This window comes from Aquarana catesbeiana, linkage group LG10 (assembly GCF_042186555.1).
Source record: "Aquarana catesbeiana isolate 2022-GZ linkage group LG10, ASM4218655v1, whole genome shotgun sequence".
NCBI classification, from domain to species: domain Eukaryota; kingdom Metazoa; phylum Chordata; class Amphibia; order Anura; family Ranidae; genus Aquarana; species Aquarana catesbeiana.
This window is the reverse complement of record NC_133333.1, coordinates 202,678,079-202,750,167: the sequence shown is the minus strand read 5'-3', so window position 1 is coordinate 202,750,167 and position 72,089 is coordinate 202,678,079. Positions and strand designations below refer to the sequence as shown.

Below are 72,089 nucleotides of genomic sequence, written 5' to 3'. Positions count from 1 at the left end.
AGCTGAAATCCTCCATTCGGATCTCACAGAGAATGTTGCTGATCTTTTAAGGTTTTTTGACAAACTCATTTATATGTTTTCTCCCCAATTCCAGATCCTAAAAGTTTGAAAGGATCTAAAACTAAAGCCAGGTGACTTGTGGATTGTTAAGAGACATTTATATATAAGGAAATGTTTGGAGACTCAATACAGCATCTATTTCATGTACAGTTTTTGCAAAACTTGAAGGAAAAGTCACCTGGATCCACACCAGACACTGCAAAAATGACTAAATTAAAGAAATCTCTGTGTTTGATTTGTTTCCCTCTTGTGATCACAGTCTAGGGTACTTTTTGATTCAATTACTTTAATTGTAAGGGATATATATATTTGAAAAGTAGTTAGCCATGTTGAAGTCATATTTTGTCTTTTGTACGTTTTCCATTTTATGTAGAATTGTCTGTGTTTACATATGCTGATAAGTCAGCATGCCCACAGTTCAGCTAGAAGGCCATTCTGGCCACAGGAGTGTACAGCCAGTACTCTGTAAATATGTCTCATCAATCATTTGTTTTTCACAATGAAAAGTCATTTGGTAATGCAAAAGTTGCTCAGCTATTATTTTCTCCACAATGGAGTTTTTGGCCAGGACTACCTCCACCTAAGTGTGTGGAGGTTCCAGGTTAAAGGTGATAGCAGGTATGGTTAGTGATCAAAATGTTGATCAAAAGAGGGGAGACTGTAATGGAAATTTGTAAGTTCTGTATATAATTGTATTCTATTTTGTATGTATTGCACACTGCCCTCACTGTGCACACAGCACTAATAATGTTTTCAGTAAATGTTTACATTCTTTCGAGTCCTGATTAGAATAAGCCTGCCTATGTAACGCCCCTTGTTACATGAATGTACAATTGTAATATTAATGTGATACCTACGTAATCATGTGCATAAAAACCTTCAATTGCGTCATAATAAAGCAGAACAGTTATTTGGAAAGATGCTGAGCGTATCTTTTGTGTCTGTTCCCTACTGCAGTAGTTATTAATTTGGAACCACTAATCAATATGAGGATAGGAGTTGCCTATCATCAATTTAACCAAGACAGTGTCTAAGCCAAATTGCTTTATAAAAAGCTGATTTTACTTTAACTTAAAGGAATGTGTATAGTCCATTCAACAGAAAAGCTTCACAAGGTGTATTTTGTATTACACAGTCTAACTCCACAAAGTGACTAAGCCACGCTTACTAATCATGGGAAAATAAAAGTGTGCGTCCGATAATTGTACAAGGATAAAGCGCCTCTGTTACTCATAGGCACATGCCTACTGGTATATCTGGCCCTGGCTTTAGTAAATTATACAAACAAACTAAAGTTTGGAGCTTAATTGATGGAAGACATTGACTTCAGTCATCCGGCTTTTAATTTGAGGATAAATTGCACCACAGTACCTGCAGCGAGAGAAGTCACAGAGGGCTTGTTTAGAGATTAATTACTTGAATGACAATAACCTAGGCCACTGGTTCAGATTAACGTGAACTCCAGGAAGATTAAAAAACAAAACAAAAAAAAAAAAAACACACACATACACACCATGAATGCAGTTATGTATTTATTACAACAATCATGAAAATCCATCTGGATAAATGTACTTTACTGGTCGTTTGCAAGTTTTAAAAGCGTGGAAATAGTAATGGCTATCAGGATCAATCTGGTGTAGCTATATGGGTGTTGGCCCCAGTGCAGACAATGGGCTCTTTCCCACCCCCACCCCCCTTTACTGTGCCTAAACCCTCCAGCCCATGCTATACTACCACTACTATTATGCAGAAGAAAGAGTTCTGTCCTTTCATCTGGCTACAAGTTATAACACCCCTTTGGCTTGCATTTTCTTTTTTTTACAATTATTTTATTTATTCAAGGAACACAGTCGAACACAGACATCTGGGCAATTACAGTGTGTTATCTTACATCACATTGCATATACTGTATATTTTATACACCATAGCATTTTATTACCTGTTAAGGACAATATGACATTTTTTTTATCTGATACGTCTCTGTCATATTATGTGACAGTTGCTATAGGCGGCGTCTTTCCTCTGGGTGTACATTAGATAGCAATATTAATGGTGCAGATGTGTTACCCTTCGTCCAGTCTCCGACCGGTTCCAGTTCTTTCTAAAATTTTATATACTAGAAGAGTTTAGGTCCCAAAAATTCGGGACTACATAACCGGGAAAAAAATAAATAAATAAATAAAAATAATAGAGAGAAGTATAGTAAGCAAACATGTAGGAAAGAAAAAGAGGAAAGGCTTGCATTTTCTAAGTAGTAGTGAGTGTAAAACACTAGAGGCTGGGGAAAATTGTGAACAGAAAAGGTCCAGTATCAGCTGTGAATGCAGTTTCTATGCCACTGCATCTGTCCTTGAGTTATTAGTATCTAGAATGCCTTGCTATTCATAAATGTTTACTAATATTAATGGGGAAAAAAATCTCTTAATTTCAACTTGGCTTGGATTTAATTGATCTGTGCGGTTTCACTAGTTTTGTTAATTATAATAATAATTTGGAAAGCAACAGGAGAAATTACTGATTAGAGCCTGGGTAGAAAAAAATCATGTAATTTGCCCTATGAATGTGGTTTATGGGCATGGACAAAGTAATAGCTATCCTGATCAAAGATGTCCTTTCCTGGTTTTTCAGTAACTGCAATGACCTTTAGTTTCACTATTTCATATCCAGCCTTCCTAAATGTCATCTCCAGTTCTTCCTTATTAAGGGTCAGGCAGGAGAATATCTTTTGACCAACATAATAGTATGTACAATTAAGCACACTCTGAATTACTATGTGACCCCCTGGTTTAATGAGGCCCTTAAGATTCCTCAAAGTATCGTTGAAAGAGTCTACGTCTTTGCAAGGTGCTTCTAAACAGAGGCAACTAATCAGGCAATCAGCATGTGGCATCTCCACCGGGTCATATAGGTTCTTCTTCAGAGCAACACATTTCAGAACTTTTGTCACTGTTCCCCTCAGTTGTTCTTGTCAAGCATATAATGTACAGTCCATCAATTGTATCATCCAGCAGGATCAGCTGGCCAGTTACAATGGTGGGATGTTTGGTCCAAAAGCAGTTGACGCATTTTGAGGGTGTCCCCTCTTCTTCAGTAGCTCTTCAGTATTTTGACTCAATACTCGTTTGTGAGTATGAATTTTTATCCTTTCTACATTAAACGGTTGCAAAGGTAATGCATAAGGCTGGTGCGCCCTCTGTCTGTTTTTTTTTTTTTTGAGTTTCCTCTGGGTTTCTCCCGACCTGTTATGAGTGTCAACACAGCTGGCACGGTGGTTTGATTAGTGAAGACTGCTTTATACTATTGGACCGAGCAGGTAAGTATACATTGTGTATCATTTCAATTTAAACAAATCACTTTAACCCCTTTAACACTGGCCACTTTCACCTTAGGCCAATTTTCAGCTTTCAGCGCTGTCGCACTTTAAATGACAATTAGGCGGTTATGCAACTCTGTACCCATATGAAGTTTTTATCATTTTTTTTTTTTTAGACAGATAGAGCTTTGTTTTGGTGGTATTTATTCACCACTGGGTTTTTCTAAAGGCTGAAAATTTTGAAATTCTTTTCTTAGTTTCTATTTAAACATTTTGCGAAATAAGTAATTTTTCTTCTTTACTAATGTACGCTTATGAGGCTGCACTTATGGGCACTGATGAGGGGGCACTGATGGAAACTTATAAGCTGCACTAATGGGCATGGATAGGCGGCACTGATAACCTGCACTTATGGGGCGGCACTGATGATCAGTGTAAACGGTGTGCTGACAGGTTTGCCACTTATCGGCAATCCTTTCCTCACACAGACACAGCGTGTGAGGAAAAGCCTGCCAATAACCGGCAAGTCTGTGTAAATGTGATCAGCTGTGATTGGACATAGCTGATCACATAGTAAAGGGCCGCTGTGATTGGCCTTTTACCTTGATCTGTGATCAGCTGTGTCCAAAGGACATTGCAATCACAGAGTGAGCCCGATGCGCTCCCCAGGGGGCACTTGGGAGGTGTGCTCTAAGAAGACATCCTTGGACACCCTCCTAGGAGAGAGCAGCTATAGTCGAAAGAGGGCTACAGCGCAGTATTAAAGTAGTTAAGTTATGATTTAGAACCATAAGTAAGTTACAATTTACATTATTGAATTTACAAATTGTTTTCTATATTTAACTTGTGTGAAACATTTTGTAGATTTCACCTAGGTGCAAGACCCCCCCAAAAAATATTATTCAGGTCAGTTCCTTTTACAGCACTGTCCTTTAAGATGGTATGAGGCAGGATTTTTACCTGAAAAAATGGATTGGATACCTGGATCAACCATGTAAATACACTAATTTATAAATTCAATCATTGTATCAATCATTTTATCAATCATTCAGCTCTGGGAGCCCCCCCAGAGGTGCAGTCCTAGCGACCTAGCATATACCAAAAAAGAGAGAAGAAAGTTCTCCCAAGAGGGCCAATTAGGACACTAAGATTGATTTAATGATTTGGTAGAAAAAACACACAACAACAATTTACTGAGACAGAGGATACCTAAAGCGTACCTCACAGATATGTTTAAAAAAGACAACATTGTCGTAATAAAAATGGGGGACGCAGCTGCGCATGCACCATACACTCACAAACTCACACTCATACGCATAAAATGATCATCAAAAAATCTCCAATAATGAATTTGACAGGATTTTTACCTGGCCTTTAGCTGCCTCCTACTCCCTTGAAAGGAAATAATTAGGGATGGGCTGACTGTTTGAGTCGAACATGAGTTTGCCTCGAATATCGGCTGTTCAATCATTCACCGAAGATCGAACATTATGGGCCGTTCGCGCCAAATTCGAGCGGCGTGTCATGGCACATAATGCACAGCGTCATTGCAGTGGTTTGCTGGCTGATAAATGGCCAAGCATGCACTATGACCTGCATGCTTTGGCCAATCACAGTGCCGTAAGCAAACAGAGCCATAATTGGCCAAAGGCAGGGTGCCTTTGGCCAATTAGGGCTCAGGGGGTTAAGTACATGCCCCACACTATATAAGGCCACCTGCACGTCGGCCAGGTGTAGTGTGTTGCTGGCATTATAGATAGAGAGAGAGAGAGAGAGAGAGTGTGAGTGTGTCATTTCATTTACTTTAAGCAGGCAGTTTATTCAGTTAGCTAGATCTCACTGCAGACAATTCCTGCTGTACTATTTCTAATCTACTTCAGGCAGGCAGTTGATCCAGTTTAGCTAGATCTCACTGCAGACTGTTCCTGCTGTACTATTTCTAATCTACTTCAGGCAGGAAGTTGATCCAGTTTAGATAGATCTCACTGCAGACCGTTCCTGCTGTACTATTTCTAATCTACTTCAGGCAGGCAGTTGATTCAGTTTAGCTAGATCTCACTGCAGACCGTTCCTGCTGTACTATTTCTAATCTACTTCAGGCAGGCAGTCGATTCAGTTAGCTGCAGTGTATTTCATATATATATATATATATATATATATATATATATATATATATATATATATATATATATATATATATATATATATATACACATACACATATATATATATATATATATATATATATATATATATACACACACATATATACAGCCAGAATGCTATATATATAGATCTCACTGCAGACTGTTCCTGCTGTACTGTTTCTATTTCTAATATACTTCAGGCAGCCAGTTGATTCAGTTAGCTGCAGTGTATTTCATAATATTATATGTATATCTATATATAGATATATCTATATATAGATATATATATATATATATTAGTCTAGCCAAGCCTATACCCGACAGTAGGCCATTCCTGGAGTACGTGGTAAAAGACACTTTCAGGCAGGTGACTCAGTGATGTGCAGTTCATAAAATATATATCCACTGCATTGTAGTCCAGCCAAGCCTATACCTGACTGTAGGCCATTCCTGGAGTATGTATTCAAAGACACTTTCAGGCAGGTGACTCATTGAGCTGCAGTTCACTTAATATATATATATGTGTATATATATATATATATATATATATATATATATATTTATAGTCTAGCCAAGCCTATACCTTCTACCTCTCCCTTCTAGATTGTAAGCTCTAACGAGCAGGGCCCTCTGATCGATATTGTATTGTAATTGTACTGTCTTCCCCGGTGTTGTAAAGCGCTGCACAAACTGTTGGCTCTATATAAATCCTGTATAATAATACACCTGACTGTAGGCCATTCCTGGTGTACTGTTTTTCGTAAACTTCAGGCATTGTTTTGCTAATCTAATTGCACAGTATGTCTGGAAGGCCACCAAGGTGAGGCAGATGCTCACAGGCCTCTAAAAGGGGCAAGCAGGCTCTGTGTCTACAGCCAACAGTGCTGGTCATGGACACGGTGCATCCTCAGCACATGGCCATGGGGCACGCTTGTCCTTTTTTTCGGCAGCTGGTCGTGTTGAGCCACAACATGCAGAAGAGTTTGTAGAGTGGATGACCAAGCCATCCTCATCCTCTGTCACTCAGGCTCAGGGTACTTTGTCTGCCATTGCAGCTGCCAAAGCTGCCTCTTCCATCGGCTCAATGTCATCATTCACTCCTTCCCTAGCCCCACCATCATGCCCTGAGGAATCCCCTGAACTGTTTGACCACAGTGTAGGGTACATGCTGCTGGAGAATGCGCAGCGTTTTGAAGGCTCTAATGATGGTACCCAGGTTGAGGATGGAGGCAGTAACGTGAGCCCAGAGAGAGGGGGTGCCCAAGAAGGACAAGAAACTTGCAGTCATGTTCCCCCAGCTGCAGCATACTGCCAGGTTTGCTCCAGTGGCGAGAAGGGAGGGGACGATTAGGTCACTGACTCTACGTGGGTGCCAGATAGAAGGGAGGAGGAGGAGGAGGCACATCTTCAACGAGGCAGGATGCCCTCCAGGGGCCAGCTTAAGGGCAGGCAACTGACTGCATCACACCGCAGAGCTCCGCATGCGCAGGGTGCTGCTGACTCCACGCTTTTTCCAAAAGTTCTTTGGTGTGGGCCTTTTTTGAGACATGTGGAGCAGATCACACCATTGCGGTTTGCAACATTTGTCTGAAGCATATCAAGAGTGGCCAAAACAGTAACCGCTTGGGCACCACATGCTTGACCAGACATATGTCGAGCTCCCATGCAGTCCATTGGCAACAGTACTTAAAAGACCCACACCAAAGAAAAAGGCAGATCTCTCCTTGCTCCTCATCAGCTGGGATCTCCAACCCCACTCTAACTTCAGTCCTCTTAGAGACCTGCACTGAGAGGAATGAAGGTGTAGAATTAGGTGTTCCAAGCACTTGCGGGCAATCTGCTACCGGTACACCAACATCTGATTGTAGCAGGCAAATTTCCCTACCCCAGTTGCTAAACCGGCAAAAGAAATTCGGTCCCAGCCATCCACATGCTCAGCGGCTGAATGCTAGTTTGTCTAAATTGCTAGCACTCCAACTGCTGCCTTTTCAACTGGTAGACTCTGCCCCCTTTCGAGAACTTGTGGAATGTGCGGTACCTCAGTGGCAGATTCCCAAACGCCAATTTTTTTTCTCGGAAGGCCATTCCAGCTCTCTACCGACATGTGGAAGGCAATGTCTTGGCCTCGTTGGACAGGGAAAGCAGGTTCTGTATCTAGAGCCAACAGTGCTGGTCATGGAGACGGTGCATCCTCATCAGCACGTGTCCGTGGGACACGCTTGTCCTTTTTTTCGGCAGTTGGCCGTGTTGAGCCGCAACATGTGGAAGACTTGGTAGAGTGGATGACCAAGCCATCCTCATCCTCCTCATCCTCTCTCACCCAGGCTCAGGGTACTTTGTCTGGCAAAGCAGCTGCCAACGCGGCCTCTTCCCTCGGCTCAATGGCATCAGTCACTCCTTCCCTAGCCCCACCATATCCTCCTGAGGAGTCCCTCGAACTGTTTGACCACAGTGTTGGGTACATGCTCCAGGAGGATGCCCAGCATTTTGAAGGCTCCGACGATGGTACCCAGCTAGAGGAAGGCAGTAACGTGAGCCCAGAGAGAGGGGATGCCCAAGAAGGACAGCAATCTGTTCCCCCAGCAGCAGCATACTGCCAGTTTTGCTCCAGTGATGGAGGAGGGAGGGTATGAGGAGGTCACTGACTTCACGTGGGTGCCTGATAGGAGAGAGGAGGCACATCACCAACGAGGCAGTATGCCCTCCGGGGGCCAGCTTAAGGGCAGCACACCGACTGCATCACACCGCAGAGCTCCGTATGTGCAGGGCGCTGCTGTCTCTGCGCATTATTCCAAAAGTTCTTTGGTGTGGCCCGTTTTTGAGATGAGTGCATCAGATCCCACCGCTGCTATTTGCAACATATGTCTCAAGCGTATCTCTCGTGACCAAAACATCTCCACATCTCCCGCTTGGGCACCACATGCTTGACCAGACATATGTCGAGCTCCTATGCAGTCCGTTGGCAACAGTACTTAAAAGACCCACACCAAAGAACAAGGCAGATCTCTCCTTGCTCCTCATTAGCTGGGATCTCCAACCCCACTCTAACTTCAGTCCTCTTAGAGACCTGCACTGAGAGGAATGAAGGTGTAGAATTAGGTGTTCCAAGCACTTGCGGGCAATCTGCTACCGGTACACCAACATCTGATTGTAGCAGGCAAATTTCTCTACCCCAGTTGCTAAACCGGCAAAAGAAATTCGGTCCCAGCCATCCACATGTTCAGCGGCTGAATGCTAGTTTGTCTAAATTGCTAGCACTCCAACTGCTGCCTTTTCAGCTGGTAGACTATGCCCCCTTTCCAGAACTTGTGGAATGTGCGGTACCTCAGTGGCAGCTTCCCAAACACCAATTTTTTTTCTCGGAAGGCCATTCCAGCTCTCTGCCGACATGTGGAAGGCAATGTCTTGGCCTCGTTGGACAGGGCGGTCAGCGGTAAGGTGCATATTACCGCTGACTCATGGTCCAGCAGGTATGGACAGGGACATTACCTTTCTTTCACGGCACACTGGGTAACCCTGCTGGCAGCTGGGAAGGATGCAGGACAGGGTGCAGTATTGTTGCAGCTTGTTCCGCCACCACGCCTCCAAAATGCTGGTAGTGGTGATTCTGCCACACCTCTCTCCTCCACCCCCTCCTCTTCTTCTTCCTCTATGGCCTCTTCCTGTGCAGATTTCGAACCAGCGGTGCTCCGCGGGCATTCTAGGGGCTACGCAAGCACTCAGGCAAAAAGATGCCATGCGGTGCTTGAGTTGGTCTGCTTAGGGGACAGGAGCCACACTAGGGCAGAGATTCTGGCAGCTCTGCAGGGGCATGCTCAGAGGTGGTTGACGCCATGCCAGCTTCAGCCAGGAATGGTGGTTTGCGACAATGGCACCAACCTCCTCTCCGCCCTCCAACAGGGACACTTCACCCATGTTTGGCTCACAACCTTAATTTGGTGGTGCAGCGGTTCTTGTGCAGGTACAGGATCTCCTGAGGCAGGCCAGGAAAGTCTGTGGGCATTTCTGACGGTCATATAATGCCAGTGCTCGGCTGGCTGACCTCTAAAAGGAATGCAACCTGCCCAAGAACCATATCAGAAGAGAGGAGGACTTCTTTACCTCTCAAGGCGCCCTTTATCCAGACAGTATACCTGCAGGCCCGCCTATCACACAGGAAGAGGAGGAGGAGGATTGTGTCAGCATGGAGGTGGAGCCTGGCACTCAGCATCAGCAGCAGTCTTCAAGGGATCATTTTCAGGCCCCAGAAACCCATGGACTTGTACGTGGCTGGCAGGAGGTGGCTGCAGATCAGGTCGTCCTTAGTGACCCAGAGGACTCTGGACCGAATGCCTCAGCAAACCTATGCAGCATGGCCTCCCTAAACCTGCAAAGCCTGCGAAAGGACCCTCAGATTCGTGGTATTAAGGAGAGGGATCAGTACTGGCTGGCAACCATTCTTGATACACGTTCCAAGGGTAAGGTGGCAGAACTTATCCAGCCATCGCAGAGGGAGCAGAAGATGAAACATCTTCTGGAGGCCTGGCAGAACGATTTGTGCAATGCGTTTCCAGAGCCTGGGAGGTTACAATTTCCTGGTCCTCCTGGACAACATGTTGCTGAGGCTTCGGTCAGTCACAGAAGGAGCGGTGGAGAAGGTGGCCGTCTGACCAATGCGTTCAGACAATTTTTTAGTCTGCAGCCCCAAGGTTGATCGGTTCCAGCAACCATCGCCAGTGTCTGTTGTACATGGTGCAAGAATACCTAGAGGCAAGATCAGACTTGGAGATCTTTCCAGCTAAAAATCCACTGGGTTACTGGGTCTTGAGGATGGATCACTGGCCAGAGCTTGCACAGTATGCAATTGAGCTACTGGTCTGTCCTGCATCCAGCGTTCTTTTGGAACACACATTCAGTGCCTCTGGAGGCTTTGTAACCGATCACAGAGTGCGCCTGTCCACCGACACGATTGATCGGCTCGCCTTCATAAAAATGAATCAGTCTTGGATCTCCAGCTACCAAGCACCTGATCCTGTGGTAACCAACTCATTTTTTAATGAATGTGAGATCCCTTGAAGACTATGCTGATGCTGAGTGACTATCCTGTTATGCTGAGTGGCTATCCTATTCCTCCTCAATGTTCATGTTGATAGCTTCTGAGAACCTTTTTGGTTCTGGGCACCACCACCAGTGGCTAAGGCCCAATTTTGCTGCCCCTGTTTAACAGGGGCGTGTAACTACAATCATTGCTGTAATATTTTGCAGCAGGGCTCGTTCCTGTACTCAACAAGAGTATCTGTGAGGAGTTGCAGTGTTATGACACCACCACCACTGCCTAAGGCCCAATTTTTCTGCCCCTGTTTAACTGGGGCGTGTAATCACAATTTTTGATCAAATATTTAACAGCAGGGCTCGTTCCTGCGCTCAACAAGAGTATCTGTGAGGGGTTGCAGCGTTGTGGCACCACCACCACTGCCTAATAGGGATGAGCCGGACACCCCCCTGTTCGGTTCGCACCAGAACATGCGAACAGGCAAAAAATTAGTTCGAACACGCGAACACCGTTAAAGTCTATGGGACACGAACATGAATAATCAAAAGTGCTAATTTTAAAGGCTTATATGCAAGTTATTGTCATAAAAAGTGTTTGGGGACCTGGGTCCTGCCCCAGGGGACATGGATCAATGCAAAAAAAAGTTTTAAAAAACGTCCGTTTTTTCGGGAGCAGTGATTTTAATTAAGCTTAAAGTGAAACAATAAAAGTGTAATATCCCTTTAAGTTTCGTACCTGGGGGGTGTCTATAGTATGCCTGTAAAGGGGCGCATGTTTCCCGTGTTTAGAACAGTCTGACAGCAAAATGACATTTCAAAGGAAAAAAAGTCATTTAAAACTACTCACGGCTATTAATGCATTGCCGGTCCGACAATACACATAGAAGTTCATTAAGAAAAACGGCATGGGAATTCTCCACAGGGGAACCCCGAACCAAAGTTAAAAACAAAAATGACGTGGGGGGACCTGAAGGGCCTGGTATGGAATTTAGGGGGACCCCCTACGTAATTTTTTTAAAAATTTTGGCCGGGGTTCCCCTTAATATACATACCAGACCTGAAGGGCCTGGTATGGAATTTAGGGGGACCCCCCACGTCATTTTAAATTTTGGTTCGGGGTTCCCCTGTGGGGAATTCCCATGCCGTTTTTATCAATGAACTTCTATGTGTATTGTCGGACCGGCAATGCATTAATAGCCGCGAGTAGTTTTAAATGACTTTTTTTCCTTTGAAATGTCATTTTGCTGTCAGACTGTTCTAAACACGGGAAACATGCGCCCCTTTACAGGCATACTATAGACACCCCCAGGTAAGAAATTTAAAGGGATATTACACTTATATTGTTTCACTTTAAGCATTATTAAAATCACTGCTCCCGAAAAAACCTCAGTTTTTAAAACTTTTTTTTGCATTGATACATGTCCCCTGGGGCAGGACCCAGGTCCCTAACCACTTTTTATGACAGTACCATGCATATAAGCCTTTAAAATTAGCACTTTTGATTTCTCCCATAGACTTTTAAAGGATGTTCCGCTGCGTTCGAATTTGCAGCGAACACCCCAAATTGTTCGCTGTTTGGCGAACTTGCGAACAGCCCATGTTCGAGTCGAACATGAGTTCGACTCGAACTTGAAGCTCATCCCTACTGCCTAAGACCCAATTTTTCTGCCCCTGTTTAACAGGGGCGTGTAATTACAATTTTTGATCTACTGTTTCATAACAGGGCCCATTCCTGCTTCCACCAAGAGTAACTGTGAGGGCTTACAGTGTTGTGGCACCACCACCACACCACCACTAAAGGCCCAATTTTTCTGCCCCTGTTCAACAGGGGCATGTAATTACAATTCTTGATATAATATTTCACAGCAGGGCCCGTTCCAGCGCCCAGCAAGAGTAACTGTGAGGGCTAATAGTGTACTGGTACCACCAACACCTAAGGCCCAATTTTCCACAGAGTGTATAGGGCAGGCCGTATAGTATATACAGGCGGTCCCCTATTTTCAAAAATCCGACTTACAAACGACTCCTACTTACAAACAGAGGGAGACAACAGGAAGTGAGAGGAAATCTACCCCTAGGAAGGGAAATTGTCTCCTGTAAGAGTTAATATGGGAAAAAGGTGTCTCCTCCACTGATTTATCACCAATCCTTGTTTCCCTTAAAAACCCCAAATTTTCAAAATCCAATTGCCATTGGGACAGAAAGTGAGGTGAAATCTTCTGAACAGGGGGGCACAGACAGCAAAACAAATCTTATAGGGGTGATAACCCTTTTCTATGTTTTCCAAAAAGCTTTAAAATAGATTTTTTGGCTGGAGCTACACTAACAAAATGTACCTGTTCCAAATTACAAACAGATTCTACATAAGAACAAACCTACAGTCCCTGTCTTGTTTTCACTGTACTGCTGTTCAGAGTACAGTGAAGACGGAAGATATTCAGACCCCCTTAAATTTTTCACTCTTTGTTTTATTGCAGCCATTTGCTAAAATCATTTAAGTTCATTTTTTTTCCTCATTAATGTACACACAGCAACCCATATTGACAGAAAAACACAGAATTGTTGACATTTTTGCAGATTAAAAAAGAAAAACTGAAATATCACATGGTCCTAAGTATTCAGACCCTTTGCTCAGTATTTAGTAGAAGCACCCTTTTGATCTAATACAGCCATGAGTCTTTTTGGGAAAGATGCAACAAGTTTTTCACACCTGGATTTGGGGATCCTCTGCCATTCCTCCTTGCAGATCCTCTCCAGCTCTGTCAGGTTGGATGGTAAACGTTGGTGGACAGCCATTTTTAGGTCTCTCCAGAGATGCTCAATTGTGTTTAAGTCAGGGCTCTGGCTGGGCCATTCAAGAACAGTCACGGAGTTGTTGTGAAGCCACTCCGTTATTTTAGCTGTGTGCTTAGGGTCATTGTCTTGTTGGGAGGTAAACCTTCGGCCCAGTCTGAGGTCCTGAGCACTCTGGAGAAGGTTTTTGTCCAGGATATCCCTGTACTTGGCCGCATTCATCTTTCCCTCGATTGCATCCAGTTGTCCTGTCCCTGCAGCTGAAAAACACCACCACAGCATGATTCTGCCACTACCATGCTTCACTGTTGGGACTGTATTGGACAGGGGATGAGCAGTGCCTGGTTTTCTCCACACATACCGCTTAGAATTAAGGCCAAAAAGTTCTATCTTGGTCTCAGACCAGAGAATCTTATTTCTCACCATCTTGGAGTCCTTCGGGTGTTTTTTAGCAAACTCCATGCGGGCTTTCATGTGTCTTGCACTGAGGAGAGGCTTCCATCAGGCCACTCTGCCATAAAGCCCTGACTGGTGGAGGGCTGCAGTGATGGCTGACTTTCTACAACTTTCTCCCATCTCCGACTGCATCTCTGGAGCTCAGCCACAGTGATCTTTGGGTTCTTCTTTACCTCTCTCACCAAGGCTCTTCTCCCCCGATAGGTCAGTTTGGCCAGATGGCCAGCTCTAGGAAGGGTTCTGGTCGTCCCAAATGTCTACCATTTAAGGATTATGGAGGCCACTGTGCTCTTAGGAACCTTAAGCTCAGCCACAGTGATCTTTGGGTTCTCTTTACCTATCTCACCAAGGCTCTTCTCCCCCGATAGTTCAGTTTGGCTGGACGGCCAGCTCTAGGAAGGGTTCTAGTCATCCCAAATGTCTTCCATTTAAGGATTATGGAGGCCACTGTGCTCTTAGGAACCTTAAGTGCAGCAGAAATTTTTTTGTAAGCTTGGCCAGATCTGTGCCTTGCCACAATTCTGTCTCTGAGCTCTTCAGGCAGTTCCTTTGACCTCATGATTCTCATTTGCTCTGACATGCACTGTGAGCTGTAAGGTCTTATATAGACAGGTGTATGGTTTTCCTAATCAAGTCCAATCAGTATAATCAAACACAGCTAGACTCAAATGAAGGTGTAGAACCATCTCAATGATGATCAGAAGAAATGGACAGTACCTGAGTTAAATATATGAGTGTCACAGCAAAGGGTCTGAATACTTAGGACCATGTGATATTTCAGTTTTTCTTTTTTAATAAATCTGCAAAAAATTCTGTGTTTTTCTGTCAATATGGGGTGCTGTGTGTACATTAATGAGGAAAAACAATGAACTTAAATGATTTTAGCAAATGGCTGCAATATAACAAAGAGTGAAAAATGTAAGGGGGTCTGAATACTTTCTGTCCCCACTGTATATAGGGCCTGGGGGCCCAACGCCTTTTCTTTTTTTAATTTGGGTGCGGGGTTCCCCTTAATATCCATACAAGACCCAAAGGGCCTGGTAATGGGCTGGGGGGGGGGGGGGTTACCCATGCCGTTTCTCTCACTGATTTCCATCCATATTGCCAGGACCCGACATTACATTAAAGCCTCAAGCAGTTTTAAATGACTTTTATTCCTTTAGAAATGTCATTTTGTGCAGGGACTGTTCTAAGCACGGGAAACACGCGCCACTTTACAGGAATACTATTGACACCCCCCAGGTACGATATTTAAAGGAATATTTCACTTTTATTTTTTCACTTTAAGCATCATTAAAATCACTGCTCTCGAAAAAACGTCCGTTTTTAAAACTTTCTTTTCCATTGATACATGTCCCCTGGGGCAGGACCCGGGTCCCCAAACCCTTTTTAAGACAATAACTTGCATATCAGCTTTTAAAATTAGCACTTTTGATTTCTCACGTTCGAGTCCCATATACTTTAATGGTGTTTGAACGTTCGTGCAAACTTTCGGTCCGTTTGCATGTTCTGGATGCGAAGCTGGCCGCCACCAGACTTTTACACAGGCTCTCCTGAGAGAGATAGAGAGAGCCTGTCAGCTTCTGCAAGGGATTTCTCCCGTCCTCTCCATGGCACTGCATAGTAGGAGCGGCGCTCGTATAGGACACAGGCCACCCGTCTTACTCCCTCCCCTGCATCCTCATCAGCAGGGGAAGAGAGCCAATCAAGAACAAGTAAAACAGCTGCAAAACATTTTAGGATATATAGTCCCATAGCCTTGTATGGGGGCAGGAACTACAAGAGCCAGAATGCTCTGGGGGAAAAGAACTAAAGACTCCATCTTGTTTTCCTGAGAGAATTCATCCACCACGAGGCAGGATAAGAGACTGTACCCAGGGGAGAGGTGTTGCCTCCTGGGTCCTTTCCCCAGCTCCTTTACAAGTCCCATGGCCGGTCGGGGACATTCAGCCTGAGAGAGGGAATTCCAGGTGCATATCCAGGCGCACCGATGGCGTGAAGTGTTCCATTGTGAGGTGACCAGTTGAGCCTGGCTGTTCCAGGACGTTCGTTTCGGCCTTGACTGCGGGATTGGTGAGAGGGCACTTGCACATAGACAGAGTTACCTCACTTTTGCCTATACTTACCAGAAACTGGGTCTCGTTATTGGCCTGTTAAGCAGTCACAATGTCTGCCTTGTTATTCCGATAGTCCAACCTATGTGTGTGATTATGTCAGTATGACATTGTATATTCCTGATACTGTCAGCATACTACAGATACACTTTGCCTAGAAGGAGTTTAAGTGCACCAACTAAAGTGACTAGCCAAAGATCCAAGGCCTCATCCGTCTTCCAAGGGATTGAAGTTACTGGTGCCATACTGGCATGCACACACATGTTCAGTCTCTGTATATGTAGTGGGTGTGCGGTATAGTTTATCTTGGGAGTTAAGCCATTGAATGTTGATTTGGGTACAGTGTTTGTAGTTAGGTCTGTGGTATCAGGGGAGAGAAGAGAGTGGTCTCACGTAAGAGAGGGTCATTCTTCTGCTCTCCTCCTGCCCGGACTCATAGAGCCAATTTTTTGTAGAGGTAACCAATCTGACATAGAGTTGCCATTGCTAAAGTGTTTGCCTCTGCTCTTGGGGTTATTCTTAGGTTAGAAATCCACTGAAAGCAGCCTGAATATAGTATTGAGCTATATTGTTCTTGGTCTTAGTTATGTGTTCAGTTGATTCACTTGATATATATATTAGGGATGAGCCGAACACCCCCCGGTTCGGTTCGCAGCAGAACATGCGAACAGGCAAAAAATTCATACGAACATGCGAACACTGTTAAAGTCTATGGGACACGAACATGAATAATCAAAAGTGCTCATTTTAAAGGCTTATATGTAAGTTATTGTCATAAAAAGTGTTTGGGGACCCGGGTCCTGCCCCAGGGGACATGTATCAAAGCAAAAAAAAGTTTTAAAAACGTCAGTTTTTTCGGGAGCAGTGATTTTAATAATGCTTAAAGTGAAACAATAAAAGTGAAATATTCCTTTAAATTTCGTACCTGGGGGGGTGTCTATAGTATGCCTGTAAAGTGGCTCATGTTTCCCATTTTTACAACAGTCCCTGCACAAAATGACATTTCTAAAGGAAAAAAAAGTCATTTAACCACTTGCCGCCCGCCATATAGCAAAATGGCGGGCGGCAAGTGGTTAAGCGGTTTCAATATCCTGACTGGGCGTCATATGACAGGGTGGGGCGCACATCGTGGCGATCGTTATCGCGGTGTTTCAGTCTGACACAATGGAACTACGATCTCTGTAAAGAGTCTCTGACGGAGACTTTTTACCACGTGATCAGCCGTGTCCAATCACGGCTGATCACGATGTAAACAGGAAGAGCCGGTGATCGGCTTTTCCTCACTCGCGTCTGTCAGATGCGAGTAGATTAGAGCCGATTGGCTGCTCTTCTGACAGGGGGGTCTGTGCTGATCGATTATCAGCGAAGCCCCCCCGCCGAGGATGCCCACACTGGACCACCAGATACGCCACTAGGACCACCAGGGATATCACCACAAAGTATGTCACCCTAGACCACCAGGGATGCCAATCAGTGCCCACAATGGATGCCAATCAGTGCCCACAATGGGCATCACTGATTGGCAGGCATTATTGTTTGCACTGATTGGCATCCATCAGTACCATACATAACATCCATCAGTACCATACATAACAGTACATCAGTGCCGCCTATCAGTGCCCACATAAAGAGAAACAAGAGAGCCATGTGCATTATCTTTTAGATAAAATTTATTGTAATAATGATAAAAAGGAACTACTTACAAACAATAGTAGAAGATCACAAGGGTATAAAAAGATTCTTCAAATCACAGCATGTGGTGAAGGAGCAGCAGAGCCCACCAGAGGTTCCGAAAGAGCCCACAAAAATCACTGCTGGGTGACGCGTTTCGAGGGGAACGTCCCATCTTCCTCAGAGCACTGCAGTGGAACCTCCTTCAGCTTCCCCCTCTTTTATATGAATGAATAAATATGTTAACCCATATGCACCTTCAGTCAGTCGGGCCCAATCATACAAGCCCCTCCTATTCACGCCCCTAAAATGGGCGGACCAGCAAGAAAATAGAAAAACAAATAAGTGACAAGCACTACATAGTAGTATTGGTGATGGCAAGCTCTAAAAATTGCCCATAATAACAGTGATAATAAAATAAATATTAATAGTAATAGTAGTACTCAATGGTAATAATGAAAACATATTAAACATATTGAAAAAATAATAATAATAGTAATAATATATAAATAGAGAGTATGAGCAATAATGAAGCCGTCCACTAGAGGTGCATAGCCAGACCTTTGACAGTTACCATGTAATCTATATATTTGGTAAGGGAAATAACCTACATTCACTCAGGATACATGTTGGTCCCGATGGAGGCTGCTAATAGCCTCTGTCAGTTGCGAGGGGCCGCGCCGCCACAGGCACGCCGTTCACCATAGTGCACGTGGACACTTCCAGCGTTGTTACCGCTTGGAGCGCACGCTAAGCGTATCTGCGCTCCAAGCAAGGGAAGGGGCGGGCCTAACAGGACCTCCTAGGTGACGCGCGTCGCTCGTGAATGACGTAAGCGGCGGGGACGGAGGCGGCGCCATATTTCTAGAGGCAGCAGACACGAAAGGGAAGAAAAACGCTAATAAACAAATAAATAAACAAACAGCAGCAAGAAGATAAAAGGCGCCCAGCAGGAATATCCATAATTAAATCTGGCAGTAGCAAAGGCCATCAAATAAATCTAGTGAAACTAAAAGTGAATACTAATAATAGAAAATATATATATTAGTAAACATACCCCTAAGTCTTATATAGTAGCTGGTTACATTTGGGCAATTGGGTCCAACTGAGTAGAAGGGGGTGGGAAACCTGCTGAAGGTTTTTTTTTTTTATATATATACTGCACTAAACAATAACATCATGTAGTACCATTAATTATAAAAGCACATAAGTGCACTGTGTTTAGAAATAGGTACATCATCTAAAAATAAAAATAAAAGTAAAAAGTTTTACTAAAGGTTTTTTATTTATTTATTTTATTTTTATTTTTTAATTTTTCTTTTATTTTTATTTGTATTTTTTAAGATACACTTAACGTGCGCTCCAAGCGGTAACAACGCTGGAAGTGTCCACGTGCACTATGGTGAACGGCGTGCCTGTGGCGGCGCGGCCCCTCGCAACTGACAGAGGCTATTAGCAGCCTTCATCGGGACCAACATGTATCCTGAGTGAATGTAGGTTATTTCCCTTAGCAAATATATAGATTACATGGTAAATGTCAAAGGTCTGGCTATGCACCTCTAGTGGACGGCTTCATTATTACTCTTACTCTCTATTTATATATTATTACTATTATTATTATTTTTTCAATATGTTTTCATTATTACCATTGAGTACTACTATTACTATTAATATTTATATTATTATCACTGTTATTATGGGCAATTTTTAGAGCTTGCCATCACTAATACTACTATGTAGTGCTTGTCACTTATTTGTTTTTCTATTTTCTTGCTGGTCCGCCCATTTTAGGGGCGTGAATGGGAGGGGCTTGTATGATTGGGCCCGACTGACTGAAGGTGCATATGGGTTAATATATTTATTCATTCATATAAAAGAGGGGGAAGCTGAAGGAGGTTCCACTGCAGTGCTCTGAGGAAGATGGGACGTTCCCCTCGAAACGCGTCAGCCAGCAGTGATTTTTGTGGGCTCTTTCGGAACCTCTGGTGGGCTCTGCTGCTCCTTCACCACATGCTGTGATTTGAAGAATCTTTTTATACTCTTGTGATTCCCTTAATCAGGGATTTAGGGTGGTCACTTGTGGCCTGTAGTAAGGTGTTGGCTGCTGTGGATTTCCTGTAGGTTTTAGTGCTGATTATGCCATTTTCGACTCCTATAGATAAATCAAGGAAGGGGAGGGTATGGGAATGAGCAGTAAAGGTAAGTTTAATGTTACGGTCATTAGTGTTGAGTTCATCCATAAATTGTAGCAGTTCCTGTTTGGTGCCCCCCCAAATCATGAGCACATCATCAATGTACCTCAGCCACAAACGACTGTGGCTGAGGTACAGTGACGATAAGTAGACCAGCTCCTCCTCCCACAGACCCAAGTGAAGGCATGCGTATGAGGGGGCCCAGGGCGCCCCCATTTTCTACATCATTTTCTTTTTTCCTTTTTTTACCTTTTTCTCTCCTGTCTTCAATTGCTACCGGTACTCCTCTGGTCCTTTTTTATTATTTTTTCTATTTTTCATTTTTTCATGGATATCTGCACCTCCAGATCGGTCCGCCGATCTTGCACTGTTTGTTGTGTATGTGTGGCTGTCAATTAAGTAACACTGTTACCGAGACAAACAGACGCTGATGTGATTATGTAGTTCTGCGCTCAGGCTATTTAAGGTTACAGCGCATGCTCTGAAGAAATCTGAGTGACGGATGAAATGACGCCATCATGCTTTCCATAGCGCATCCACAGACCCACCCACACGCCCTGGGAATTTCTCCCGTGCCTCCACGAGGATCTCTGGCCAGCCCAGGAACTGTAGGACTGTCCGTACCACACGGGCTACCTTACGGGTTACTCCATCACCCTACCCTGACATCACGTTCCCTGACTAGCACTACCAGGACCTCGCAGAAGACACTCTGCACATGGAAGGAACATAGTCTGAGAAGCTGCCTGGAGATGGCATCAGCAGGAAACGGCTCATCTATAAGATCGGTGACCTGTTCCAGTGTCTACATAGGGGTGAGATCTTATCTTTCATATCCCATCTACGGGATTAATGCACATATTTAAATGCATTGCTCTCCCCCACAAGCACAGATGACCTTACCGACATAGATATATTCGAGCCTGCCTTAGTTCTCCATCAATCTTAGCATTACTACAGTAACTTCCCCCCATGGCATTGATCTTCCACGGCCCTGTATGGCCACAGTGAACTTTACATATCAGGATTGTATTCCTCTTTGCACCACTAGCAAATTGGTTGTTTTCGTTTTCTACTCACTGATCCTCATACAGTGGACGAGAGGTATACACGGCAGCAGTACCATCCACAGTCTCCCCTCGCTGCAATCAGCTTTAAGCTGGTATCTGTCAGGACAATCATCTTTTTTATAGATGATCCACTAGGTGACATCACCTTGATTTGCTACTCACGGAGGTGTGCATGGTACTTGTGTGTGGTGGCCATCTGTGTGTGTTTAGACAACGTTGTCTATTTTATGAATTGTTGGTGGTACCTGTTTTTAATCATGTTCTTTGATTGGTGTTCACGTGAATAATTTAATAAAATTTATACACATTTTTGCTAATTGTTTATTCCTCCGTGATGAATTGCTTTTCCCTGGAATTAGTACCTAATTCCACCTCTCCCCCTTTTCATTATATGCCTATCAGTGCCCATCTGTGCCGCCTATCAGTGCCCATCCGTGCTACCTATCCGTGCCCATCCATGCTGCCTATCTGTGCCCATCCGTGCCACCTATCCATGCCCATCCGTGCCGCATATCAATGCCACCTATCAGTGCCCATCAGTGCCGCCTATCAGTGCCGCATATTAGTGCCCATCATCAGTGCCCATCAATGCCACCTCATCAGTGCCACCTCATTGGTGCCCATCAGTACCGCCTTATCAGTGCCGTCAGTGCAGCCCCATCAGTGCCCATCGGTGAAGGAGAAAACTTAGTTATTTACAAAGTTTTGTAACTGAAACAAAAAAACTTTTTTTTTTTTCAAAATTTTCTGTCTTTTTTTATTTGTTTAGCAGAAAATAAAAATCCCAGAGGTGATCAAATACCACCAAAAGAAAGCTCTATTTGTGGGAACAGAATGATAAAAATTTAGTTTGGGTACAGTGTAGCATGATCGCGCAATGTCATTCAAAGTGCGACAGCGCTGAAAGCTGAAAATTGGTCTGGGCAGGAAGGCGTATAAGTGCCCTGTATTGAAGTGGTTAAAAGTACTCGCGGCTATAATGAATTGTCAGTCCCGGCAATTCACATAAAAGTAAATGGCATGGGATTCCCCCCCAGTCCATTGCCAGTCCCTTTGGGTCTGGTATGAATATTAAGGGGAACCCCGAACCAAAATAAAAAAAAAAATTGCATGGGAGTCTCCCCAAATTCCATACCAGGCCCTTCAGGTCTGGTATAGATATTAAGGGGAACCCCACGCCAAAATTAAAAAAAAAATGGCGTGGGGGTCCCCCTCAAAATCCATACCAGACCCTTCACCCCGCCCCCCTCTGACGCACAGGGACATCTCTATGGCATCCCTATGGCTTCCTCGTAGGGTCAGAGGGAGGCGGGGTCACCCAGTTACAGCAGAGCAAGAGAAGAAGAAGAAGACTTCGTGGGACATTTTTATTTTTTAATAAAAGATTTGTCCCAAGCCGTGTCTTGTCATTTTTAACATTTTGACACTTTTTTGTGAAATGGTAGGGGTACATTTGTACCCCATTACCATTTCACACGGGGGGGAGGCCGGGATCTGGGGGTCCCATTGTTAAAGGGGGCTTCCAAATTCCGATAAGCCCCCCGCCCGCAGACCCCCACAACCACCGGGCAAGGATTGTGGGGATGAGGCCCTTGTCCCCATCAACATGGGGACAAGGTGCTTTGGGCGGCTACCCCAAAGCACCCTCCCCATGTTGAGGGCATGTGGCCTGGTATGGTTCAGGAGGGGGCGCTCCCTTGTCCCGACTCTTTTCCTGCGGCCTGCCAGGTTGCATGCTCGGATAAGGGTCTGGTATGGATTTTGAGGGGGACCCCCACGCCATTTTTAAAAAAAAATTTGGCACGGGGTTCCTCTTAATATCCATACCAGACCCAAAGGGCCTGGGAATGGACTATGGGGGAATCCTATCTGTATTGCCGAGACCCGACAATTCATTATATCCGCGAGTAGTTTTAAATGACTTTTTTTCCTTTAGAAATGTCATTTTGTGCAGGAGACTGTTCCAAACACGGGAAACATGCGCTACTTTACAGGCATACTATAGACACCCTCCAGGTATGAAATTTAAAGGAGTATTTCACTTTTATTGTTTCACTTTAAGCATTATTAAAATCACTGCTCCCGAAAAAACTGCCATTTTTAAAACTTTTTTTTGCATTGATGTATGTCCCCTGGGGCAGGACCTGGGTCCAAACACTTTTCATGACAATAACTTGCATATTAACTTCTAAAATTAGCACTTTTGATTGATCCCATAGACTTTTAAAGGGTGTTACGCGGCTTTCGAGTTTGCTGCGAACACCCCATATTATTCGCTATTCGGCGAATGGGAGAACAGCCAATGTTTGACCCGAACATAAAGCTCATCCCTAATATATATATATATATATATATATATATATATATATATATATATAGATCTAGATCTATATATATAATATATATATATATATATATATATATATATTATCTCACAAAAGTGAGTACACCCCTCACGTATTTGTAAATATTTTATCATATATTTTCATGTGACAACACTGAAGAAATACAACTTTGCTACAAATGTAAAGTAGTGAGTGTACAGCTTGTATAACAGTGTAAATTTGCTGTCCCCTCAAAATAACTCAATACACAGCCATTAATGTCTAAACCGCTGGCAACAAAAGTGAGTACACCCCTAAGTGAAAATGGCCAAATTGGGCCCAATTGGCCATTTCCCCCTCCCCGGTGTCATGTGACACGCTAATGTTACAAGGTCTCAGGTATGAATGGGGAGCAGGTGTGTTAAATTTGGTGTTATCGCTCTCACTCTCTCATACTGGTCACTGGAAGTTCAACATGGCACCTTGTGGCAAAGAACTCTGAGGATCTGAAAAAAAGAATTGTTGCTCTACATAAAGATGGTCTAGGCTATAAGAAGATTGCCAAGACCCTGAAACTGAGCTGCAGCAAGGTGGCCAAGACCATACAGTGGTTTAACAGGACAGGTTCCACTCAGTACAGGCCTCGCCATGGTCGACCAAAGAGGTTTAGTGCACATGCTCAGAGTCACATCCAGAGGTTGTCTTTGGGAAATAGACGTATGAGTGCTGCCAGCATTGCTGCAGAGGTTGAAGAGGTGGGGAGTCAGCCTGTCAGTGCTCAGACCATACGCCGTACACTACATCAAATTGGTCTGCAAGGCTGTCGTCCTGAGAAGGAAGCCTCTTCTAAAGATGATGCACAAGAAAGGCTGCAAATAGTTTGCTGAAGACAAGCAGACTAAGGACATGGATTACTGGAACCATGTCCTGTGGTCTGATGAGACCAAAATAAGCTTATTTGGTTCAGATGGTGTCAAGTGTTTGTGGCAGCAACTAGGTGAGGAGTACAAAGACAAGTGTGTCTTGCCTACAGTCAAGCATGGTGGTGTTGAGAGTCATGGTCTGGGGCTGCATGAGTGCTGCCGGCACTCGGGAGCTACAGTTCATTGAGGGAACCATGAATGCCAACATGTACTGTGACATACTGAAGCAGAGAATGATCCCCTCCCTTCAGAGACTGGGCCGCAGGGCAGTATTCCAACATGATAACGACCCCAAACACACCACCACTGCCTTGCTAAAGAAGCTGAGAGTAAAGGTGATGGACTGGCCAAGCATGTCTCCAGAACTAAACCCTATTGAGCATCTGTGAGGCATCCTCAAACAGAAGGTGGAGGAGTGCAAGGTCTCTGAGATCCACCAGCTCTGTGATGTCGTCATGGAGGAGTGGAAGAGGACTCCTGTGGCAACCTGTGAAGCTCTGGTGAACTCCGTGCCCAAGAGGGTTAAGGCAGTGCTGGAAAATAATGGTTGCCACACAAAATATTGACACTTTGGGCCCAGTTTGGACATTTTCACTTAGAGGTGTACTCACTTTTGTTGCCAGCGATTTAGACATTAATTGCTGTGTGTTGAGTTATTTTGAGGGGACAGAAAATGTACACTTATACAAGCTGTATACTCACTATTTTACATTGTAGCAAAGTGTAATTTCTTCAGTGTTGTCACATGAAAAGATATAATAAAATATTTGCAAAAATGTGAGGGGTGTACTCACTTTTGTGAGATACTGTATATCTATATACTGTTACTGTCTGTTAATTTTCCACAGAAACCTTGTAGTAAAGACAATTTCTGTGTTTTATCGTAACGTGTGTGATTCGCATTGGTCCTTGCACTTACACTATTGCCAGGTGTACCAGGGGGGTTGAGAGGCAGAGTACGGAACCAAACATACTTAAGCGGCTCCTGCAGGGGTAGCGCTACACATATAAATAAATAGTGCAAAAAAAGTACACTTAAATTGAATATAAATAACACATTTTCTTATGAATTGGGCAATTGAGAAAGTCTATTCAATAAAGTTCTTCACAGAAAAAAAAACACTGTGTTTCGACAATTTCCAAAATGTGCTCCTTTCACCAGGTGAAGTGCAAGCTCACCTTCATTATAGACCCCAACAAGGGTCAACTAAGCATGTAGGCAAATCAATCTGATGAACCAACCACTGGTGTTCAGGTTTTTAAGAGCAATAGGGTTCCCTCTCCAAAATAGTTCCACACAGCTCACAAGCAAGGCATAGGCAACAAACAGAAAACAGCCTCCAATAGTGCAGTACCTGGGTTAATATGTTCAACAAACCGCACAGACCCCGCTTCATAAAATAGACTCACATTTATTTGGTAACAACAAGCATGTCATAAACATCCAGACTCTCATGTAATCCAGTGTATACTCCCACCGCCAGACTCAACCTCTACGTATTAACATATTAACCCAGTTTCTGCACTATTGGAGGCTGTTCTTTTCTGTTTGTTGCCTATGACCTGCATGTAAGCTGTGGGAACTGTTTGAGGATGGCCCCTTCCTGTTCCAACATGACTGTACACCAGTGCACAAAGCAAGATCCATAAAGACATGGATGAGCGAGTTTGGGGTGGAGGAAATTGACTGGCCTTCACAGAGTCCTGACCTCAACCCGTCAGAACACCTTTTGGATAAATTCGAGCGGAGAATGCGAGCCAGGCCTTCTCATCCAACACCAGTGCCTGTCCTCACAAATGCTCTTCTGGAAGAATGGTCAAACATTCCCATAGACACACTCCTAAACCTTGTGTATAGCCTTCCCAGAAGAGTTGAAGCTGTTATAGCTGTAGAGGGTGGGCCAACTCAACATTAAACCCTACGGACTAAGGTCCAGTTCACACTGATGTGATAAGCACTCCGACTTTGGAGCACTTGTCACATCAGAAGTCGGACCCCATTCAATGCAATGGAATCGTTCTAATTGGTGCAGAGTCGCTCCCACTTAGAAAAAGGTTCCTGCATTACTTTTGGCCGACTTTGGTACGACTTGCATTGACTTCTGTTAAAGAAGTCGCATGCAAGTCGTGCTGAAGTCGCGCTGGGGTCCGGCTTCAAAGTCATGCGACTTTGAAGCCGCGGCAGTGTGAACGTGGACTAAGACTGGGATGCCATAAAAGTTAATTTGCATGTAAAGGCAGGCATCCCAATTCTTTTGGCAAAATAGTGTATCTTTCGGACACTTTAATGTTTTAAGATATCCCGCACTTCTTATTCTATGGACTTTCTATATGTGTTTATTTCATTTATATATTTAAAGTGGGGTTCCACCCCAAAAATACCTGAAAAATTCTAAAAAAAAACCCCAAAAAAATTTGGATTTTTCTTTTTTTTTTTACTTACCTCTAAATGCCTGTTGCTAGGTGGTCCCTCGTAGTCTGCCTCTTTCATTGCCTGGGCTGGTGACATCACTTCCCCCTCGGCACAGGAAGGGCTCCGCTCTGCTCCCTCCCTCCTGTCAATCATCTGGGACCCATTACAGGTCCCAGGTGATTGAGCGGCCAATCACTGCACGCGGCGCAGATCGCCCGGCGCCCACAGCTGAAATGCCGGCGCCGACGAGCGGAGGGGGGGGACGAGCGGGGCTTCTATCCCCCACATCACTGGACCCAGGGACAGGTAAGTGTCCAATTAAAAGTCAGCAGCTGCAGTATTTGTAGCCGCTTTTAATTTTTTTTTTTTTTAATGGACCCCCTGGGTGGAACTCCTCTTTAAGGAGGTTGCGGAAAGAAAAATGAGTGTATTTATCACTGATTGTTTTATATCAAGTAGAGGTGCACACTTTTGTGGTTACTTAGCGCAGTGATTGTGTGGTATAATAATAATGATGTAAAAGATAAGTAATGAGGTCGCCACTACACCAGCTGTCAATAGCTATTGACAAAGCACCAGCTGCTTGTACTCTCCGTGCTCAGGAATCCCTGGCCATGTAAGCAAATGGGCGGAGAATGGAGCCTTATTTCATTGCCTGTTTATATGGCCACATGTATTTGGGCAATAACTTTGACCAAATATGTCTATGGCCATAGTGGGGCAGTGATGTCACTACTATCCCTTGCCTTTATATAGCTGATGACAGCTTGGGGAGGGATCATTCAGCTACTGTAAACCATTGGGGCTCTGTAATGTGCATCAAGTCATCAGGTTTCTTTTTTTTCAGCGAGCCAGCAGCTGTGGGCATCGTGACTGACGATAAGGTACATTTTGGAGATTTTTATTTATTTTAATAAAGAACTTGTCAAACATTTGGGCGTCTTTATTTATAGGTTACTTTTTTTTGTGAGTGAGTACCCCATGCTCTATCACGTAAGGTGGTTCCTTTATGATTAAAGGGGCTTCAAGATTTTGATAAACCCCCCGCCTGCAGGCCCCAAAAATCAATGGGCAAGGGTTGTGGGGATGAGGTCCTTGACCACCCCATGTTGGGGTCACGTGGCCTGGTAAATGTGGGGGCATCAGGCACACTTGCCCCCCCCCCTTCTTCCTAGCCAGCTTGCATGCTTGGATTAAGGGTGTGGTATAGATTTTAGGTCTAAAAATGACACCTAGGCCTGAGCTCGCCGAGAGTTGAACAGAGGATGGGAGACCCATACTCTCAACCAAAGCCCAGGTGACCTACAGTAGCAGGCCAACTACCTCCAATTCTTAGAGAGTTCAACTCTCTTTTTACTTCAGCCTAATACATAGCATACTTGTATACTTCGCAGAAAAAGGGGATGTCTAGTCCAAATTGCATTGTAACAAACAAATTTTACTTGAACAAAAAGGAATGTGAAAAGTCCATACAACAGAGCAGCATCACAAGTTGCATCTTTGTAACACAGTCTAATTTTCCTTCACTGGAAATCCACTGCCCATATTGGAAGTTCAGCTCTACAAAGTGAGTAAGCATTAAAAAAAATTGTGTCCGATAACTAACTGTACATGAATAAGCTGCCCCTGTTACACATAGGCACATGCTTACTGGTAAATCTGGCCCTGGCTATTGTATAATTTACTAACAGACTAAAGTTTGAAGCAGTAACAGCGTGAGCTTAAAGTGGAGTTCCACCCACTTTTACAACTCTTCAGCATCCCTCACTAAACTGTACACTCTAAACGAATTGGATATTTTAAATTTTTTTTCTCAGCACCTACTGTATATCTGCTGTATTCATTTTTCACTTCCTCCTCCCTGGCCGCGGCCCATCGCATCATTTCCTGTTTGCAATGCCTTCTGGGAAGGGGCGGCAACTTCCTCTGACACTGCCGTTGCTATGGAAACCTGACCTGAAACCTATTACACTGCTTGTGCTGCACTGAGCATGTGCGAGATCTGCAAGGATGAGATCCAGGAAGAAATACAGTCCGGCTTCAGATGCCCACACTTATGATGGCCACAGCCTGCTGTAAGTTTATAAAATAACAAACTACTGCTATAAACTAACAAAACAGACCTTAGTTTACAGACTAACTTTACTAGAATACATTAAGCTTGTGTATTATAGGGGTATTTTTATTTAAAAAGTATAATTTCGCCCGGAACACCACTTTAACTGATGGAAGAAACTGATTTCAGTTATCCAACTCTCCAACTCCAGCTCCTAGAAACTGTTATTATCATTTTTCTGCTCCTAGAAGCTAATTAGTGTTATCCTATGTGTCCAGCTTTTTCCCAGCATTTTTTTAGCTTAAAAAAAAATGCTAGTGTGCATGGAGCCTTAGGCCTCATGTACACTGCAGCTGATAAATTCATGTTTTTGTGAGTTTGGGCGTTTTTTTTAACAGCCCATAAACTCCCCTCTATGTTATCCTATGTGTCCATGCACACATGGACAATTTTTTAAGTTTATCAACAGGGGAGTTTATGGGCTGTTGTCTGAACACCCTAAAATCACATTCAAGAGCAATTCTTCTGACCACAAAAAATGCTGAAAAACACACATAGTGCTCAGCATTTTTTTACAATGCAGAGCTGAATGTAAGTTGGTGTAATTTTACAAAAATGTCCAAAACCGCTGACACTGCAAAAAGCTCAAAACAAACATAAACGCTATAAAAAACACTGTTAAAAGCGTGTTTTTAAAGCAGCGTTTTATTGCCAGCAACCCAGAAAGACTTTTTTGAATGTCCTGTGTGTATGGAGCTTTAATTTAAGGATATATTACTCCACAACACCTGCAACTAGAGAGGTCAGTGAGGGCTTGTTAGCTGATTTACAATTTGTGGAGAGCACGCAATTATTTTAATGACCATAGCCTAGGCCATAGGATCAGATTAACATGAACTCAAGGAAGATAAAAAACACACACACCATAAATGCAGTTATGTATTTATTACAACAATCATTAAAATTAAACTGGCTCAATGTACTTTATTGGTCATTTGCAAGTTTTAAAAGCATGGATATAGTAATAGTTAATAATAGTAATAAAAGGTCAGTCTGGTGAAAATATGTGGGTTTTGGCCCCAGTGCAGACGTTGGGTTCATTCCCACCCATCTACTGCTGTGCCTAAACCCTCAAGCCCACGCTATACCACTCCTACTATTATGCTGAAGAAAGAGTTCTGCCCTCTGATTTGGCTACAAAATTACAACACCCCTTGGCTTACATTTTCTACATAGTAAGTGTAAAGGCCCATACACACGATACGAAAATCGGATGGAAAAATTTGTACGGCGAGCTGTCTGACGATTTTTGGATCGTTAGTACAGTGCTTTCGACAGCCGATTTTGCTTTTTTGTCAGACAAAAGCTGAATGTGCAGACTATACATTTTTTACCAGATGAGAACTGTGAATGCAGTTTCTATGCCACTGCACCTGTCCTTGAGTTATTAGCATCTAGATTCTAGAACCACCTTGAAATTAATAAATGTTTACCAATATTAATGGAATAAACATTTTATATATTTTAACTTGGCATAGGATTTAACTGATCTGTGCTGTTTAACTGTGTTAATTATATCAACCATTGGGAAAGCAACAGGAGAAATTGCTAATTAGAACCTGGGTAGAAAAAAAATGATGTATTTTTCCCTATGATCATGCTTTACAGGCATGGACAAAGTAATAGCCATCATGACGAAAGGTGTTCCTTTCTGGATTTTTAGTCCATGGAACGACCTTTAGTTTTACTATTTCATAGCCAGCCTCCTTAAATGCCATCTCCAGTTCTTCCTTAGTAATGGGCAAAGAGAAAAACTTTTTTTGACCAACATAGTAGTATGAACTCTTAAGCACACTCTGAATTACTATGTGACCCCCAGGTTTAATGAGGCTCTTGAGATTCCTCAAAACATTGGTGAAAGATTCTACATCTTTGCAGGGTGCTTCTAAACAGAGGCAACTAATCAGGCAGTCGGCTTGTGGTATGTCCTCCAGGTCAAATGGGTTTTTTTTCAGAGCATCACATTTCAGAACTTTTGTCACTGTTCTCCTCAGTTTTTCTTCCTTCTTCTTGCAGCTCTCATTGTCACTAAAAGAGGACATTGTAGTGTGTTGTTATTGCACACATTTCTAATAATCTCTATAGTAAATAAGCTCTATATGGATTGAAAGAAACCAGAGTACTTAGTACCAAGCTAAGTAAGAAGCCAAGCTGTGTGTTCCAATGGACCCACATGTCTGCCCCCATAACAAGTGTTTGCTATGAGGGCAGACACAGAAGAGGAAGAAGTCAAGATTGAGGGGAGGGAACCCGGGAAGGGGAAGTTCGGGGATTTTCTATATTTTACTTGTGTGTAATATTTTGTAGGTTTCTACTAGGTGCAAGAAAATGATTATGCAGGTGAGTCCCTTTTACAGCACTACAGATAGTATGAGACAAGATTATCACCTAGCCTTTAGCTGCTTTATCCTCCTGTGGAAGTCATGTAAATATACAGGGAATATGGATTCTAAATAACTACAGTTACCCCTGTTTCAAAAAAGGGACATCTGGCAGGTTTAGGGCTTGTCCACCCCATATTAATTGAACTGTGTTGATCTGCAAACGATTGTTTTCTATGTGCCCTATGTAGCACCCTCCTAGCTAGCATCCTAGGCAAATTTCGTTTTTGGATGCTTCTGTAGTCAAGGGAGCAGTGATTGATTGTTCTGGACTGTTTGGGGTTTCACAGGGTGGGAATTTGACTGCTTCCCCTTGATTCTGGAAAAAGTTTCCAGAATATGGGGTTGGGTGAGTCAAATGACCAGACTGAATATTTCTCATGCCCTAGACAACCTCTGGAGGGGCGTGTTCAGATGGTGGCTAGGAGGCAATACATGGTCTGGAGACCTGGAGATATCATTCTTTCCTCATCAGGGAGAGTTCCAAAGCCTCTGAGGCTGCTGCCTCCTAAGACAACCGGTGGACCGTGTAGCTGTTCTTTGAGGTATCAGCGGTGGCAGAGCTGAGAGCCTGAAGTGACCTTCTTGAGAAGCTGGCTTTGGAACTTCACAATAAGGGCTCTGGTATGGAGAAGGATTGCCACCCTCACTGGATTGTGTCTGGGGGAAGCTGAAAGGTGTGCAGCTATCCTGAGGACTGAATACTGACCCTGAATTGTGATACTTGGGGACTGCATTACTTTGGAATGTAAGTGCTAGAGGTAGCCATAGACTGAGACAGCTCTCATTGTGCCTTAGAGTACAGGCCATTCCTCTGTGGCCCAAGTGGATCTGTGTATGCAAGCCTAGAGAAGAGAGTCCTCTTATTTCTGTGAAGACAATTTTGAGTATCCCATGCCCTAACCCCCCTCCTGTTTGAAGTATTTAAAGCAATACATTTCAAAAAGACAGAACCTAGAAGTTATTGGAGCTGGTGTGTATATGGACTGGTGCTTGTGGGGACAGGCAGCCTCTGTACTATTGGAAAGAACCAGCTATTCTTAGCAGCCCCTACAGGGCTAGCACTACACTTATTCCCACCAAAACACTGCAATGAGGTGGGTGTTGATGAAGTGCGTAAAAAAGCAGACACGCTGCTTTTATTGCAACATACCACACCTCATCTCCTGCTAGTGCATTTCACTGCAATGCAGCAAAGAAGAGAATGAAAGTGTGTGACATTTCAATAAAGTTGAAAAAAAAGATAGATAATATAAAAACTAGTCGGGGAGGGCAGAACTGCTGTTACACAAACACATTATCCTAATAACACAATTGTGACACACCTGTTACCTTCCAGCTCACACACAATCTTGACAATTTTAGTCCAGTCTAATGCATCGGGATCCTTCCTCAGCCACTTCTGTAGCTGTGCTAGGTTTTGCTCAAGAAAGTCGGAAGTGATGATATTATTGAAAGCTTCACAAGCAGAGAGAAGCTGATAAATTGTGGGTCCAGCTCCAAAGTCAATTAGAAGGTCTCCTTTAACACCACCTTAGGGGACAAAAAAACAAAGAGTAGAACTTTTTGTTTAGAAGCATTGAGAGTCAAGGTGAAATCAGATTTATTCTGATAGCACTGTGGTTAAAGCAAAGTTCCATCCAAAAGTGGAACTTCCGCTCATCCGATTCCTACCCCCCTCCTACCCCCCTCCCCAATTGGCACCTTTCAGGGGGGAGAGGGGTGCAGATACCTGTCTAATACAGGTATTTGCACCCGCTTCCGGGAATAGATTCCCGCGGGAGTCACACCCCTTCCCGCCCTCCCCCCCCGGCTGTCTCTTGGGAAACACACAGGTCCTAGGAGATAGCAGGGACCAGTTAGTATGCGCAGCGCAACTCGTGCATGCGCAGTAGGGAACCACAGTGCTTCACTTCCTGATTCCCTCACCGAGGATGGCGGCGGCAGCTGCCGAGACCTGAGCAATTGATCGGCTTCGACTGCTGACCTGTGCCGTGGACAGATTCTACCACCTCAGCTGTGGATCTCTGCAGCTCCTCCAGAGTTACCATGGACCTCTTGGCTATTTTCTCTGATTAATGCTCTCCTTGCCTGGCCTGTCAGTTTAGGTGGACGGCCATGTCTTGGTGGGTTTGCAGTTGTGCCATACTCTTTCCATTTTTGGATAAGGGATTGAACAGTGCTCCGTGAGATGTTCAAAGCTTGGGATATTTTTTTATGACCTAACCCTGCTTAAAACTTCTCCCCACCTTATCCCTGACCTGTCCGATGTGTTCCTTGGCCTTCATGATGCTGTTTGTTCACTAAGGTTTTCTAACAAACCTCTGAGGGCTTCACAGAACAGCTGTATTTATACTGAGATTAAGTTACACACAGGTGGACTCTATTTACTAATTAGGTGACTTCTGAAGGCAATTGGTTCCACTAGATTTTAGTTAGGGGTATCAGAGTAAAGGGAGCTGAATACAAATGCACGCCACACTTTTCAGATATTTATTTGTAAAAAATGTTGAAAACCATTTATCATTTTCCTTCCACTTCACAATTATGTGCCACTTTGTGGCAACACTGAAGAAATGACACTTTTCTACAATGTAAAGTAGTGAGTGTACCGCTTGTATAATAGTGTAAATTTGCTGTACCTCAAAATAACTCAACACACAGCCATTAATGTCTAAACTGCTGGCAACAAAAGAGAGTACACCCCTAAGTGAAAATGTCCAAATTGGGCCCAATTAGCCATTTTCCCTCGCTGGTGTCATGTGACTCGTTAGTGTTACAAGGTCTCAGGTATGAATGGGGAGTAGGTGTGTTAAATTTGGTGTTGTTGCTCTCACTCTCTCATACTTTTGGGCGGCACAGTGGTGTAGTGGGTAGCACTCTCACCTAGCAGTAAAAAGAGTCGCTGGTTCGAATCCCAACCATGACACTACCTGCCTGGAGTTTTCATGTTCTCCCTGTGCCTGCGTGGGTTTCCGCTGGGTACTCCGGTTTCCTCCCAAACTCCAAAGACATGCTGGTAGGTTAACTGGCTTCTGTCCAAAAATTGGCCCTAGTATATGAATGTAAGTTGGGGACCTTGGATTGTGGGCTCCTTGAGGGTAGGGACTGGTGTGAGTGTGTACTCAGGTTGAACTGGATGGACTGGTGTCTTTATTCAACCTTACTAACTATGTAACTATATACTGGTCACTGAAAGTTCAACATGACACCTCATGGCAAAGAACTCAGAAGATGTGAAAAAAAGAATTGTTGCTCTACATAAAGATGGCCTAGGCTATAACAAGATTGCCAAGACCCTGAAACTGAGCTGCAGCACGGTGGCCAAGACCATGCAGCGGTTTAACAGGACAGGTTCCACTCGAAGCAGGCCTTGCCATGGTCGACCAAAGAAGTTGAGTGCATGTGCTCAGCGTCATATCCAGAGGTTGTCTTTGGGAAATAGACGTATAAGTGCTGCCAGCATTGCTGCAGCAGACCATATGTCACACACTGCATCAAATTGGTCTGGCTGTCATGGCTGTCGTCCCAGAAGGAAGCCTCTTCTAAAGATGATGCACAAGAAAGCCCGCAAACAGTTTGCTGAAGACAAGCAGACTAAGGACATGGATTACTGGAACCATGTCCTGTGGTCTGATGAGATCAAGATAAACTTATTTGGACAAGATGGTGTCAAGCATGTGTGGCAGCAACCAGGTGAGGAGTACAAAGACAAATGTGTGTCTTGCCTACCGTAAAGCATGGTGGTGGGAGTGTCATGGGCTGCGGCTGCATGAGTGCTGCCGACACTGGGGAGCTACACTTCAATGAGGGAACCACGAACGCCAACATGTACTGTGACATACTGAAGCCGAGCATGATCCCCTCCCTTGGGAGACTGGCCCGCAGTGCAGTATTCCAACATGATAATGACCCCACACATCCTCAAAGATTACCCCTACCTTGCTAAAGAAGCTGAGGGTAAAGGTGATGGACTGGCCAAGCATGTCTCCAGACCTAAACCCTATTGAGCATCTGAGGGGCATCCTCAAACGGAAGGTGGAGGAGTGCAAGGTCTCTAACATCCACCATCTCTGTGATGTCATCATGGAGGAGTGGAAGAGAACTCCAGTGGCAACCTGTGATGCTCTGGTGAACTTCATGCCCAAGAACTGGGTGGCCAAACACCCGCTAAAACATATAGGGTGATCAACTCCAGTATCAAGTGCTATAAAAATAATTTAAACACATTCTCTGTATATATATATATCAGTCAACAAATGTCATAGTAATTTCTTATATTTCACTTTTATTTTTGGTTTTACAATTTTCTGTTTGTATAATCTATTTCAGAGTGGCAAGATCAGTGTGCGTCTGAACACGTACAGCGCCCTGGCAAATATTGAAGGTTTGACCATCTATCTTCAATCCAACAAGAGAGGTGTGATGGTGGGGGTTGGGGTGCAATATACAACTACTGTGGCAAGGAGTGGGAGGGGTTTGTAGCAGAGGTACAGCAAGCAAGATCCAAAGATGGGGCTTTAGAGGAAGATGCTAGTTAGTTTTTCCTTGGACTTCAGAGACTGGCCGAGAAGAAAACCCGTCTTTTTTTGGCACAAGGAATACAGTAAAACCTTGGATTGCGAGCATAATTAGTTCTGCAAACATGCTTGTAATCCAAAGCACTCTTATGTAAAAATTCCCCATAAGAAATAACTTTGGGAAATATATTGACAACAAAGTAGTGTCATGGGGGCTTCGGATACAAATATTTCCCAAAATTAGAAAGGTAGAATCAAGTGTTAAGGAAGCATGGGAGTCTAACCTACAGATCTGCTCCATTAAGATGATGCAGATTCTTTGTAGTTAATATGAATCAGACATTGACGAAATAGATAAAGAGATACAGGGTTGGCAAGAAAATCACTGTAATGTGACCTCCTTTGAAGGATACCAAGACAGTGATAAAAAAATTAAAAGAATATTTTACCAAATATGCCATGAATCTGATTAAACCAAAGAGTAAAATCTCTAGGGACAAAAGAGCATATGATAATGATCAAGCGTACAAATGGTTACAGCAAGGGACACAACGTAGGAGAGGCTTTCAAAATCCAGAGCCTTCATTAATCTTGATAGAGCTGAATCCGATTCTTCTTCTCTCTTCAGCGTCATATGCCCCCATAGGTTTGCATTCAGGTGGAGTGGGAGATACTTCAAAGGAGAGAAAAAATTAGGGTGATAGCAGCATAGAGGGACAATCAAGAACACACTTCCCACAAAAAGATAAAAGGCCACGTTCTCACTGATCACAGAATCATACAATGGTCACACCCAATACTGGCAATGTATTGAATAATACTATAATGTCACTTTCCTCACCTACAGTTAGTGTTAGCTCCATATTTATGCCAGCTGGCCCATTGACGCAACAGACACTTGTCCTTGGTATCCAAGGACAAGGCACCATACCTGATATCTGTACAGCACCTATATTCAACAATGGAGCCTCCCAAGATACTAGGAAAATATCCACAACAGTACCCACAACTCCACATTTACCAGACCAGATGCCAAAGTAGATGGTCGGTAAAGGTATGACATATTGAATCTGTCCTCCTGCTTGCTATCAGAGGACGAGTACACAGTGTTGCACCTGGGCCTCACCTTCTGTCCCGATCAGGAGGCAGACAGATTCGAACTAGTCAAAGATTTACACCTTTTTGCTGGATGTCTAATGTACAAGGTCCTTTATGACAAAGAACACAAGGACAGTGAACCTCCCACCTATGACAACTCAGTTTTAAAAGATGTAACTTTTGAGGAACTTAGAGCCCTTCAGGACCTAATGGAACTTTGGGATGAAAGTAACCCTGAAGAGGAGGGATGGACTTTCAATGCATCAGGACTTGCCCCTGTTGCATCCACCCACCCTAAACCTTGTATACCCACATTTGTCCCACCTAAAACTTACAAACCCAAATCACGATCATTCCCTGTATTACAGGGAAACCCCAACATCTGGGCTTTCGTTCTACAAGTAACTAAAGAAATAGAAGCTACAAATTGGAAATCAGGTCCTCAGCCTAATCTTCCGCCAAACTTAAAATGGGCGTTCAATTCCCTAACAAACAACGACAAGGTTGTTTTGAAACCCTCAGACAAAAGAGGGAATATTGTCATTATGTGCATAGAAGGCTATGAGAAAATGTGTTATGATATCATCTGTAACAGAGAATGGTACAGGCCTGTACCAACATCATTTGTGACACAAAGTATTAAACATTATAAAGACATCCTTAATTGAGCCCATAATGCAGGTACCATTGATGTCAATACGTTCAAATTTCTAGATGTCACTAATCCCCGCACCCCCACATTTTATGCACTACCTAAGGTGCATAAAGGAGTTTTACCCCCACCGGGACGTCCAATAATTTCTAGCTGTGGTTCTCTGACTGAGAGCGCCAGCAGAATTATAGACGAGCATTTGTATCCACATGTGAGAAGTTTGTCCTTGCATGTTAAAGATACGATTGAATTGCTTAAGATACTGTAATTGATGGATTACAGGTACCGGAAGGAGCCTGGCTTGTTGCCATTGACATTGAGGCACTATATAATTCCATCCCTCACATGCAAGGAATACAAGTAAATCATAGCTTTCTGGATGAAAGGGACACAGACTCTCATAAATACAATGACTTTGGAACTGAAATGTTGAGCTTTATCCTTACGAATAATGTTTTTGTGTTCAAGTGATCCCACTACCTCCAGGTGCAGGGTGTGGCTATGGGGGTGGGCTGTGCCCCCTCCTACGCCAACCTGTACCTGGGGGGGTGGGAGTGCAACCTATTCTCTCAAGAAGAGAGAGCCGTAGATCTTGGTAATGTACTGACCTGGCATTGTTACATTGACAATGTCCTCATGGTTTGGGCAGGATCAAAAGAAGAATTGAACACATTTCTGGAGAGATTGCAAGTCAATAATTATAACTTAAAATTCACATATAACTACAGCCAAGAAAAAATCACCTTCTTGAACGTAGAAATTTTTTTTGAATGAGGCAAGAAATCTATGCTCAACTCTGTATAGAAAGCCAACTTCTGACAATACATTATTGCACGCAACAAGCTCACATCCGAAGCAGCTAATCAGGAGTATCCCATATAGTCAATACCTTAGATCGAAACGTAACTGCACCTTGGAGGAAGACTTTAAAAGAGAGACGGCCTTGTTATTTGAATGGTTAATTACGAGAGGCTACAGTAAGACGTGCTTAAGGAGAGCTTATAATAAGGTAAAATTGCAAAAACAGAAATGTGTTGATTTACAAATCAAGAAAAGAAACAAAAGCAGTGTAAACCAGGATAGTGACCAAATATAATAGACAACACAACAAGGTCCAGAAGATCTACAGGAAATTCTGGTATCTTCTCACTGCAGATGACAAAATCAATAAGCATATGAAGCCCTTTCCAGAAATTACTTTTAAAAGATCTAAATCCATCAAAGACACCATGGTAGCAAGTCATCATATTTGGAACAGGACAAGCCAAATGGACAAACCAGGCACCTATCCATGTGGCAATTGTAATTATTGTTGCTTCATTTTGAGAGGTGACAGTATCGGTCTCCCCAACAGCACTTCTTGGACGCCCAGACACCGAGTCACCTTTCAATCTGTTGGGGCGGTCTACATAATGAAGTGCCGCTGTGGAGCGTTCTATGTCGGTAAAACCAAAGGTCCGTTGTTTTGTAGGATTAGAGACCATGTTTCAGCAATTTCGAAATTAAAAATGGAAATCCCCATTAGTAGACTATGGGGCTATAATCACAATCTAACAATGATTGGTTTCTTTGTTTTAGAACATATTCCCCCACATGATAGGGGTGGGGACATCGATAAGCAACTATTACAGCTTGAAGCAAAGTGGATTTATCTTTTACAGGCAACTAGATTACCAGGCCTGAACTTGGGCAATAGCTACAAACCTTTTCTATAGCCCCTGATAGCTCATTTATGTGGATTCAATTTAACCAGACCCCAGTGCCACGGGTTTGGACTTGTTCCGAATGCCTCTGCCGCCTCACTACTCTTTCCCTTGACACTGTGTTGTCATTTCGGAGCTGATTGCTAGCCACTGTTGGGGCTCTTTTTTGAACCCCTCTTTTGGAATTCTTTCTCAGGATTGAGGAATATTTATTAGAAATTTTAAAATATCATTTGGTTGCAATTTTTAAAGTATGAATATACTGTACTGTAACTGCAATGTCCATTTTATTGTAAAGGTGCATCCATGTGGAGGGCAGGATTCTCGCGTCATTTCACTAGAGTGATAACTAATCCATGATCACACAGTAATTTGTCTTCATTTTTGTTTACAGAGCACTCATTTGGGCACAATTGCCCAGGACTTTCATCCATCCATTTGCCACCAGATCCCCACACAGACGCCGAGGGGCCCACAGCAGCACAGCCCCCATCCCCCAATGGGGGCCGTGCTGTGGAGACAGGGGCATTTCTGTGGGTCCAGGTATTAGGTGGCGCTGGTTGGTGGGTTTCGGCGCTTTCCTGTCTCACTGCGGACTATAGTATGGGCGCCTGGGTGTCGGGTGTGGCGTCGTCGCCGTGCTTGGCATGCTCACGTCATGGGCAGGGTCTCCACCTGCCTGGTATCCTGGTGTGAGATGTGGGCTTGCGGCGCGGCCGCCCCCCCGTCACAGCGTCATCTGTCAGTGTCCGTTCTGCATCTGGACGGCGTGACGTCATATGTCACGTCTACCTGACGCAATAGGGAGGAGTACAAATAGACCCATGCGGCATTGGTTAAGCTGCAGGAGTCCCCGGGAGCCACACTGTCCACGCAGCTACAACTACGTTTATCCAGAGATACTAATAATGCAGTGTATTACATTGCCTTAAAAGGTGCCATACTCCAGTCCTTGGGGGGTAATATTTTAGTATATACCATTTACGCCCTTTTGTAGATTGTATCATCCATGGTTGTGTCATTGCCTCGCCCCACTCAGGAGTCTTCATATACACGGACCCAACAGCACATACAGGAAAGCAATTTTCTCCTATCATATTTATGGTAGGACAGTTTAAATTGATCTCTCTTTCGAAAACTATTTGGGGTTTTTTCTCTCCTTTTCTTTATCTCTATAGGGCTGTAGGTAGAGAACTTTAACTTTGGATATAGCCATATATTCGCAGCTGCACTTTGTTGGACACTATAGGCTCCCAGTCGTCCATTTAACAGAAACTTTCTATGTAAGCACATTTTTTGTTTATTTATGAAATGTCCAAATAACCTGACTTAACTAAATATTCCTAGCGACATGCATTGTTATTGACATGTCACATCAATATGTTTCGATCGTTTTATAGGTAGTATAGATTTTACAACAGTACATAAGCCATTCAATGGTACTCCTCTCTGTGGGTTATCTGGTTTGGTCGGTGTCTCTCCTCGGGAGGGTCTTGGTGCCTAATGACTTCCTCCGATATCATCTACTATAGATTGGTTTCTGAATCTCCTAAGCATTGGAGCCAGAGCCTGCTGGTTGAGAGTCTTCTGTCACCCATTTGGATGCACCCATGTATGTACTTGGTTCAATATATTTAATGCACTTTTTCAAGTCTGATATCTGTATAACTAATATATATATATATTTATAATCTATTTATTACAGAAGAATGTCCACGCATGTTCCTGAGGAAGCCGCAAGGCGAAACACGTAGAATTTGTGTGTGGAAAAATGTAATATATATGTGGAGAAATTGCATAGAGAAAACGACTCTTGTTTCTTTCTATGTGATTATTTTTTCTGTCTTTTTCCTTGTTTTATAATAAAATATTCTATTTTATCATATTTGTTGTGATACATTAGGTTTATTGTAATAAGGACCCACAAAGTCCCATATTCCCTTTATGTTTTTTTTCTCCATGCCCAAGAGGGTTAAGGCAGCGCTGGAAAATAATGGTGGCCACACAAAATATTGACACTTTGGGCCCAGTTTGGATATTTTCACTTAGGGGTGCTCTCACTTTTTTTGCCAGTGGTTTAGACATTAATGGCTGTGTGTTGAGTTATTTTGAGGGGACAGCAAATTTACACTGTTATACAAGCTGTACACTCACTACTTTACATTGTAGCAAAGTGTCATTTCTTCAGTGTTGTCACATGAAAAGATATAATAAAATATTTACAACAATGTGAGGGGTGTACTCACTTTTGTATATCAGAGTCCTGATATATATATATATATATATATATATATATATATATATATATATATATATACACACACAGTCGTGCTCAAACATTTGCCGACTTGCCGACCGGCCTGCTGTTGCTTGACAGCGGCAGAATCGCCGTAGCTGTACGGCACCCGCTGCGTCACTGAGGAGCTGATGCACACAAATCCACATTCTGTCAGGGGGAGAGGAGACCGATCGTGTGTTCCTAGTATATAGGAACACAGATCGGTCTCCTCCTCCAGTCAGTCCCATCCCCCCCACAATTAGAACACACAGTGAGGGAACACACTTAACCCCTTGATCGCCCCCCTAGTGTTAACCCCTTCCCTGCCAGTGACATTTATATAGTAATCAGTGGCTATTTATAGCACGGATTGCTGTATAAATGTCAATGGTTTCAAAAGTGCCCGATCTGTCTGCCGCAATGTCGCAGTCCCAATAAAAATCACAGATCGCCTCCATTAATAGTAAAAAAAAAAATAATAAAAATGCCATTATTTAATAACCCTTTTTGTAGGCGCTATAACTTTTGCGCAAACCAAGCAATATACGCTTATTGCAATTTTGTTTTACCAAAAATAAGAAGAATACATATCGGCCTAAACTGAGAAAAAAAATAGTTTTGTTTTTTTTAAATTGGGAATTAAAGCAAAAAATATTGTGTTTTTTTTTTTAAATTGTCGCTCTTTTTTTGTTTATAGCGCAAAAAATAAAAACCGCAGAGGTGATCAAATACCACCAAAAGAAAGCTCTATTTGTGGGAAAAAAGGATGTCAATTTTGTTTGGGTACAGCGTCGCACAACCACGCAATTGTCAGTTAAAGCAACGCAGTGCCGTATCGCAAAAAATGGCCTGGTCAGGAAGTGGGTAATTTTTTCTGGGGCTGAAGTGGTTAATATTGAAAATATGACTGATCATGCCAAAAACTGTCTTTTATTTAAGGATAGCACTCACATGAAGCCATTTATTATCACATAGTTTTTTGGATCTTTTTAAAATCATAATGATAACAAATCACCCAAATTGCCCTGATAAAAAGTTTACATACCCTGGAATGTTTGGCCTTGGTACAGACACAGAAGGTGTAACACACAAATTTAAATGGCAATTAAAGGTTAATTTACCACTGAGACACTGAGCCATGAGGAGGTAGAAAAGAACAGTCAAAAGACCTGCGTAACAAGGTAATGAAACTTTACAAAGATGGAAAAGGATATAAAAATATATCCAAAGCCTTGAATATGCCAGTCAGTACTGTTTAATCACTTATTAAAAAGTGGAAAATTAGGGGATCTTTTATTACCAATCCAAGGTCAGGTAGACCAAGAAAGATTGCAGCTTCAACTGGCAGAAGAATTGCTCAAGATACAAAGAAAAACCCACAGGTAACCGCAGGAGAAATACAGGCTGCTCTCTAAAAAGACGGTGTGGTTGTTTTTAAGGGGCACAATTCAACGATACTTGAACAAAAAAGAGCTGCATGGTTGAGCTGCCAGAAGCAAGCCTTTACTGCACCAATGCCAAAAAAGCCAATGAGACACATCAAGGTATTGTAACCAGGCTTTTTTGTGGAACTTGTCCAGTAAAGGTTTCTTTCTGGCAACTTGACCATGCAGCTCTTTTTTGTTCAAGTATCATCGTATTGTGCTCCTTAAAAACAACCACACCATCTTTTTCCAAAGCAGCCAGAATTTCTCCTGAGGTTACCTATGGGGTTTTCTTTATATACCGAACAGTTCCTATGGCAGTTGCAGCTGAAATCTTTCTTGATTTACCTGACCTTGGCTTGGTATCAAGAGATCCCCAAATTTTCCACTTCTTATTAAGCGATTAAACAGTACTGACTGGCATTTTCAAGACTTTGGATATCTTTTTATATCCTTTTTCCTTCTTTGTAAAGTTTCATTACCTTGTTACACAGGTCCTTTGTCTGTTCTTTTCTACCTCCTCATGGCTCAGTGTCTAGCCTGCTTGGTGCATCCATGTGAGATCTAACAAACTCATTGACTATTTATACACAGACACTAATTGTGATTTAAAAAGCCACAAATGTGGGATATTAACCTTTAATTGCCATTTTAACCTGTGTGTGCCACGTTCTGTGTTTGTACCAAGGCCGAACATTCCAGGGTTTGTAAACTTTTCATCAGGGCCATTTGGGTGATTTCTGTTATCATTATGATTTAAAAAGGATCCAAAAAACGATGTGATAATAAATGGCTTCATGTGATTGCTATCCTTAAATAAAAGACAGTTTTTGGCATGATCAGTCATATTTTCAATATGAATGCCAAAATTTCACAATTTAAACTTTTGAACACAACTGTAAACACATACTATACATACACATAGGTATCTGCAACCAACTTCTCATCCCAGCCAGGTGTGTCAGAGTATGGGGCTGTTTACAGTGTTGTTGGCACTTCGTATAGCTGCGAGGAGTGGAGTCTGGAGCAGAGCAATGTCTATCAAGGTAGGAGATCCAAGTCCTGATGCACAGGTATTCGATGGTGGTCCAGGAAACAAGACCAGTGTGAAGGATGTGTTCGGCTCTGAGAAGGGGATTCTGTTTGGTGTCCCAGGACTAGGGATGAGCCGAACTTGCGAACAGGCAAAAAATTTGTTCGAACACGCGAACACTGTTAAAGTCTATGGGACACGAACATGAATAATCAAAAGTGCTCATTTTAAATGCAAGTTATTGTCATAAAAAGTGTTTGGGGAGCTGGGTCCTGCCCCAGGGGACATGTATCAATGCAAAAAGAATTTTTAAAAATGGCCGTTTTTTTGGGAGCAGTGATTTTAATAATGCTTAAAGTTAAACAATAAAAGTGTAATATTCCTTAAAAATTTCGCATCTGGGGGTGTCTATAGTATGCCTGTAAAGGGGCGCATGTTTCCCATGCTTAGAACAGTCTAACAGCAAAATGACATTTCAAAGGAAAAAAAAGTAATGTAAAACTACTCGACCTGACTCAAAATGAAAAAAAAAAAATGCGTGGGGGTCCCCCTAAATTACATACCAGGCCCTTCAGGTCTGGTATGGATATTAAGGGGAACCCTGTGCCAAAATGTAAAAAAAAAAATGGCGTGGGGTCCCCCTACATTTCATACCAGGTCCTTCAGGTCTGGTATGGATATTAAGGGGAACCCCGTGCCAATTTTTTTTTAAAAATGGCGTGGGGTCCCCCTCAAAATCCATACCAGACCCTTCAGGTCTGGTATGGACTTTAAGGGGAACCCCGCGCCATAAATAAAAAAAAATGGCGTGGGGTCCCCTCAAAAATCCATACCAGACCCTTATCTGAGCACGCAACCTGGCAGGCCGCAGGAAAAGAGGGGGGATGAGAGAGCGCCCCCCCTCCTGAACCGTACCAGGCCACATGCCCTCAACATTGGGAGGGTGCTTTGAGGTAGCCCTCCAAAGCACCTTGTCCCCATGTTGATGGGGAGAAGGACCTCATCCCCACAACCCTTGGCCGGTGGTTGTGGGGGTCTGCGGTCGGGGGGCTTATCGGAATATGGAAGCCCCCTTTAACAAGGGGACCCCAGATCTCGGCCTCCCCCCTGCGTGAAATGGTAACGGGGTACAAATGTACCCCTACCATTTCACAAAAAAGTGTCAAAAAGTTTAAAAGACACAAGAGACAGTTTTTGACAAGTCCTTTTATTAATTTCTCCTTCTTTCGGCTTCTTCTTCCATCTTCTTTCTTCTGGTGTTCTTTCGGTGTTCTTCTTCTTCCTCCATCTTCTTCCTCCATCTTCTTCTTCATCTTCTTCTTCTCCATCTTCTTCCGCTCTTCTGATCCCGCATCTTCCTCCAGGCTTCTTCTCCGCTCCGTCCACACGATCCGCCTCAGTTTGAGTCTTCAGCCATGTGACGCTTGGTTTCTTTTGACATTTCTTATATAACGGAGGGCGGGGCCATCCGGTGACCCCGCCCTCCTCTGACGCACGGGGAATTCACGGGACTTCCCTGTGGTTTCCCCTGTGTTGTCAGAGGGGGGCAGGGTCACCACCCCCTCTGCAGTTTCAGAAGAAGCCAAGCGTCACACGGCTGAAGACTCCCACTGAGGTGGATCATGCGGATGGAGCGGAGAAGAAGCCTGGAGGAAGATGCGGGACAAGAAGAGCGGAAGAAGAAGAAGATGGAGAAGAAGAAGATAAAGAAGTAGCCGAAAGAAGAAGAAATTAATAAAGGGCTTGTCAAAAACCGTCTCTTGTGTTTTTTTAAACTTTTTGACACTTTTTTGTGAAATGGTAGGGGTACATTTGTACCCCATTACCAATTCACACGGGGGGGAGTTCGGGATCTGGGGGTCCCCTTGTTAAAGGGGGCTTCCAGATTCTGATAAGCCCCCCCGCCCACAGACCCCCACACCCACCGGCCAAGGGTTGTGGGGATGAGGCCCTTCTCCCCATCAGCATAGGGACAAGGTGCTTTGGGGGGCTACCTCAAAGCACCCTCCCAATGTTGAGGGCATGTGGCCTGGTACGGTTCAGGAGGGGTGCCGCTCTCTCATCCCCCCTCTTTTCCTGCGGCCTGACAGGTTGCGTGCTCGGATAAGGGTCTGGTATGGATTTTTGGGGGGACTCCACGCCATTTTTAAAAAAAATTTTGGCGCGGGGTTCCCCTTAATATCCATAACAGACCTGAAGGGCCTGGTATGGAATTGAGGGGACCCCCACGCCATTTTAAAAAAAAATTTTGTGGGGAAATCCCATGCCGTTTTTATCAATGAACTTTTATGTGTATTGTCGAACCGACAATTCATTATAGCTGCGAGTAGTTTTAATGACTTTTTCCTTTGAGATGTCATTTTGCTGTCAGACTGTTCTAAACACGGGAAACATGCACCCCTTTTACAGGCATACTATAGACACCACTGCAGGTATGAAATTTAAAGGAATATTACACTTTTATTGTTTCACTTTAAGCATTATTAAAATCACTGCTCCCGAAAAAACTTCCATTTTTAAAAATTCTTTTTGCATTCATACATGTCCCCTGGGGCAAGACCCAGGTCCCCAAACACTTTTTATGACAATACCATGCATATAATCCTTTAAAATTAGCACTTTTGATTTCTCCCATAGACTTTTAAAGGGTGTTCCGCGGCTTTCGAATTTGCAGCGAACACCCCAAATTGTTCGCTGTTCGGCGAACTGGCGAACAGCCGATGTTCGAGTTGAATATGAGTTTGACTCGAGCTCGAAGCTCATCCCTACCCAGGAGCTTTCACCCCAGGATGTTCCAAGACACATTTGCCTGGATACGTGAGTCAAGCTGAGGACCTGAAATCCCGTGGAGTGAAAGTTATTGCTTGTATTTCTGTCATTGATCCCTTTGTTATGAGCGAGTGGGGGAAAGCTCATGGTGCAGATGGAAAGGTTTGGATGTTAGCTGATCCCACTGGGAACTTCATTAAGGCTGCTGGATTAGGTTTGGACAAACCAGAGCTGCTCGATCTCTTTGGGAACCAAAGGTGCAAGAGGTTTTCTCTGATAGTTGAAGGTGGGAAGGTGAAAGCCATTAATGTGGAGGAAGATGGGACCTGCAGTCTGGCTGGAAACATATTATCTCAACTCTAAGCTGGGAATCTGCATACACATTATAATGTCACTGTTCGTAGAAATATAGCACTGTAGAAAAGTTAGTATCAGGACTGGTTGTATAAATTACCATAATTGCATATTAAAGGCAATATCAAATGTTACAGTGTTGTGGGCACAACAAGAGGACCCGACACATCAAGTGGCTCCTTTGGGGTAATCACTACATGTATAAGTAAAAATAGAACAATTTTTGCATTTTTTGAATAAAGCCTTGTTTTAAAATCATTTTTCTAAGAAGCTCACAGTTTGCACTGAAATCAAAGTAAGCAATTATAGGATAAGAGCCTGTACAATTGTGTGAGACTGAAAAGAAAGATGGAGTACAACTTTGTGTGATAATTCTTGTAGCAATAATAATAATAATAATAATAATAATAATAATAAAGCAGTCAGTTGTTTACCTGAAGTGAAAGTTTCATGAAAATTCTGTAATGCAAAATCAAGCCATTCTCCGGTTATAGTTCCCTCTTCAGGGTGATAGTATGTTTTGTAGTAATCTACAGGGTCAAACTCATCAATGTAGGTTTGAGATGATGTGTATGGCGTCTCCATGCTGATTTATCTTCTCTCAAGGGAAGTAAAGTATGCTTGATTCTGTTAATTACAAGTGGACTGCAACTGAAACAGAGAATGCAATATTTTGGAATAAAAGAGATAATTAGGAAGGACTTTGCTCATCATGAAATGTTAACCACTTAAGGACCGAGCCTCTTTCTGAGATTTGTTGTTTACAAGTTAAAAACAGTTTTTTTTTGCTAGAAAATTACTTAGAACCCCCAAACATTATACATTTTTTTTCTAACACCTTAGAGAATAAAATGGCGGTCGTTGCAATACTTTCTGTCACACCGTATTTGCGCAGAGGTCTTACAAGCACACTTTTTTTGGAAAAAATACACTTTTTTGAATTAAAAAATAAGACAACAGTAAAGTTAGCCCAATTTTTTTATATCGTGAAAGATAATGTTACGCTGAGTAAATTGATACCCAACATATCATATTTCAAAATTGTGCCTGCTCGTGGAATGGCGACAAACTTTTAGCCTTAAAAATCTCTATAGGCGAAGTTTAAAAAATTCTACAGGTTGCATGTTTTGAGTTACAGAGGTGGTCTAGGACTAGAATTATTGCTCTCGCTCTACTGATCACGGTGGTACCTCACATGTGTGGTTTGAACACCGTTTTCATATGCAGGGAAGGGGCGCGTTTAAAAAATTATTTTTTTTTTCTTATTTATTTTACCTTTTATTTTTACACTGTTTTTTATTTTAAAAAATGTCACTTTTTTTTCCTATTACAAGGATTGTAAACATCCCTTGTAATAAAAAAAAGCATGACAGGACCTCTTACATATGAGATCTGGGGTCAAAAAGACCTCAGATCTCATATTTACACTAAAATGAAAAAAAAAAAAAAAAATGTCATTTAAAAAAGTAATTTTTAAAAAAATGGCCCTTTAAGAGCTGTGGGTGGAAGTGCCCTTTTAACGTCGCTTCCGCCCAGCAATGGTATGGAGACAGGTGGGGGCTCACTTGTCTCCATACCCAGGCAGGGGACAGACACGATCGCCTCTGCCGCTGTGGACGTCTCTGGTAAGCGGCGGAGGGCACCGGAGCGCGGCGGGAGGGGGGCCCCCTCTCCAGGTGCTGATAAAAGTGAACTTGCAGCAAATTTGCCACAGAGACCACTTTTATCTTGTAGCAGACAACCCGCTGAAGAAGAGGATACCGGGGTTATGGCAGCTAGCTGCTGCCATAACAACGATATCCTCCTTCAAACAGCCGACGTAAAACTGCGGCGGGGCAAGTCAAACATCATTCTCTGTTTAAATATTGCCACTAATATTCAGAGTCAAATTTGTGTGTTCTCTACTGTGGAAGATCATAGAAAGAATTAAAATATATTGGCAACTTTATGCAAATAACAAAATCACAAACTGGCATAAATGTTTTATTAGCTTAAAGCAAAACTTTACTCATAACAGTTTGATAAAAAAAATTATGTTCCTTAGCAAGGAACAAACATTCCACAACAATAATTATGCTACCAAAATTAGTGTGTGTTGTAAATTGCCTTCAGCATTGCTCCTGTTTCTTCTTGACGGAAGCTGTCATTTTGCTGAAGCTCAGAGCCCCTGAACAGCAGTAAATCATGAAGGGGAACTAAACCTATCAATTTAAAAGTTTCAAAAAAACAGTTACATTCCTGGAATGCCAGGATTGTTAACCATCACATTTGCTTGTGTCCTCAACCAAACTGTCAAACCATCAAATGGTTGGTGTCATAACTGATCACATGTGCAGCACCATAGCAGTTGCAGATCAAACAGAAGCAGCTTCCTTGGCTGTAAAGGATAGGAGAGTATAATTCTGTTTTAAGGCTGTCAGCAGATTGGCCTCTACAAACTCGGCAATGCCTAAAAATAGAGAGCCACTGAGCATGTGCAGAGCAGGGTGAGACAGTGTGTTACTGAACTTTAAGCGGTATAGGCACTTATTTTTAATGTTTTACATAGCTACGCCTGCAAAAGGGGCCAGCCTGAAGTCATCTAGCAGGTCTTCATTTCCACTTTAATTAGGAGAAGTAAGTAGCCTGGATCTGAAATGCTAAACATGTTCTGCCTCTTATCTTAGCAGCTTCTTTAGTTCTAAAAAATGTTAAACATACTCTGATATTCATAGACCCAACAACCAAACACAGACAAAGTAACCTGTAACCTGGTATTTGTATTCCAGTGTACTGAGGAACTGGGGAGCCAAAGCAACCTCTCAACATAAGGATGGCCCAACATGGAAGGCAAACTCTGTAGGTTAAAACTCAGCAGTCTTCCATACCTTAAATCTGAACACCAGAAAAAAACATATATAACTCTTACAGTGGGTATTCCCCAGCACTGCAAGGAATCATCTGGTGGTCAGGGAAAACCAGCTACATTTATCTTTTTCCTTGGTTGCCCAGCAGCTGACACGCTTCTCTCTCCGACACTGAAATGTAGTTCAAAAAGTAAGTCTGGCACTGATCCAACTTGAAGTAAAATCATATATCCTTTATTAGTGATTCATCAAGACATAAAAGCATAGTTGCCAACATTGTAAAAAAATTTTTAGGGACACTTTTTTGGCTGTAGGCGGAGTCTTATTATAATTACGGGGTGGGGCATGTGTTTGTAGGTGTGGCATAGGGTAAAAGTAAAAATGCGGAGCGCGCCGCAGCGAAAAATGGGCGTGGTTTACACAAATAGTGGGCGTGTCTTAAATGGGCGTGGCTCAAAGCGGTGTGGTTAGCATCTGAGATGAACAAGGGATGGAGGGAGAGGGAGGGAGAGAGAGGGAGGGGGGAGAGGGGGGGAGGGAGGGAGGGATGGAGGGACAGCAGCCCCAGATCCTACACAACAATAGAAATATGTGTATTCCAGAAAGTTTAACAATCAGCAGATAAAGATACTCCAAACACCTGGTGTTAGCATTTCAATCATCCCGGCACCATGGTTGTTATGGTGTCAGGATGATTGAAGTGCATTATTTCTATTATTACATTGTAATATAAAATGAAATCATTCAACTCACCATAATGCCGAATCAGTGGGATCCCGGAGCGTGTCACCTGCCACGTCGCCTGCCACCAGCCATCCGTCCTTGCATCAAGTCCCCCAGCAGAGTCCGTCCTTGCATCAGGTGTGCCAGCAGAGTCCGTCCTTGCATCAGGTGCCCCCAGCAGAGTCCGTCCTTGCATCAGGTGCCCCCAGCAGAGTCCGTCCTTGCATCAGGTGCCCCCAGCAGAGTCCGTCCTTGCATCAGGTGCCCCCAGCAGAGTCCGTCCTTGCACCAGGTGCCCCCAGCGGTGCCCCCCCTTGCATCAGGTGCCCCCAGCGGTGCCCCCCCTTGCATCAGGTTTCTCCAGCGGTGCCCCCCCTTGCATCAGGTTTCCCCAGCGGTGCCCCCCCTTACATCAGGTTTCCCCAGCGGTGCCCCCCCTTACATCAGGTTTCCCCAGCGGTGCCCCCCCTTACATCAGGTTTCCCCAGCGGAGCCCCCCCTTACATCAGGTTTCCCCAGCGCAGCCCTCCCTTACAACAGGTTTCCTAGTAGGTCTCCGCCGGCCGCGTGGTTACAATAGAACGGGGTGGAGTGGGGCGGGGGGTGGTGGGAGTGAAGCGGGGCGGGGGGTAGGCGGAGGGTGGGTGGCGACACAGGAGCTCCATCTAGACAGAGAGGAGGGGGGCGGCTGGAGGGGGGACGGCACACAGAGAGGAGGGGGGGCGGCTAACAGAGAGGAGAGGGGGAGCAGCTGGAGGGGGGGCGGCACACAGAGAGGAGAGGGGGGGCGGATGACAGAGAGGAGAGGGGAGGCGGCTGGAGGTGGGGGCGGCTGACGGAGAGGAGAGGGGGCGGCTGGAGGCGGGAGCGGCTGACAGAGAGGAGGGGGGGGTGGCTGACAGAGAGGAGGGGGGGGCAGCTGACAGAGAGGAGAGGGGGGGCGGCTGACAGAGAGGAGAGGGGGGGCAGCTGACAGAGAGGAGAGGGGGGGCAGCTGGAGGGGGGGGACGGCTGACAGAGAGGAGGAGGGGGCGGCTGATAGAGAGGAGGGGGGGGCAGCTGACAGAGAGGAGAGGGGGGGCGGCTGACAGAGAGGAGAGGGGGGGCGGCTGACAGAGAGGAGAGGGGGGGCGGCTGACAGAGAGGAGAGGGGGGGCGGCTGACAGAGAGGAGAGGGGGGGGGCTGACAGAGAGGAGAGGGGGGGCGGCTGACAGAGAGGAGAGGGGGGGCGGCTGACAAAGAGGAGAGGGGGGGCGGCTGTAGGGGGGGGCGGCTGACAGAGAGGAGAGGGGGGCGCCTAACAGAGCAGATGAGAGACACACAGCGCTATACTATAGGACGCTCCAGGAGCATGCAGGGCTGGCGCATGTGACCCGCTCCTCCAATCACGTCTTCCTCTGTCCCGCACATGCCGCTGCGCTCTGTGTTTGAGCCGAGCTTAGCATGAATGGGCAGCGGTGGGTGTCCTGCGATTGGCCGAGCAGGTCTCAGCGGCATGGATTTTGACAGGAACGTTCTTATGGAAAATGGCGGACCTCTACCAGAAAAAAAAAAAAAAAAAAAAAAACGTGAAAAAAGAGATTTCCCGGGACATTTGCAGGGAAACCCTAAAATCGGGAAAAGGGTCTAAATCCCGTGAATGTCCCGGGAAATTCGGGACTATTGGCAACTATGTAAAAGAATCTGTGGAACAGCAAGATTGACGTGTTTCAGCCCTAACCAGTGTCAAGCATCCCTTCAAGTGGGTTTTGCATCTCCCAATAAAGTTTGAGCATACAAAACCATCTTGAAGCAGGTCAAACTGATGTCATAGACTCAAGCCCAAAGCTAATTAACACAGGCCCTTATACTTTACTCCTTAGGTAACTTTTTGGTTTAAAGAAAATATGCAGCTTTTCTATGTACAAAAAGAAACACACATCAAGGTTATGCTCATGGTGGTGACAAGGTTCGGTTTTGCAGTCGCGGTGCTAAAAATTGTTTTAAAGTGAGAGACAACAACATGTCAGAAGAATCATGGTAAAAAGGTGGTCACCATATTAAATAACAAGATTGCCATTCTTCCCTGAACAGAAATTGTGTTTGGATTTGTTTTACATTGCAGAACTTCACATTTAACATTGAAATATAAAATTAAATCTTTCCATTCATTTAAATCAGCTTGTTATATGGCATATTGGACTTTTACAATACTGTTTCTGGAACCTTAATATCTATATTAAGCACTTTTTACCATATAGGGAAATACATACTGATATACAATTTTACGGTCAATTGTTTTTCAGACTTAGGCTCCATGTACATGGGATGCTAAGGCAAAGTCCTATGAATGATTTTTTTTGACACCTTGAAACCGGCGTTTAAAACGCCCGTTTAGCCGCGTTTAGTTAAGATAACATCATAAGACCTTCCCCAAGCTCAAAAAACAGTATTATTTAACTAGTTCAGCCATTTTGTGAGACCAGAGTGAGTAGCAGCAGCTGAGAGAGCAGTACTGTACTTGTATTTAGCGTGTCACTTGCCACGTCGCCTGCCATAAGTTACGGATTGTCACTTGCCACACGTTGCGGATTGTCCACATGCAACTTCACCTGCCACAAGTTGTGGACTGTCCACTTGCCACGTCACCTGCCACACGTTGCGGATTGTCATTTGCCACATCTCCTGCCACAGATTGTGGATTGTCCACTTGCCACGTCACCTGCCACATACTGCGGATTGTCACTTGCCACGTCACCTGCCACAAGTTGTGAACTGTCCACTGCCCATGTCACCTGCCACAAGTTGCTTGTTCAAATCTAACAACATTATCAAATTCCAATTATACTTCGGATAACAGCAATGCTAGTGGTGTATTGGATTGGGTCAAGGGCTCGTTAGGGTATATAAATGGTCTATGAATCATTGCAAGTAATTACAATTTTTTAAAATACTTTATTAATAGTCTTTCATCATTTGCCATAATTTTTGAGATTTTTAATGTAAAAAAAATAGGACACCTCTAAAAACGCTTATAAACTAAAACGTGACTAAATGCGGTACCGCGTTTAGCCGCGTTCAGCGTCTGAAACGTGGAAATCTTTGGCGTCTGAACTAATTTTTTTGCCTTCAAAGAAAGGCTGTTAAACGCAACTGCAGAAAATAAGTGTAGCGCTAAAAAATGTCAACGTGAATCAATAAAAATGTGTAAATGTGTATATGTGTATATAAGCATCCAGAATACCTCAATCACAGGGGCAGAATGGATACAAAAGATAATGAAAAATAAATAAATAATATCTGACAACAAAGTGTGTCCCCAAAGTGTTATGAAGTGAGAACAATAAAAAAGCTAAAAGTCCACATATGAAGTGTCCATTAATTGGGGGGCTTTCTCTTCAATCTTCAACTGAAGTAGAAAGTAACCACACAATAGGAGAAAACATTCAAATGAGAGGATGGGTACTCTTACCAGATCAGTTGGACGCACATACCGCACCACAGTGCGTCTGAAAGGCTTTGGGATACTGGATCCCCAGTGATGAGATGGTGCCAAAGCTGGACGGTATACTAAAAAGTGATTGGTCTTCTTCAGGTAAAAACGCAGAAAACCACATTCATTATGCCAGGTGACAGTCGGATTGGTTTATTGATTATGAAGTACCCACCATCCCTATGGTAGAAACAAAAATATATGGATACTGCGACAAAGTACCCGTTGATTAGTGGGTCCTACACTATCCATAGATTGGGAGATCATGAGAAGCATGATCTGGCGTTCAGAATCTTTTTTCTGAACGCCAGAAATTCGCGTTGAAAGTGCCGTTTTTCACCGCCAAAAAAAGCCAAACGCTGATAAAAAGATCATAAACGCGCATTAATTAGCGGTAGGCGTTCTATTTTTTCAATGCATTGTGGGAGTTTGGAATGCATTGTGGGATTTTTGGAGTGTCCTCTGTGTATTTTTATTAAAAACGCCCATAAACGCTAACGCTAAAAAACGATCATAAATGCTAGTACAAAACGCTGTTAAAAGCACGTTTTTCAACCAGAGTTTTCTGCCAGCAATCTGGCGTCCAGAAAAAGCTTTTCTGAGCTTCAGTGTGCACTGAGCCTTAAAAAGATCAAAATCTTTACCAAGTAACTATAGACTGGTTAGTTTAACTTCTAAAGTCAGGAAAATACTTAAGAGTTTAATAAAAGACCATATGGAAGAGTTTTTTGCTAGAAAACAATATTTTAAGCAATAATCAGCATGGATTCAAAATACCAAAGTTGTCCATTTCTTTTTATGAGGATTTAAGCAAACACTTAAACAAAGTAATGGCTCTGGATATAGCATAATTGGATTCGGCATAAGTGTTTGACACAGTTTCCCACATGTGGTTATTGTGTAAGTTAACCACTTCAGCCCCGGAAGATTTGGCTGCTCAATGACCAGGCCATTTTTTGGGATTCGGCACTGTGTCGCTTTAACTGACAATTGCGCAGTTGTGCGACGCTGGACCCAAACAAAATTGACACCCTTTTTTTCCCCACAAATAGAGCTTTCTTTTGGTGGTATTTGGTCATCTATGCGGTTTTCATTTTTTGCAATATAAACAAAAAAAGAGTGACAATTTTGAAAAAAAAAAGCACAATAATTTGTACTTTTTGCTATAATAAATATTTAAATATTCACAATTTAAAAAAAAAAATTTCCTCAGTTTAGGCCAATATGTATTCTTCTACTTTTTTTTGGTAATAAAAAAAATCGCAATAAGCATATATTGATTGGTTTGCGCAAAAGTTATATCCCCTACAAAATAGGGGATAGATTTCTGACATTTTTATTATTATTATTATTTACTAGTAATGGCGGTGATCTGCAATTTTTATCAGAAATGTGACATTATGGCGGACACATTTTTTAAACCATCGACAATTATACAGCGATCAGTGCTATAAAAATGCACTGATTACTGTGTAAATGTCACTGGCAGGGAAGGGGTTAACACTAGGGGGCAATCAAGGGGTTAACCGTGTTCCCTATGTGTGTGTTCTAACTGTATTGGGAGGGGACTGACTATAGGAGATGACAGATCGTGGTTCCTAGCTATTAGGAACTCACGATCTGCTTCTCCTCTCCTCACAGAACAGGGATTTGTGTGTTTACACACACACACACACACACACACACACACACACGTCCCTGTTCTGCCTCTTGTGCCTGTGATCGCACACGACCGCTGGCCACAAACATCGGCAGCCCCGCAATGCAGCGGACGTGCGCGCCTGCTATCCCGCTTAAGGGAGCCGACTTAAAGCTACAACGGTTCACAGGATCGTGCTGACCTGCTACAGTATAATGTTGGCGGCTGGTCGGCAAATGGTTAAAGTCTACAGGCTTGAGAATCCAGTTTGTAAATGGATAGAAAACTGGCTAAAAGACCATATTCAGAAAGCAATAATTATTGATTCATACTCTAAATGGTCTAAAGTTAATAGTGGTGTACCCCAAGGTTCAGTGTTGGAACCCTTACTTTTTAACCTATTTATAAATTATAGAGTTTGGGATTAAAAGTACTATATGGCAAATGAGGTTTAATGTTGATAAATGCAAAGTTACGAAATGGGGGGCCAACATTACACAGTCTAAAAGAAGAACTGCTAGAGGAGTTAGTGGTTGACAAGGATCTTGGTGTTCTGGTAGATCATACAATGTAAACTTAATAGCATGTATAGCACCCTCTAGTGTACAGTTTAGGTAGGTAAATTTAGTTGACTTGTAGTAGCTTGTATGAGTCTGGGAAATTTGTTAGGGTTCAGCTTAAGCTCAGGTTGAAATGCTCTGCAGACCAGGCCCTAATTGCCTTCCCCTGGTTCTGGAGGTCCATGGAAACTTCTAGAAACTAGTGAGCGGTGGTAAAGAGGCAGGGTCTGAATATTGATGGGGTTTTTGACCAATCCCCAGGCAAGAGGCCTGGCAGAACTGTCAAACAGGCTCAGAAATATTGAAGAGCCTGGCCAGGGGTTGTTGTCGGGTGGAAGGTGGAGTGCTGTGGGCGAAGGTTGATGTAATAATGTGTAAGGGCTGGGCTCAGCCCTTCCTTCTCAGAGCTGGCCGCTCACCTGTCGGCTAATTGCCAGCTCCTATCTCTCCACAGTTACCCAGCCGTTGATGATATCCTGCCTACTTAAGCCGTTCAGCCCAAAGGATCTCTGCCTTTGCCTTGGTCAACATCACAGAAATTATCTCCTGCGATCCTGTTCAAGACTTGCTTTGCTGACATCCCTTCTGGCTCCAGATCCTGCTTGCTGTTCCACTACATTGATCCCTGACTTCTGGCTTGACTGACTATCCGTTTTCGGCTACTGAACTTTGGCTATGTGTTGACTACGTTCGTTCTTTTTACTTTTATTATTAAACAAGTGCGATTTAACTGTACTTCTGTCTCGGTCTGATTTCATGGTTTCTGACAGTAGGCGAAGGCCATGAATTCAGAATATTCAGTCAATCCACTTGTTGGTAATATTTTTTCCAGATTGGATTAACTTGATCACCGCATGGATCAGTTTGCCATGGCGTTACAAATGGCTCACCTGGAATCTCCCACTGTGGCCGCCCTGGTACAACCTATGTTGCAGGCTGACCCTGCTGCTGCTCCAGTCTCTGTGCAGGCACCCGCCTCGAGTATGTCTGGTTCCGCTCTGCTTCCCCAGCGATTTGGGGGCAATCCAGTCCAATGCAGAGGGTTTCTCAACCAGGTTGAGATATACTCTGAGATGCTGCCCCAGGCATTTCCCACGGACAGAAGCAAAGTAGGTTTCGTGATATCTTTGCTTTCTGAAAGAGCCTTGGCCTGGGCAAACCCTCTGTGGGAGACGCAAAAACCTGTTGTCTTGAGCTACCCTGAGTTTGTGGCTTTGTTTAAAAGGGTATTTGATGTTCCCGCACGCTCCGCTTCTTCTGCCATGTGCCTCATTCCCATCGAACAGAGTACGAGAACTGTTGCCGACTACACTATTGAATTCCGTACTCTGGCAGCAGAGGTTGCGTGGAATAATAAGGTCCTCGTGGCTGCTTTTTCTCATGGTCTCTCAGATACCATCAAGGATGAGATAGCAGCCCGAGATATACCCACTGAGCTGGAGAAGTTGATCACGTTGCCATCCTCATTGACTCCAGACTCAGAGAAAGACTCTTTTAAGGAGCGCTTGCAGAAGCCTCCAGTACATTTGTCTTTGCAGTTCCACCCATGCCTCCCTCACCTCCCATGCCTGCTGGTACTGAGTCGGTCAGTGAAGGTGAACCCATGCACTTGGGTTTCACGCGTTTCTCTGCGGATGAGAGAACCTTTAGGAGGAGGGAGAGATTGTGCCTTTATTGTGGCCAGGCAGGTCACTTTTTGAAGTCTTGTCCTACCCGTCCAGGGAACGACCGAACCTCTAGGTGCTGTCATGGACAGACCTTAGGTGTCGTTGTTTCATCCCCAGTTATCCAGAAGGATAAGCCCCTGGTTTCGGTCACCCTTTCTTGGGCTGAGTCGCCCGTCGAGATACAGGCTCTAATCAACTCTGGGGCTGCAGGCCTGTTCATTGTTGCTGCCTTTATATCGAAGCACTCGGTTCTGCTGCAGCTGCGTGACACTCCACTTGCCATTGAGGCTCTTGACGGGAGACCTCTACAGCCTGCCCATATGACTCATGAGATGGTTCCGTTGTCCATAGCCGTAGGGGCTTTTCACCATGAGATAATCCAATAGCAGGTTATTTCCTCACCTAAGTTTCCGCTGGATATTGGTTATCCTTGGTTACAGAGGCACAACCCCTCTTTTGATTGGCTCCATGCTGAGGTTCTCTCCTGGTCACCACAATGCAGTGAGACATGCTTCCAGAAGGTAGCCAAGGTCCTGTGCACCTCTTCACTCTCCTCCCTGCCGGAGGAGTACCACGATTTTAGCAATGTCTTTGACAAAGGTCAAGCCTGTAGTTTGCCTCCACACCGGCTGTATGATTGCGCAATTGACCTTCAACCTGGTGCCATACCCCTTCATAGTCGGGTTTACCCTTTGTCGGTCTTGGAGGATAAGGCCATGGAGGAATATGTTGCAGACGCACTTTCTCAAGGTTTCATCCGCAAATCCTCGTCTCCTGCTAGTGCTGGTTTCTTCTTTGTGAAGAAGAAGAGTGGTGAACTGAGACCTTATTGATTATAGGGGTCTTAATCATTTCACGATTAAGAATGCCTATCCGATTCCATTGATTACGGAGTTATTTGACTGCCTCAAGGGAGCAGTGGCGGCTGGTGAAGTTTCCTTTTTGGCCCCACCCATTTCTCATAAGCCCCACCCTTTATAGAATCAACTCACTCCGTCCCCTGTATTCCACTTGCTTCCAACCATATAGTGTCAGGAGTACACAGCTCAGCATCACAGATCAGGGTATATAGATCAGCAGCATCACATAAAGGGTATATAGATCAGCAGCATCACATAAAGGGTATATAGATCAGCAGCATCACATAAAAGGGTATATAGATCAGCAGCATCACATAAAAGGGTATATAGATCAGCAGCATCACATAAAAGGGTATATAGATCAGCAGCATCACATAAAGGGTATATAGATCAGCAGCATCACATAAAGGGTATATAGATCAGCAGCATCACATAAAGGGTATATAGATCAGCAGCATCACATATACTGATCTCGCAGCACACTGTCAGCACCCCCACACTGGTGGAGGACATGATAACAGCACCCCCCCCAGATCGCAGCACACTGGCTCGGGGCTCGCTGGACATACTAACAGCAATCCCCCCCTCAGCGGGGATCAAGGCAAACTGATAACATCCCCCACCGCGGGGCTCATAGGACACACTGACAGCACAACTAGCCAACCCCCCCAGCTTGCGGGCAGGGCTGCTGTTAGAAATCACATGACCCCATACAGTCTACCTGACACGCCCCCCCCCTGTATATATTCTTAGCGCTGCACTGTTATTTACCTATGACATTTTATAAATGCACTGCTAAATCACATAGGACTTGTGGTGCCATTAATTGTTAATGGCACCCCAGAAACACTTAGCAGACTTGTGTTTTGTCATGTGGCAAAGTTTCAAAGTTGTATGCCTCAAAAGAGCATTCTGTGGTGCGTTTGTCAGACGTAGGGCAGTCTATTCTAGTGAATGGGCTGTCCTACGTGTGAAAAACAGGCTAAAAAAACATGTGAGCAGAAACATGCATTCCCGCTATGCAAAGTGTGAATGGGGCCTCAGGGGTAGCATATAGAAATGGCTGATGCAGAGAAATCTTTCAGGTGGAGGGAGAGGTGTATTCACTGGCCCCTATCTCCAGCATTGCAGTGGTAGCCGGGGTCTACCTGCAGTACAAGGCTGGCTCCTGGTACATTCTCCCCTTTCTGAAGCTTCACCCCCCCACTCACCTTCTTCCAGCAGTAGCATTACAACATGCAGCTATTCCAGGTTATAGGACACACAGAGCACAGTGTGGAGGTCAGTAGAGCTCAGGACTCAGGGAGAAGCAGGCAGAGAACTTCTTACCTCGATCGTTCCTCCAAGAGATAACATTGCGATCACAGGGGAGGGGAGGAGTTTCAGGACCCTGCAGGCAGTGTAAACAGTCTATGGAAAAGGCAGAGAGAGATTTTGCAGCTGTCCCTGCTGATCACCTACATAGCAGCTGGGAGGAAGAAAGCCAGCATGGGACAGCTTTCTAACTGAAGGAACTGTGTGCAGGTATGTAGCATTGATCACCTGCATAGCAGCTGGGAGGAAGCGCTGCAGGGGTTGAACACCAATCACAAGGCAGAACAGGGGCTCTTCTCTCCTGCAGGTGCCCGGTGTCTTATCGAATTCAGTCCCCTATCATATAGTGTCCTCCCTGTACTGCGCAGGCGCAGTACGGAGGACAAAAGAGACTCCGAAAGTCTCCGAAGTTCAACAGCTGATCGTCAGCTGTACACGGCGCCTGCGCATTTATTCTTACCCTATGTCCAGGATCATTCCCTACTATCCAAGTGGACATAGAGTTAGAATAAATATTTGCCGAGCGCAGCGAGGCCGTGCCCGAAGCGTGGCGAGCGAAGCGAGCCCGCGAGGGGCCCTCTTACACTGCCATCGCTAACAGGTGCCCGAGCGCCGTGTACAGCTGATGGTCAGCTGATCAACTTCGGGCATTTTCGGCATCTCCTGCTCCTCCGTACTGCGCAGGCGCTGCGCCTGCGCAGTACGAGGCGGACACTATCTGATACGAGGACACTATATGGCAGAACACCGGCCCCCTTTCTGGACTAATGAGGGGGACACACATAGCACCCCCCCCCCCCTCCATTCTCCGCGGGAGGTCCGGGGCACTTACTGGGCTATGGTGTCCTCTTCTCCTGCTGTGTATTTTTTGTGACTGCCTAGGGTCCATAGCAACTGTCCATAGTGACCAGTCCATAGCAACCATGCAAAATGAGAAAAAAAAATCAAAACAATACATTTTTTATTTTTATTAAACAAGAACTTTTTTTTTTATTTTGAACCGTCCATAGCAACCAGTCCATAGCAACCATGCAAAATGAGAAAACAGTTTTTTTTTCTAAACGAGAATTTTTTTTTCTTAAATATGTACCATCCATAGCAACTAGTCCATAGCATCCATCCAAAGCAACCAATCCATACCAACAATCCAAAACAAGATTTTTTTTTTTTCAAAATGAGAACAACCAGTCTATAGCAACCAATCCATAGCAACCAATCCATAGCAACCAGTCCATAGCAACCATGCAAAATGAGAAAACTATTTTTTTTTCAAAACGAGAACTGGTTGCAATCCATAGCAACCAGTCCATAGCAACCATCCATAGCAACCAGTCCATAGCAACCATCCAAAACGAGATTTTTTTTTCAAAACAAGAAAATAATTTTCTTTTTAACCTTGAACCATCCTTAGCAACCAGCCCATAGCAAACATCCATAGCAACCAGTCCATAGCAACCAGTACATTGCAACCAGTCCATAGCAACCAATCCATACCAACCATGCAAAATGAGAAAAAAAAGTTAAAATAAGAATTTTTTTTTAAATTTGAACAATCCATAGCAACCAGTCCATAGCAACCATGCAAAATAAGAAAACACTTTTTTTTTAAAACGAGAATTTTTTTTCTTAAATTTGAACCGTCCATAGCAACTAGTCAATAGCAACCATCCATAGCAACCAATCCATAGCAACCATCCAAAACTATATATTTTTTTCAAAACGAGAGTTTTTTTTAAATTTGAACCATCCATATAAACCAGTCTATAGCAACCATCCATAGCAATGAGTCCATAGCAACCATCCACAGAAACCAGTCCATAGCAACCAATCCATAGCAACCAGTCCATAGCAACCAATCCATAGCAAACAGTCCATAGCAACCATCCAAAACAATTTCTTTTTTTCAAAATGAGAAAATAGTTTTCTTTTACAAAACGAGAAAACATTTTTTTTTCAAAACGAGAATTTTTTTTTAACCTTGAACCATCCATAGCAACCAGCCCATAGCAAAAGCCCATAGCAACCATCCAAAACGAGAATTTTTTTTTCAAAACGAGAAAATCATTTTTTTTTTAAACGAGAATTTTTTTTTAACCTTGAACCATCCATAGCAATCAATCCATAGCAACAGTCCATAGCAACCACTCCATAGCAACCATCCAAAACGAGAATTTTTTTTTTCAAAACAAGAAAATAATTTTCTTTTTCAAAACGAGAACTATTTTTTTCAAAATGAGAATTTTTTTTTTTTTAACCACCAGTTGTTTTCAGCAACCAGTCCATAGCAACCGCCCAAAGCAACCAGTCCAAAGCAATCGTCTATAGCAACCAGTCCATAGCAACTTATCCATAGCAACCATGCAAAATGATAAATAAAATTTCTTAACAAGAAAAAAGATTTTTTGTTTGAACTAACCATAGCAACCAGTCCATAGCAACCATGCAAAATGAAAAAACATTTTTTTTTTTCAAAACGAGAATTTTTTTTTCCTAAATTTGAACCGTCCATAGCAACTAGTCAATAGCAACCATCCATCCATCCAATCCATAGCAACCATCCAAAACGAGAATTTTCTTTTTCAAAATGAAAACATTTATTTTTCAAAATGAGAGATTTTTTAAATTTGAACCATCCATAGCAACCAGTCTATAGCAACCATCTATAGCAACCAGTCCATAGCAACCAATCCATAGCAACCAGTCTATAGCAACCAGTCCATAACAACCAGCCCATAGCAACCGTCCATAGCAACCATGCAAAATGAGAAAACATTTGTTTCTTCATAACGAGAATTTTTTTTCTTAAATTTGAACCGTCCATAGCAACTAGGCCATAGCAACCATCCAAAGCAACCAATCCATAGCAATCATCCAAAACGACATTTTTTTTTTCAAAACGAGAGTTTTTTCAAATTTGAACCATCCATAGCAACCATCCATAGCAACAAGTACATAGCAACAAGTCCATAGCAACCATCCATAGCAACCATGCAAAATGAGAAAAAATGTCAAAATAAGAATTTTTTTTATTTGAACCATCCATAGCAACCAGTACATAGCAACCATCCATAGCAACCTTGCAAAATGAGAAAACATTTTTTTTTCAAAACAAGATTTTTTTTCTTAAATTTGAACTGTCCATAACAACTAGTCAATAGCAACCATCCGTCGCAACCAATCCATAGCAACCATCCAAAACGAGATTTTTTTTTCAAAACGAGAACATTTTTTTTTTTTCAAAACGAGAGTTTTTTCAATTTGAACAATCCATAGCAACCAGTCTATAGCAACCATCCATAGCAACCAATCCATAGCAACCAGTCCATAGCAACCATGCAAAATGAGAAAAAATGTTTTTTTCGAAACGAGAAAAAATATTTTTTCCAAAACTAGAACTGGTTACAATCCATAGCAACCGAGAACTGGTTGCAATCCATAGCAACCAGTCCATAGCAACCATCCATAGCAACCAGTCCATAGCAACCATCCAAAACGAGAATTTTTTGTTATACTTTTTTAAATTGCTGAATGGTAATTTTACATTGTGAGATTGCACTGCAACTGTGAGCCAAGTGTTTGGCTTGCAGTTGCAGATCGGCCCCATTGAACTCAACAGGGAGTTTGATCGGTGATTCCGCCTTCCACACTCTGTAGCCTGTGTTAAAAGTGCCACAGCTCTGTAGTAAAGCATTGCAGCCACAGCATGTATAAAACCCTGTCTGGCTGTATTTTTAGGATCTGGGTGTGCAGCCAGAGATGGCGGTAAATCCATGGCTCAGCCACCCATGTGAAAGAGTCCTTAGGCCACATTCACATTTTACATTCCCTACAAATGTGACAAAGTGCACAGGAAACGCACGCTTTGCAGTACATTTTTATAAATCATTGTAAAATATGGGGGTTCAGTCAGCGCAAGACGATATACATAAACTCACAAAATTAGAGCAGCTGTACACTAAAAGCTCAATATATGAAAATCCTTCTGAACATGTAATAGGTAAATAACAGTGCAGCGCTAAGAATATATACAGAAAGAAAATAACAGATTGCTCATAGCATAAGATGTTAAAAAGCCCCCTTTGGTATAAAAGATGGATATAAAAGTTGACAGATAAGATCTCCTCAGCGGTGATAAGGGTGTTCATAGACATTCATGTGATATCTCCTAATCAGTGATTCCTCCACCAGCTATCCAAACCGCTCACCTCAATCACTGGACCCACTGAGCTAACAGATGGGTCAAACAGGCGTTCGCCACTGAGCCCCGGTTCACACAGGGGCGGCACGACTTGCAGGTCGCCTCAGCAAGGCGACCTGCAAACGACTTCCACGGCGACTTGCAAAACGACTTCTGTATAGAAGTCTATGCAAGTCGCCTCAAGTCGCCCCAAAAGAAGTAGTACAGGAACCTTTTTCTAAGTTGGAGCGACTTGTGTCGCTCCTATTAGAACGGTTCCATTGTACAGAACGGGAGGCGACTTGTCAGGCGACTAGGTCGCCTGACAAGTCGCCCCTGTGTGAACCGGCAGTTACAGTGGTCACAGATGGAAGCTTGAATGTACAGATGAATAAGATACGATGTCCAACCACTTTTAACAACCGCACGTTGTCACTCTTAAATTTCAACCGTAGTACCATGAAAAACCCAATGAAAAAATATATAGTGCTCACTGTGTGGACTGCAGCCACCTTATCCACCTATGTATACCGACAATATTACTTGCCATTCATCCTAGCACTGGGGTCACAGTGCTTTTTATGTGAGTACCTGATTTTTTATGAATAAAAAGAAAGTATTTTAGCCACACAGTGAGCACTATGTATTTTTTCATTGTTTTTTTCATGGTACTACGGTTGGAATTTAAGAGTGACAACATGCGGTTCTTAAAAGTGGTTGGACATCGTATCTTATTCATCTGTACATTCAAGCTTCCATCTGTGACCACTGTAAGTGGCGAACGTCTGTTTGACCCATCTGTTAGCTCAGGGGGTCCAGTGATTGAGGTGAGCGGTTTGGATAGCTGGTGGAGGAATCACTGATTAGGAGATATCACATGAATGTCTATGAACACCCTTATCACCGCTGAGGAGATCTTATCTGTCAACTTTTATATCCATCTTTTATACCAAAGGGAACTGTTTAACATCTTATGCTATGAGCAATCTGTTATTTTGTTTCTGTATATATTCTTAGCGCTGCACTGTTATTTACCTATTACATTTTATAAATGCACTGCTAAATCACATAGGACTTGTGGTGCCATTAATTGTTAATGGCACTCCAGAAACACTTAGCAGACTTGCGTTTTGTCTTGTGGCAAACTTGCAAAGTTGTATGCCTCAAAAGAGCATTCTATGGTGCGTTTGTCAAACGTAGGGCAGTCCATTCTAGTGAATGGGCTGTCCTATGTGTGAAAAACAGGCTAAAAAAACACGTGAGCAGAAACATGCATTCCCGCTATGCAAAGTATGAATGGGGCCTCAGGGGTGGCATATAGAAATGGCTGATGCAGAGAAGTCTTTCAGGTGGAGGGAGAGGTGTATTCACTGGCCCCTATCTCCAGCATTGCAGTGGTAGCCGGGGTCTACCTGCAGTACAAGGCTGGCTCCTGGCACATTCTCCCCTTTCTGAAGCTTCACCCCCCCCCACTCACCTTCTTCCAGCAGTAGCATTACAACATGCAGCTATTCCAGGTTATAGGACACACAGAGCACAGTGTGGAGGTCAGTAGAGCTCAGGACTCAGGGAGAAGCAGGCAGAGAACTTCTTACCTCGATCGTTCCTCCAAGAGATAACATTGCGATCGCAGGGGGAGGAGGAGTTTCAGGACCCTGCAGGCAGTGTAAACAGTCTATGGAAAAGGCAGAGAGAGATTTTGCAGCTGTCCCTTCGGGACATACTAAAAGGAATGACAGAATGGAATGCCCATAGACTTTAACAGGGGGATGGAATGCCCATAGAGAATAATAAGACAAAGTGGAATGCCCCTAGAGAATAATGAAAAAAAATCAATTTGTGACAGACTCTTTAGACATATCAATTTTTTTTTTAAACCTGCTTTTAAATATCAGTGGCCATGTTTAATATTGAGATTAGGTGGGATTATTGTTGTTTTTTATGGCATAACAAAGGTAAATGACAGAAGGGAATGCCCATAGAGTACAAGTATAATGGGAAGTAAAATATAAACTCATTTGCAGGCAAATCTGAGAGACATAGCAATTTCACCTTTCCCACAGCTGTTCCTCAAGTAGAGTAGCAGATTGTAAGATTGAGATTATTTGGGATTACAGCTGTTTTCTATGGAATGACAGATAAATAATAGAAAGCAATGCCCATAGAGTATAACGGGAAGCAAGGTGTGACCTGGAGTCAGAACCATTGGTCATATCAGATCAATCTTTAGCAGACATACTTTTCATGTTCAGCGGTGATGTCCAAATTTCACATTAAGCGGGATTATTATTGTTTTCTATGGAACGACAAACATATGACAGAATGGAATGCCCATAGAGTATAATGGGAAGCAAAATATAAACTTATTTTAAGGCAAATCTGAGAGACATATTGATGTATCCTTTCCCACAGGTGTTCCTTAAGTAGAGCAGCAGATATTAATATTGATATTTGGGATTACATGTCTTTTCTATGGAATGACAGATAAATAATACAAAGGAATGCCCATAGAGTATAGAGGGAAGCAAAATGTCACCTGGACTGGGAACCATTCGACATATCAGATCAAACTTTAGAAGACATTCTGTCCATAATAAAAGGCAATGTTTAATATTGAGATGAAGCGGGATTAGCGTTGTTTTCTATGGAATGACAAGGGTGAATTACAGAAGGGAATGCCCATAGAGTATAATGTGAAGCAAAATATAAACTGATTTGCAGGCAAATCTGAGACGCACCTTTCCCACAGGTGTTTCTCAAGTAGAGAAGGATATAGTAATTGCTCTCCCGGCTAGGTCTGTCACAGTAATATTGAGATTATTTGTGATTCCAGCGGTTTTCTATGGAAAGACAGAAACATAAAAGAAAGGAATGCCCATAGAGTATATGGGGAGCGAGATGTGACCTGGAGTCAGAACCATTAGTCATATCCGATCAATCTTTAGTAGACATTAGGAATGAGCCGAACACCCCCCGGTTTGGTTCGCACCAGAAATTGCGAACGGACCAAAACTTTGCACGAACGTTAGAACCCCATTGAAGTCTATGGGACTCGAATGTTCAAAATCAAAAGTGCTAATTTTAAAGGCTAATTTGCATGGTATTGTCCTAAAAGGGGTTTGGGGACCGGGTCCTGCCCCAGGGGACATGTATCATATCATATATAAGTTTTAAAAACACACCCAATAATACACCCCCCTTTACCCCCCGATCCCCCCCGATCCCCCCCTATCACCCCCTAATCACCCCCCCGTCACACTGACACCAAGCAGTTTTTTTTTTCTGATTACTGCATTGGTGTCAGTTTGTGACAGTTATGCCCCGTAAACACGGTCGGACTTTGTTCGGACATTCCGACAACAAAATCCTAGGATTTTTTCCGACGGATGTTGGCTCAAACTTGTTTTGCGTACACACGGTCGCACAAAGTTGTCGGAATTTCCGATCGCCAACCACGCGGTCACGTACACCATGTACGACGAGACTAGAAAAGGCCGGTTCAGAACCAAGCGCGGTACCCTTTGGGCTCCTTTTGCTAATCTCGTGTTAGTAAAAGTTTGGTGAGAGACGATTTGCGCTTTTTCAGACTCGTGGCTTTCAGATCGTTTTCTGCCGTTCAGTTTGTGCTTGTGGGTTTGTATCTGCTCTTCAGTGCATGCAGCAAGTTCCGCGTGACTTTAATTAGTCATTGTATTCTTGTTCATTCGTTACTGTTTTTCAGGTCGCTCTTCACAGGCCTTGCTGTTCTTCAGTGTGTTCTGTTACTTCGTTCTGAGCAGCCGACCGTTTTCTAGCCATGTTGCGTATGCGTACTCCTCGTAGAATTCGTGCTGTGCGGGGGCTTGGTGTTGGGGTCCTGACCTTGACACAAGTCCAGTCCATGAACAGGGTGGGGAGGAGTTCATGGACCAAGAAATGGTTGCTTCAGCGTGACCAGTTCTCTCATATGCCTTTGCTCCGTGAGATCCGTGAGAATAATCCTGATGATTTCAGGAACTTTCTCAGGATGACGGACCCCGTGTTTCACCGTCTGTTGGCTTCGCTGACCCCTTATATTAGCAGGCAGGATACCTGCATGAGGCAAGCCATCACTCCGGAGCAGAGGCTCGTCGCTACCCTGCGGTACTTGGCAACAGGGAGAAGCCTGCAGGACTTGAAGTTCTCGACAGGCATCTTCCCCCAGGCTCTGGGGATCATTATCCCAGAGACCTGTTCTGCCATCATCCAGGTCCTACAGAAGGAGTATATAAAGGTAAGATTTTTATCCTTTTATATCACATTTTATTGTATTGAATGTTTGCTAATATATTGTATTTCTTTCCTCATTCCCTAATTACCATGATTGTAATATACTGTGAATGTCCCCTTTCTCCTCATGCATGCTGGATTTTTATGTAATTATTATTTTAGGTCCTTCATACATATTTGCCCTTCAATAACCTCCCCAGCATGGTGTCTCCTGGCCCTATATTCACCTCATGTAGTCACTTTTTTTTTTTTTTTTTTTAAAGGTAAACATGTAGTCACTTAACAATGTATTTTATCAGCTCCATAGTAGTGCTTTACCCCAAACACCCCCTAAAATGTTTTGAAATGTTATTTTTTCTTTAAATTCAGGCAAAGTGCCAGAGGCTTTTTTTTTTGTGGTGTCCCCAAATAATTTTTAGTAACCCTCCCTCCCCCAACTGCTAACTCAGCTGATCCCAATGCTCTATCTATCCTCAATCCTCTATCTGCTGACTTTGCAAAACCCATACACACTATACCCATCTCTTTTGTGCTCAGATTTATGGATGAATTCCCCAAAGCATGTAGTGCAAGGGCCTGCCTGTATACTTTCAAATGGTACTGTTTCAAGTTTTTGTATTCTATTATTATCTTGATAGGTAATAGCAGAATGTCCAAATGTCCTCAAATGTGTACAATGTGTATTTATATCTTGGTATTATGACACTTCTTACCTGTCCAGTGGGCTGCTAATCGTGTAACTAAGGAGGGGCTGTTCCAAGTAATACCCATTATTTAGGCATTCATCTCTCAATGAAGCGGAGAGGGTTACCTGTCCAAGATTTCCACACACCCCATAATGTTAGAAATGGCCCATGACAGGGGGGGGGGAATATGATAGGTGTACCTTATACTTTGGCGTTGTTAAATTCCCCTTAATAAATGCTATCTGGAGGTTGACCCATAATGTTTGTGCCTAATCTGCTTGCCATGTTTCTGAGCAAAAATAGTAATGTTTTATTTTTTCCCTCAACAGTTTCCTTCCACGCCATAGGAATGGCAGACTGTGGCCTCCCACTTTGCCCAGCGGTGGGACTTTCCTAACTGCGGAGGGGCAATTGATGGGAAACACGTCCACATCGTCCCACCACCCAACTCGGGGTGGTACTATTTCAACTATAAGGGGTTCAATAGTATAGTGATGTTGGCGGTGGTGTCGGCTAATTACGACTTCTTGTATGTAGACGTGGGGAAGAATGGCCGGATGTCCGATGGTGGAGTCATCGCCCAGACGGAGTTCTACAGGGGTCTCCAGAATGGCAGCTTGGACTTGCCAGCTCCAGAGGACAATGTGGAAGGACTCCCATTCATGTTCGTTGCTGATGAAGCGTTTGCGCTGGGGGACCACCTGATGCGGCCATTCCCGATGAGGACCCTCACCCCGGAACAGAGGGTTTTTAATTACCGGCTGGCCAGAGCCTGAAGAGTGGTGGAGAACACATTTGGAATCCTGGCCAGCCGGTTCCGCCTATTTATGACACCCATCCATATGGCGGAGTATAAACTGAACCATATTATACTGGCATGCTGTATTCTCCATAACTTTTTAAGAAAACATTTGGCCAACTATGCTGGCTCAGTTGGGCCTGAGGCCGGAATGATACATGAAACCACACTGACGGCGCTTGAAAGCGGCCGTCCTGGCTTGCCCTCCCTGAGTGCCCATGATGTCCTGTTACGCTACCTGGAGTTCTTTGTGGGTAGGGGGGCCATCAATATGCCAGCAAATATGTGAAGCCTTTTTATAATAAAAAACAAAAAGAAATTCTTTGTGGACATTTACTGCTTGTGTTTGTTTTAGCTGACCCTGACAGAAATGTGTTGAGTGCAGAAAATGGCGTGATTGTGTAACCTTATACAAACCACTGTTGGCTGTTATTTACTAAATGCAAAAACACATTTCGCTACAAGTGCACTTGCAACTGCACTGAACCTGCACTTGTAGTGCAAAGTGGATTTGCCCTTAGGAAATAACCCCCATTTTCGCTGAAAACAGCAATTACATTACCCCAAAAGTGTTGTAGTGTTGAGACAATAATCCACACATTCTTGATTGACCAACTTTTTTATACCTGCACAATCACATGTGCATTTACCAAAGGTTTTTAAAACAAACCAACATGTTTGTTGTATAACAATTTTTGGGGTGGCATTATCAAAAATAGAAATGACCATTTACGATAAAACAGGCCTGTGTAAAACCAACAAGAAAGACAAAAAACTTGAACTTACAAAGTTCACATTAGGTAAAACCTGAAGGCAATATCAGACATCAGTATTTAGGAACTGTGTTTGATATTGCGTTCAGATGGGGGAAATCACCCCTGGAAAAGCCAAATTTGGAAGATGCACACCAATTTACGAATGTCAACATGTGCGACCTGCCATCACGGGGGATCAAGGGACGTGTTTTGGGGGAGCAAGCCCTTCCTCACCGCTACTTTATAATTGAGGAAGGGGTTGCACCCCCCAAAACGCGTCCACTGATCTCCCGTGATGGCAGATAGCACATGTTGGCACACTGTGTGCATCCTCCAAATTTGGCTTTTCAAAACATTGCAAAAAGATTTAAAACACTGGACCACAATCCAAAAAGTGATTTTGTGGGGGTTTTAAATTCGCCCCAAAACATCAATGATGTTATTATTTATTTGAATCACATCATTTATTTTTTTCTGGATGTTTTGCAATTCGACATTACACCCCATGATCTCCCTGATCAGGATCTGGGCACTTTCAGATGTGAAAGGATCTCGATCCCTCACATCACGATCACCTAAAAAGAGAGAAACCAAACAAAAACAGGTATCAAAAATCTGCCAGCATCCATTTCTTACCTGAGCCTGTGGTCGCAGACACTCACCTGTTGTGGTGCCAATTTCCACCACATCTTCTTCCTCCTCCTGCTCTTCTTGGGTTGGGGGTATTTCACCTTCTTCCATAGGTGGGGGGTCTGTGGTCTCCTCGGATGAGGGGTGTCCTCCGAGTCTTTTCTCCCCTATGTAAAACAAAAATGGTATAATTAGCACACAGATATTTGATGGCAGAACTATAACTAGGAAACATTGCTTGGAAGTGGGGTACAATTGTCTATTTTAGCCGAGTTCCAAGATGTATTTTTTTTATTGCCCTTTGTCAAGCTGCAATACTTTACCTGTTTAGTACAAGCTTCACAGATGGAGACCCCCCTATAGTATACACTGGAGCACCTGTGTGGCCCCCCTAATAAAAATGGTGTTCTTGTGTCCCACACTAGTGCTCCAGTGTCCAGATGTGAAAACAGCTGCTCAGTGTCCTCTCCTTACACAGAATCTAGTTTGCATTTCATTCTAGTAACAAACCCATCTACACAAACAAATATTTGGCATCCAAGTAGGCCCTAAAAAATGTGGGAAAATGCATATGGCCTAAACAATGGTGTTTTAGAGGCCGAAATAAAAATGTTTGATACGAACGAATAATGGGCCCATGAACATTAAAGTTGCCCTTTTAAACTGTACAGTTAAGAAAAGCATATGGAGCAGCACGAACATAATAAAGACAAAAAGAATAGGAACACAGCACAACTACTTACTTTTTTGCAGCACTCTCCGGATCTTTCTGTACTGCTCTGGCTCTCTTAATTTCAGGTCCGACCACCGCTTCCTGAGCTGATCTTTCGATCGTCGTACCCCGAAATTCCTGTGAAGACTTTTGACCACTTTCGCC

At 43.5% G+C, this 72,089-nt stretch overlaps 1 protein-coding gene, 1 long non-coding RNA gene and 1 pseudogene across 6 annotated transcripts; 2 read left to right on the top strand and 1 right to left on the bottom strand.

The window, feature by feature from the left end:
- The first annotated feature begins 18,409 nt into the window (after positions 1-18,409).
- On the top strand, positions 18,410-40,781 carry LOC141111111 (uncharacterized). Its single transcript, XR_012236382.1, has 4 exons — positions 18,410-18,600; positions 27,355-27,391; positions 35,337-35,424; positions 40,683-40,781. It is a non-coding gene; the product is annotated as an uncharacterized lncRNA (long non-coding RNA).
- Positions 29,494-65,711, bottom strand: LOC141111108 (nicotinamide N-methyltransferase-like). Of its 5 annotated transcripts, XM_073603126.1 has the most exons (5): positions 59,933-60,170; positions 53,857-54,057; positions 47,270-47,486; positions 32,330-32,537; positions 29,494-30,651 (listed from the first exon to the last, which is right to left on the bottom strand). In XM_073603126.1, exons 3-5 carry the CDS (start codon positions 47,418-47,420, stop codon positions 30,219-30,221), a joined length of 792 nt encoding a protein of 263 aa, XP_073459227.1. In that variant the 5' UTR covers positions 47,421-47,486; positions 53,857-54,057; positions 59,933-60,170; the 3' UTR covers positions 29,494-30,218. The 5 variants fall into 5 exon arrangements, with proteins under 5 accessions (XP_073459227.1, XP_073459229.1, XP_073459228.1 ...); XM_073603128.1 differs by lacking the exons at positions 53,857-54,057; positions 59,933-60,170 and adding an exon at positions 65,690-65,711; XM_073603127.1 differs by lacking the exons at positions 53,857-54,057; positions 59,933-60,170 and adding an exon at positions 60,750-60,772.
- On the top strand, positions 46,484-46,859 carry LOC141111110 (peroxiredoxin-5, mitochondrial pseudogene; annotated as a pseudogene).
- Positions 65,712-72,089: the final 6,378 nt, after the last annotated feature.

What these genes read in the sequence shown, in the direction of transcription:
- LOC141111108 (XM_073603128.1), bottom strand. Translation starts at nt 47,420, where the DNA reads ATGGAGACGCCATACACATCATCTCAAACCTACATTGATGAGTTTGAC. An exon ending in TCATGAAACTTTCACTTCAG is followed by an intron (nt 32,538 to 47,269) that starts GTAAACAACTGA and finishes TTGTCCCCTAAG; the next exon opens with GTGGTGTTAAAGGAGACCTT. An exon ending in TGTGAGCTGGAAGGTAACAG is followed by an intron (nt 30,652 to 32,329) that starts GTGTGTCACAAT and finishes GTCCTCTTTTAG; the next exon opens with TGACAATGAGAGCTGCAAGA.